Genomic DNA, 71,757 nt, shown 5'->3' with positions numbered 1-71,757 from the left:
GGGCATTGTGCCTCCCTATCCTTCCCATCACTGTCCTCTCCTCTCCCATCATCAGCATGTGTCACACCGGTTTCTCTGTCTGCAGCTCACCAACGCCCTGCTCAATCAGCTAACCAGATCTCTGAGGCAGCAAATCTACTTTCTCTTGAGCAGAAATTAATCCATTCCTTTATAGCCTGTGAACGATGGCCTATTTTATATGAGGGCTGGAACAATGTGCTCAGTCTTCCTAGAAGGAAATGAAATCAAAGTCTAATTGGATTTTGAATGCTACATTAGAAACACTGCCTCTGCCTGACCGACACTCACCTACATTTAACAGAAGATATATGCACGTATACTAACAACACACAGGGGCTATTGTTTCCATACAACCCCCTCGCTGTGAGCTGGAGCCCTAGCTGCAAAACGAGAAAGCCATCAAATCCCACGCTTAGTCACCGTTTGATGGAATCTACCAAGACAGATACAGTGCTCCGACAAGTCGAGATTGACAGGTTGATACGGGGGGCGACGTTGAATGTGTTCATAATAGCTGGCTGGATGGAATGCAGGGCAAGAGCAGCGAAGATAAATGGCATCTTCTTTTTCTGCTGCATGGACCCTGCTGTTGAGCCTAGTTCACAGAGAGTTCACTTAAACAGCAGGTTCTGTCATGGTCCTTTTCATTGGATTCCCTCTCGACTATCTCCCTGGCAGCCCTAGGGTAATGGATGAGGTGCAAGTCTCCAACAAAGGGCTCATCTGCATCCACACGATAAAGTGTATTACAAAGGAGAGGCAGGTTGCTTTGAACAGGGACTCTCTCGGAGCTTCCCACACATGGTCCTTATAAACAGCCAGTGTCTGTGATACACACAGAGGTAACCGTTCCAAAACACGGCAAGAGACCAATCCATTTTATATTTCATCGTGAAACGTTGAGAGGACCTCCTGGATACAGGCTCATGTGACGACAGCAACAAAAAGCTCATCCTTTTTCAATGCTGCTGAATGAACTATTGACCTATGGAGGACAGAAATGTACTGCTATGTTACAAACAATATTATCATGTGTAAACCGACACATTCCCAGATTTAACGTTTCAAAATCCAATTTAATGACGGAAGACGAACAGTATGGTCCACTTGAAAGGATTGGCAACGCATGTATATTATGGAGTGCAATGCACATTTATGTGCAGTCTAAGATGATATGGTTCTTGCCTGGAGTCTGATATTGACTAGGGATTAGTATGGAGAGTGGACTGCAATGTGTAATTGACTGGATAGCCCTGAGGCCAGTGGATATGTTGGCCCTCTCAGCAGTCACACCTCAGCAACTCCCAGTTGACAAGGCTGGGCTTGTAAAAAAAAATCACACTCCAGCAACGACATGTTCTAAAGCCATCCCCTGCCTGTGGAACAACATCAACATTCAGCCCTGTGAGCAGAGGACACCACATTTAAATATTAATCAGCTCAAGCCTTTAGCCCAGCTGGCTCTGCAAATAAGGACCAACCACTCCAGATCAGGAACAGTGAACACTGTGGTATCAGTTACCTTGTCTGTAACCCTAGGAACCCGGGAGAAGCCCTCTTGCCGCTCCAGCAAATGAGAGAGTCTGGCGGTGGAGAGGTGGAGCCTTGTTGCCACACCGCTTAGGGGAGAGAACAGATGGGGACATGCACTGGTTGTTGGGCCAACAGGACACTAGGACTGGCAGATTGCACATTTACATTTGCGCTTCAGAGCAGGAAACACACCAGCCAATCACATGGACACAGACCACATGTTTCACTGCGTCCAACATATTCAGCATCCATAGCAGCCTGGTCAATTGCTGCAGGAATCTAAAATGGGGTCACTTATTCACTGAAGTGGGAGTTTAAGTTAGATGTTTATGTGATGGCTGTTCTATTCGACTACGCATGAAATATTAGTGCAATGGATGTAGTTTCAGCCGTTACCACAGACAAAATACATGGACTGAAAATGTGTACTATTCATCCTTTCAAAAAAGTAAATGCATTTCTGGATAAAATACCATGATACATAGTATGTCTGATCTGGTGCGGTAAAAAATTGCAGGTCAGACACTTTAAAAACAATCGGCAGCAGTGTTTCAGGGTAGAACAAATGTATTTAGATTATGTCTGGTGGGCAGGACGCATCCCAAAATCCTCCGGTTTGATTTAGCCCCATCTATCACTATTCTCTTTGGCAAACAGAATGTCATTGGTTCCCAGAAGAATTATAGGATTGCACTGCAGAAGACAAACAATTTACTGACACTTTGCCTCACTGAACAACACTGTCAGGCTGCCAGGAGCCATCCATTCTCAACAATACGTCTTACTCCCTCCAGCCCACAGCAACATATTGGTGGAGGCACCAACCCATGATATTCTGTAAAGACTGTCCATGATATGTCTAATTTTAAAGGGCTAGCATCTCCTCAAACACTGAACTCTCCCAAAAAGCCATTTTTCTGTACATTTTAATTTAGGATCCAACCGTATAGTATAAGATGAACATCATAATTACAGACATAAATGTACCAACAGGAGAATGGCTGAAGTTTGCTTCTACATCAAAAGAATCAAGAATGTTTGAAGGGAATCTATCTCAAAATCTTCAACCTGTCTAATCAATATACTCCAGACTACTTTGTCCTAAAAGAGAAAACAGATAAGATCCTTTTTGGCAGCAGGCTTTTCTGCATTAAGACCCTCTCCAACAGTGTAAATTAAGTGAGGAGCCGGTGGAGTGTGGTGGAGGGAGCTCGTGGAAGGAGGAATGTGGGCCTGAGGCAGAGCTGAGTAGCAGAGCTGAGCAGCAGAGCAGCGAGATGCTCTAGGGGAGACATTGGAGCCCACGTTATACTGCACCAGGGCCAGAGAGCTTCGCTGCCTGACAGCCAGGACACACCAGGACCACTGCCACCATATTCTCAGGACATTCACATTATTCAAAGATAAATGCATTGTCAATTTTATGTCTCCAATTACTAGATATGTGTGCTGCTTCACTCTTCCCGTAGCCAAAGGTGGGCTCACCTCCACCCTCCACCCGCCGCCAGACACAGACACACTACAAATGAAATCAAATGTATATGAATTATTTAACCCTGCTTCTCCCGTGCTTTTGGATTGGAGCACAGCATAGGTTGGGGGGGGGGGGGGCTTGAGCATTGTACCATTGTTTGTCAAGCCTACCATAAGAATACAGTAACATTGTATTATGATTTACCAAAAAATGCCTTCAAATTGACTTAGATCCCATTCATGCTTCTGTGATACATTACTCCAATGTTTGACAAACATACTACTCAGGCATGTGGACAGATGGGAGTCTACCTGTGCCTAGCACATGCCCCTTTGCCCTCACACTCACCAAATGCCCTTTTGGTTGATAGTAGATATGTTTTTTTGTTTTTTTTACCATTGTTGTTCTGAATCCACTGCCTGCAAGTCGTCGTGACGTCGTCAAGTTCGCCAACGCCCCCCCCCTGTCCGTTGGTTGTACCTATTGTTCTGTCCTGTATGGAGATTGCACATACCCGGTATCCAAACAGGCATGGTTTGAGATGCGGTCACCAGATGACAGTTTCGAGTGTGTGTCGTTAGCTACCGATACTGAACAAAAATATAAATGCAACATGCAACAATTTGACTGATTTGCAGTTCATAAGGAAATCAGTGAATTTAAATGAATTCAGTAGGCCCTAATCTACGGATTTCACATGACTGGGAATATTGATATACATATAGAACGTTTTTTACCCCTTTTTCGTGGTAGTTAGTCTTGTCCCATCGCTGCAACTACCGTATGGACTTGGGAGAGGCGAAGGTCGAGAGCCATGCGTCCTCGAAACATGACCCCGCCAGGCCACATTGCTTCTTGACACACTGCTCCCTTAACCCGGGAGCCAGCCGCACCAATGTGTTGGAGGAAAGTTGTCGACCGTAGTCAGCGTGCATACACCCAGCCCACCACAAGGAGTCGCTAGAGCGCAATGGGACAAGGACATCCTGACCGGCCAAACCCTCCCCTAACCCGGACGACGCTGGGCTAATTATACGCCGCCTCATGGGACTCCCGTTCGCGGCCGGCTGTGACACAGCCTGGGATTGAACCCGTTTCTGTAGTGATGCCCTTAGATCACTGCGCCACTCGGGAGTCCCTTGGCCTTGGTATGTACTGCCAAATTCTCTAAAATGACATTGGAGGCGACTTATGGTGGAGAAATTAACATTCAATTCTCTGGCAACAGCTCTGGTGGACATTGAGTTTCGCGCTCCCTCAAAACTTGAGACATCTGTGGCATTGTGTTGTGTGACAAAACTGCACATTTTAGAGTGGCCTCTTATTGTCCCCAGCACATGGTGCACCTGTGTAATGATCATGCTATTTAATCAGCTTCTTGATATACTACACCTGTCAGCTGGATCGATTAACTTGGCAAAGGAGAAATACTCACAAATCACAAATTTGTGCACAACATTTGAGAGAAATAAACTTTTTGTGCGTATAGAACATTTCTGGGATCTATTATTTCAGCTCATGTAGCATGGGACCAACACTTTACATGTTGCGTTTCTACTTTTGTTCAGTGTAGTTTAAATATCAACAGTACTGCCACAGCAGCATAACATTTGACTAACACTTGATAACACTTGATTCACATCATCATCAATATGTGCAGCAGAGAGCGGCAGAAAGACATAGAGAGGATCTGCTGCATCAACGACCCTCTGACTCAACTCCAGCCCTTCTTCAATGTGTCAGGGCAGAACCAACACGGGTAGTTTAGACTCTAGCTAACCACCATATGCTAAAATATCCAAACAAGCCACTAGCCAGCTAGCCATATATCATGAGCTAGGAGACTGTGAATATTATGTTAAGTTATTATTTAAGAATTTATGAGCATTGATAAATCACAATCAGTAAAAAATGTAATCAAGCTAGCTAACTAGCAGATTTACATCAATCATCAACATCAATGATCAGCTGACAGCCCACCCTCTTTTCTCTATGTCAATCATAGTCCCTCACAGAGTGATGTTAACTGCAGTCACATGGGTCATACTGGGGTACGGAAGTAAAAATCCCTGAAAATGTTCTGTTGGTGCCCATTAAAATTAGCCCCAAGTTTGCCTTGTTAAATCTTGTTCATTTTCTTCAATTAAATACCATGACTGTGTTCTCATTAGCTAGGAATGTTGTTTGAAATGTCTGATACAACATACTTCGTTGATATCATCATAAACCTACTGCATACACCTTAAAAATATATGTTTATGTGTGCATGGTGTGCTATTAGCCTGCAAACACTCATTGAGACAGACTGGTAGATTAGCTAACATCAATATAGCTATCGCTAGCATTCACTGGTTGAAGTAACTTTTGAGTGTAACGGCATTGACCGGTATCTTTGACATGAATATATGTATCATTCACAACATTGGTACGGGAGCTATAACCCATTTATAATAGTTTTAAAAAAAGCTGTACCCCGCTCGTCTTCGCTTGCGTGAATTTTGTTGAAAACATGACTTAGCCGTGTGGGGCTATGTATTTATGAGGCACTGTAACTAGCTTTCTTTATTTTGAGCACCTGCCCCCTGAAAGGTCTGTGTACTGCCCTGATACTACTACACTTTAAACCGAACCATTATCACACATTCCAAATCCCCTGTCCTTGAGGGGGCTGAGTACATGCACTTAGGTACATGTTCTTACTGAAGGCAATCAGATCCACTCTTGGGATCTCTTCCGACGGATGGGGGTTTATCACAACCGTTTTCAGTGTTTTGGACTTTGATGATAATGGCTGCAGCCTTCACACCACCACACATTAGAAACCTCCGACTTAGAGGATTACAGGCTCCCGCCACATCCGTAACCACACCAACAAGAGACAGGGCGAAAACAATTGTGAATTCATCCATGGTCTTCAGTAGCATCTCAAACCATTACCTCAAAGTTCACGAGCCACTGAAAGTAGCATCATGTTTGCGAAACCTCTCAAATTTAGAAAAGCATCTTCACTCTAACTATAATTCTGCTGATACTGTTTCGCTTTGGCACTGGATTGTTGAAATGACTCATCAAACAGATGAAATGCAGCCTTAAGCCTTTTAAAATGCTGGTAGGCTAATTATTTCTGAGGAAGAGGTTTGACCAGCATGACCACCTAGATACATAAATCAGGACGGTAGAGATCTACTGGCCTGGCCAGAACAGGTAGGCTCTCTAACCAGAAGGCTCAGCTAATACGGATACTTAAAGTGTCACCAGCCAGTGTATGATAAGTTATTTGATTACCCATTATTTAACTTGCTTTCGTGGATGGACTGCTAACTTAAAAATAAATAAAAAAGCCAACTCTTGAATAAAGCTGTCCGTACACTAATCAATTTCTCATATCTAATGGTCACAGACTATTTTACTGAAATAATGTGTCTAACATTACAAATGAAAAGCACACAGGGTCATTCTTTATCCCGCAGACAGATTAAATTCCAGACCCTGTTACTGTAATAGGCACACTTGTAGCTCTCCATGAATTACAACACTAATTACATTAGGGACTATTTTAAACAAAATAACACATTTCTCAGAATCCATAGGTGTAATTTATAGCAAAGCCAGGTTCATTTTCCAGAGTAATCCATTTCTTGGTGTGGTAGAGGACTAATATAATTATGAGAAGAAGAGCTGAGAGCCAGGTATCGCAGTCAGCACAGAAGGTTTGGAAGATAAATGAAGATGCAATTTATTCAGTCATAATTTCATACCGAAAACGCCATCAAGGAGATCCATATTGGCATCAGCAAAGGGAAAGGCACTTGTAATAGGAAGCATTATAGACAAGGCAAGCGTTATATATTAAGGCTTATACAGTACATGACCCCCATTTCTGCATTATCACTAAGTTATTCTCCAGGTAACTGTGTAATGGAAGCGCCTTTTTGGTTATGCGCTTTAGATTTGCCCTGGTTGGGTTACATATAGCAATAGTTTATCATATCAGAACTATCAAATAAGAGATTCATATATTAGAAATCTCATGAATACCTTTTTTATTAACAGTAAAAGATCAGTGGAAATGCATAGATTGACAACTCTATTATTTGACAGGGATGTGTATAAATGCAAATAAGTGCTCATTGCAAACCTTGTCCAAAGCTGACATAATAGAGGAGGATGTTTGCAGTATAGTTAAAAGATCGAACTATAGGCTAGGCTTTGGCCTGTAACTATTGGTCTTCATTATTTGCATTTCTGACAACTACATCATGCTACAGAGTGAAACTGGTGGCTATGTGATCTTAAGATAACTGAATATGCACCCCAACTCAAATCACACCTGTCATTTTGACATTACATGCTGTGTTTCTTTTACCACAAAAGGAAAATGCAATCAGTGCATCCTCACAAAAAGTTTGATCATGCTACAGCCCATTGTTGAGTAGCCTACAATCTTTTACCTCACCTAGGCCGTTGTGTCTCAGCATCCCAACTCTAGAAGAGTGAATATAACTCCTATTAAATCAAATTCTCGAATGGTTGCATTACATGTCCATCCCTTGGTAGGCCTATGGTACAGATTCATTAATAATTTGTGAACATGAACAAGGCCATTCATAGACTTGGCTTGCACGACGGGAAATGGGCTAGCTAGAGCTTCGTTGGTCAGATTTCAACTTGATGAATTTACCAGAGTAAGGCAGACCTTTGACACACTGTTACCTTCTTTTTATGTTTTATTTGTTTTCGTGTATGTTTTCTTTCTCAATTTGGTCAGTTTGCAGAAGAAATAAATACTTATCTGACGTCATATCCATAGTCACTTGCTCCTCGATGAGCCGGGAAGAACTTATTCAACTCTCACATAACGCACACGTGCTTGCGTGTGTTTTCATTGGGTTGGGTTGAACTTGTGGTGACCCGGTACCCCTAGCGAGTTCCCCACTGTTCGATCTACACAAGCTTCCTCCTGGAGGGCCACGGTCCTTCCGTTCCTCAAATGTGAGTACTGGATATCAAAGAGGCTATGAAGAAAACCCAGGGTTGCCGACCACTTTTCGCTTAGTGTTTGCATGTTAATTCTAGGTAGCTTAATCCTTACCACAACTCTAGTAATCAAAGACTTTAAAAGACTTTATGTTGTTCTGACAAGGGTCAGAAGCTTTCATTGTAAAATAAAAGATGGGTAGGGGGTGTAGTCCTAACATTAGCCTTTAGTTGTAATGCGTTTGCCACACAAACTCTGCGTGAGCAACACAGTACAGGTTTGTAAACACATTTTGACACACACGGAACTTTGTTTGTAGTTGAAAATGGACAAACCATTTGCAAAATTGACATTCATGAAAGGTGCGTTTTCAATCTGAGACTAAATAAAACGTGAATGTCGACATGAGTTATGTGTATTTTATTAATTGCTGTCACTTCAAATGGTATAACTGCAGTGACTCTTCAATGATGCTATTATTATACTCAACAATCGTATATTTAAACCTGAGCGTTAGTGCATTCTTCAGCAGACTGAAGAAATATCCTGAGCATACACCATGGCTTTTAAATAAAACATATTTGGTTAATTCAGGGTGACATAGACATACAGTACATGGGTAGTTAAATAGACTGCATAGCTCATGATAGAAGTCGGAGAGTAGTTTGAGAATGATGTAAACTTAATTGACATTTTATTAACAATTGCATTGCATCACTTCTAACACTTCGGGGCTTGCCCCTGCAAATGTCTGATTCACACTTGATTTTATAAACCTAATCTTTACATAATAAGGCATTTGGTTTAATATTTGGTTAATTCAGTGTAACGCTTCGATCAGTCATCAATAAGTAAGGCAATTATAGTTCAAGACACAACAGTGGCCCTTGATTGAAACTTCACAAACAATTTCATTCACAACATGTTGGAACTTTCCCTCAGTCAGATAACTTAACAAAAGGCACCGTGTTAATTCTTAATATCATAAAAGACATTAGTGCAATTAGTGGGTGTATCTTATTTACAACAGATAAGAAAAGCCTAAGGTGACAACAGAAATCTGAGTAAACCACAATGATGTGCTCAACCCCTCCAGTTATCCGCTGTGGGAGAGCGTGATGGGGGAGCAGGGAGGGGATGAAACTGGAGAGTTGAGTTCTGATGATGGGGACGAGTCCGAGTTCTTCGATATGGGAGGCACGCACATCCCAGTAAGGCCTTCTTTCTCTCTCTTCTTTTGTTTCATTCTTCTGTTTTGAAACCATATTTTCACCTGGGTTTCATTCAGGTGCAAACTATGGGCTATCTCAACCCTTCTTGACCTGGTGAGATACTTGTTGAAATGAAATTCTTTTTCTAATTCTGTTAACTGCTTGGTTGTGAAATTTGTTCTTGGAATTGATCCGGCGTTCGATAATCCATATTCAATAGCTTTACCTGTAAAATAGTCAAATAACAATGTCAGGTTGAGTCTTTATAGTCAGTTAAAGTTAATCAATTATATGTTTTGTTTTTCAATTATAGAGTAGCATTTACTTACTGATTTTGGGGTTGCTTCTTTTGATTTTCATCCAGTCAAATGTATTTGCCAAAACTTGCGGCTCCTCTTGCCTAGGACCAGTTCTTGGATAATTATCATGGGATGGTGATGCATTCTGATGACTGGCATTGACGAATCCTCGCGATATCTTTATGCTCTGCCACTGCTGGTTTGTTTCTCTAATATCGTGGTAGTACGTCTCTGTGGGATGGCTGGGGAAAGGACCGTTTCCTGAATATGCCGAGTTCACGCACTGGGTATGCACCCTGTTCTGTTCCACGTCGTTGTAGCATCCATATGCCAAATTATAAGCAAGTCCCTGATCCACGTAATTGCCATCAGATACAGATGCGTCGCTATCGCGTGGCACCTTAAACACACCTTGATGATGCACTCCTCCTGATATCGACCGACTGCTGCTCTGGTGGTCCAGCATACCTGACGAAAGTCTCCCAACTATCTCCCCGTGGTACTGAAGTGTCCCTGGTTTGTGTTCGTCGTGACAGAATTTCACAGGCAATGGCATCATGTCGCCTTCCGAGTAGAAGTCTAAATACGAGCTCATGTTGGCCCTTGTAAATCGGCGTTGTAAATCCACCAGAGGTTAATGATTTCCAGCGCCCCTTGTCCTCATTAGTTAGCCTACTGTACTTCCTGGCCCAACATGTAAATATGACCCACTACTGAGCAGGCGTGGTCTGGGCCCCTTTTATCCAATCAGGGCCACAAAGTGGAGCACCCAAGTGAGCTGCACTTAACTTCGTTCCCTACGGACCGGCAAGGATGTGCATGGACTAACTCCCAAGTACTTTTCATATAAATGACGCATATACAGTCATGTACGTCATAACAATAATCATTGTTTGTGTTATAATGTGTATATAAGCTCATGTTTAAAGTTATTGTGAAGTAAACAGGATGTAATTGTAATTGTAATCATTATTAGCCGTTTTATGTGTGAAAATGTAAAAGACGCGCTGGCATGCCTCTACCACCACTACTACGATTAGGCCTACTACCATAACAATAACAAAAAACTACTCCTACTAGGGCCTGTACTACTAGTAACGATAATCAATAATGACAAAATCATATTTATTTATAGGCCCATATGATACTTTAACAGGGAAGCAGTAAAATGTATATATTTTATTATTATTTTTTACTCGTAAAAGTTATACTAAACAAGTTAACGTTGGCAGTGTTTCTGTCAAAACAAACTGTTTGACACATTATCATGTTCACAATACATTTTTTATTGTTTAAATACATGCCAAATTCCACACACAGTTTTTCTGAAGTAGGCCTAGCGAACACAAAGCATGCACAGGCCTGCACCGCAAATGCCGACAAAGTGACTGAAATGATGGGGGTCCACGGATACATGACTAGCCATGCACACAAAAAAAAACATTTTGATAGAAGGACACTTAGCTATGTATGTTCAAGTGATAATGTGCTGCCCAGATACACACTATGCTGACAGCCAAGTACTCTAAATGCCTCCTGAATAGTACAGTTTCTGTCACCAATATCAGATAGGCCTACCAAATACAATTTCGAGATATATGAGAATAGTCTAAAATAACATTGTGGGACTTCTGTACAATAACTAATTGGAACTTATTTGAACCATATGGAGACAGACCTTAGTTTACAACCATGTGAGAGGGGGACTGGCGGGAACAACAGAGAAAGTTGCTCTTGGTTGATGCTGTAGCCTGACCAATGATAGGCTCCACCTGCACACTCTACTGCACACGTCACTGTAAACAAGAAATGTATTTCCCTCTTAATTTCCTTTGTAGTAGCTATAAGCTTCATAATAATATTGCAATAATTAACTGAAGAGTATGCTTGAATGTCAAGCATATTGTTGACTAAATAAAATATATGGGCAAACCATCCCAGGGCCATTACCCATCATAAACCTATTAACGTTATGGCGCACGTGGGCAATCTGTTTCACCTTTATGGTGTGTCCATGTCATATATAAAATGAAAATATCACTGAAGGAATCATAGGTGCCACGTACCCTTTATGGAAGGATCAAACGTACATTTAATCTTAATTCACTCTTTGAATCCTTATTTGAATTGGCTTCCTTCTTTGGAGAGAGATTTATTTTTGGCTTTACCCCCATTATAATAGCTCCAGCGTTGGTTGGGTGCTGTGCGCAAAGTCCATTATATCAAGGTATCAACGTCATCGTTATCTGGATGGAGAAAATGTATGAGGAAAGATGAAAGGACAAGCTCACCGAGGGTTAAAATGGCCGCCATCTACTGTGTCGAACAAGATGGTACTTCAGTGCCTCTGATGTAGGGCATACAATCAAAGTAATTAAAAGGCTGAGATTCTATTTTAACATATTAGAAAAATGCAAATTATTAATCATGTGCTATAAACAGCTTTCGCGAATTACTTTGGTTTAATTTCATTCAGACGTTGAATCAGTCTATAATGCTTTTCTTATCTGAGGAATTGAATGCATTGAACACATTTCCAGACCCACTTACTTTCTCTCGACGCCTCTAATGATACCTTCCGTGGCTCATTCCGTGATATTTATTAAGCCAGGGCTATGTGCTCTTTGTACATCTACCAAAGTTTGGCCTCTCAGTTTGAAATGTGTTTCTAGAATTTGGAATGCAAATGCTTTGTTCACAAGGAGGTGGAATCAGTGTGGAGTCTGAAAGCGACGAGTTTTTGATTAATGAGCTTTGAAATGTTCTCTCCAGTAGGAAGAAAGGATGCGGGGCACTCTGCTATAGATGCCTAGCTCAACATAGCCTACCGCTGCAGCATCCATCCTTTGTCACTCACTAACGACTATTGTAGAATATTAGGCCTATACTGTGGCCTATGTATTTTTCCGATTTACGAATATTTTGTTACGCAAATATATTCTTTGTGCTTCTCAAACGTTAAAGAACACTCCAAGTGTTTTCTGTTGTTATACGCCTACACAGTATGTGGACTTGTTTAGCCTACAGTTTCAAATAATGACATTGATAAAGGAAAATCCTCATAAAAAATGTGGAACGTGTGGTCTGCTTCACGATAGACTGTGGTAATAAATCAGCAACTTTGAGATGAAATATACGTTTTGGAAACAAAAAATAATTGGAAAAAGCAAATTAATTAGCCTTCCCTGTCAAAAATGGAGCTTACATTGTGAAGAATATAGTCTTCCTGCGCAATTTGACTTCAGGCCTAATAGGAGTGAGTGTCTGTGTCTTGGAAAATGTGCATTTCTTCAGCATCAAGCAGACATACACGGTATCTGGTTACTCTTTCGATTCAATTTCACTCTCCCCTCATATGTGAAAAACGGATAGTCTTCCGTGTGTGTCTGATTTGAGCGACGAGACATGCCATTTCTTTGTTAAGGCTATAAGCCTTCTATTTACTATGTCATTATACTTCAAAATGGTGGCAATTTCACGTTTCTACGTCTGTTATGTGTATCAATAACGGTGCTTTTCATCCATTGTGTAAATTTAAGCACTTTATTTACAAAATGTTAAACACAATAAAATATAACATTTTCATATCATTAGCGTTTCATAAATGTATGCATGGACAGTCCAACTGATGAAATAACAATGACGTGATATGAAAATTGGCAATGACGACAAATGACATGCTGGTGTGTTACATTTTTATAATATTCGGTATTTCAAAAGGCTACATATAACTTTGTTTTTCATAGAGGCATTGACACAAGATAAATCATGAAAAATGCCCCAATACTCCAAGATTTACACTTAGGGGGTTTCTACTACAACAACATAAAACCACCAGCCATTGAAACCATGTCTTAAAACTAGCATTCACCAAAAACCTGTGTACCTATTGAAGGGCTATGATGTCAAAGTCTGTCGAACTATGTTGCATAAATTCTAGATGTCCATATAAATAGGCATATATGTAAATGATAAATAATGTGTGATACAAAAAATCGTTAAATAATACATATAGGAAAGGAGATAAATGCAATACAATCTTGGAAAAATAAATAAGACGCTTCAAATTTAGAAAATTTGAAATTAACAAACAGACACCTTAGAGTTTTTTTTCTATAAAATCCATCCCTATAAAGATGGGTGACTACTGTCAGATCTACAGGACTTACCTTCAAGTAATGTTATGACATTTTCAGTCCCCATACTGCGCATTGCACTTCAGAAAACGAACAACTGACAAACAAACGGTCTTCCTCTACGCATCCTCAACAGTCAAGAAAAATGTACCACAGCTATTCTTAGAAAATAATTACACAATAGCATTAATAGTAATATCAATAATAATACTGGGTAATACACATGACTCACTTGTAGTGTAATCATATAAATTACTTTAGACTAGTGAGGTAATAAAAGAGCGTAACATAATTTGGGCACACAGATGGATTCCTCACAAATTACAAATGCGTTAGTTTAGGCGCTTCCTGAATCCTTCCCTGAGACGCATGGTGAGAGGTGAGGTCTGTGTATGTGGGATGGGGGTCACAGGGTCCATGGTGGTGGTTGCCTGGAATCTGAGCGGCACAGCTGTAGTCCACGCTGGCAGATGAGGGATGAGGGAGATGGCCGAGGTTGAACATGGGGCCCGAGGCTGGCATGGAATCAACGAAATTTCCCCCAACGTACACCGGACTGCCTTGCAAATTAGCGTTGGCAAAGCCACCATTGCCTTGCATGCTGTGGTGTTCGTATTCGGACCCCGGATACCTTTTTTGTTGCGGTATGCAACCACCTAATGGTGCCGTGTACGCAGCCAAGCCGTACATGTTTTGCTGGGGTTTGGCGAATGACGGGGGCGAGGGCGCATCATAGCTGAGGCTGTTTACATTTACAGAATATCCAATGTGATTTGGGCCACTTAATGGTGGGCTTCTGTCCGGGGAGTGTCCGATGGGAGAGTGCATTATCCCCTTAGCCTTCTGATCCTTTTTGTATTTCATCCTTCTGTTTTGAAACCAGATCTTTATTTGGCGCTCAGTGAGATTCAATAAATTAGCCATCTCCACTCTTCGGGGACGACACAGGTACCGGTTGAAATGGAACTCCTTCTCAAGTTCTACAAGTTGTGCACTGGTGTAGGCAGTTCGGACCCGTTTGGAGGCTGGACCAGGTGGACTTTTTTCATCGCAGGACTCACCTGCAAATACATAGTAAACACCATAAGTCTCTATGTATTATGAATGATTTCACATAGGCCTACGCAGTTGCCTAAAATGACCCATGCGCACAGTAGAATAATCGCCCTTTTACGCACGCATTACGCACCACCATGTCCAGACGAATCATGCTGAAACACACACACGCACGCGCACACACGCACATACACACACACACACACACACACACACACACACACACTGTACCTTCTGCAGTTGTACAATTGTTGCTGCTGTTGCTTTTCTGTTTGGCGTTCGATCGCGTCTCCTTCATCCATGGGAAAATTTGCTTGTTAATGACTGGGGTGGCAGTATTTGAAGCATTGTTTGGGGGAGATTTCTTCTTCTGAGATGAAGTGTTGCTGGAGTTAGGGGAAGATGCCGACAATGGAGGTGCCTGCGGCTGTTCACCAATACTCGACTGTTGGGTGTTTCCTTGGCTGCTACTTGGTCGCATGCAGCCATTCATGTCATTGTCTTTATGAGTTGGTGGCCGTACAGTTGTGGTTTGTATTGGACAAACTGGACCCTGATAATCACTCTCAAGGTTAGAAGTGGGGTAGGGCTGGTGAGATGGGCCATACATATATGAGTCGGATTTGGGGTAAGAGTAGCTTCCAAAAAGTCCAGAATTATCGTAGTATGTAGCTTTCTGCATTGTGAAGATTCAAACCAAGGCCCTATCCAATGGCATGGGTGTTCTTGTATCACGTGATTGGAGTTTCCCACCGCCTCTGTATTCCTTGACCTACGAAGAGAAGAGTTGTTAGGCTCATAATGTAGGCAATATGAATTGAACGTGTACTAAACTATGATTGAGCATACACTGTACTATGGATTGAAAAATAACCTTCCATCAATAAACCGAACATTTAGTCATTTTCTTAAGATTCCTGAAGTCTGGTGTTGGTTTCAGTATAAGTCCAGGCCATATTATAAACAAATACAATCATATTTGATCACGTGATCTATTATGAAAATAAAAACAAAAAAATGCTGTTTTGTAATAGTTATAACTTCACTTTCCAAACTATGCTTTCTTTAACTATCAAATCATCAATAGGCCTTCTTAACCTCTCCTTTGAACCATTTGGCATGTTTGGCACAAAAGAGTTAACGTTTAACTTTTGCCAAAAGATCAAAAGATCTTCTTGAATTACTTAAGAAAATAAGCTGAATCAGCATTTGGTTACCCACACAATATTCCTTTCAGTAGCCTAACTAATCACAAACCACCATCAGCTCTCACTTTCCTATTTAACACGTCAACATGTAATACGACTTCTCACGTTTGATTTGGAAATCTGATTTATAAACGAAATGTCGTTCATATATTTTGTTTATTTGTTGTTAACTTATTAAGTCCATCTCGCGCTCCTGTAAGTTTTATTTTTTAAATATTTTGAATGCTACTTCCATAACCTTATTCAAAAAGCAATTATTAAACCATGAAATTATTTTAGAAAATATTATCACAATGCACGTGTGCTAAGGGGGGTTATGATGCTAAAATAAGTGCCATCCCCTCTCCCTGTTTCTCACCAAAAATATTGGGGTGGTCGGAATGGGTGGGATCCATATATGCTAATTATGTGCATATAAAACAAATGCATCGGTGTCAAAACTTTGCTCTTGAATTCTGGCACCCTCATGTAGCCTGTAATCAGTAAGCCTATATTTAGACTGTAGCTACCAATCTACCAGAGCCTAGACTACATATAAAAACGATATTTTTTTCACCCAACATATCTCACTGCTTTTGGAAACGATTTCACATTCAATTCTTGACATAAGTAACACACTGAATGACCAAGGCATGCATGGAGACAAACTAATAGCCTACAGTAGTTGAATCAGTCTTCCCTGAATGTCCGCGCGTGCATATCAATGCACCTGTCATTGTGGACCGCAGCAAAATTTATGACTGCAAATGTTATGGTCGTAAACGCCTTAGAGAGGAATGAAAAGAAAATCACTCCTCAAGACTTGCTACCCTCAGAAGTGTAAAACTAAGCGTAGGAGGAAGGCAAGCTAAAAAATGCCATACTCTGCAAGTTCTGCAGCAATAATAGAGAGGCCGTTAATATAAATCGAGCCTCAACAATCATTCTGCATTGCCGCTACTACGCTCTCGCAAACGCACGTTTGAAACCGCAGAAAATGGAATCGTTTTGTTTATAAAGAGGACCATCGTCACTGACGCAAAAGTGGACATATTCCTGTTTGAAATTCGTATTGAGGTGATGGGATGACTGGTGAATTATGTTTTGATTTGAAATGTTACTTCTGAATGTCCCACTGGGCAAAAACTGGTTCAATCAGCGTTGTTTCCACGCCATTTCAACAGCAAAATGATATGTGATGACGTTGACTCAACTTGGAAAACTTATTTGAATTGCAAAAAGTACAAAGGAATTTCGTATTTTTCCAAAAACCCTACTTTTAACCTAAATCCTATGATATTGAGACTTTTTTTGTTGTTGATTTCACATTGAATTTACGTTAGTTGACAACTCAACCAAATGTAAATCCAAACTAAACGTTGAAATGACATCTGTGCCCAGTGGGGTATGTATATTTCATAACCAACTAGTGTATGGATATGTTCCCTATGCTCTGTTTAAACAAAGAAATGCATGTTCTGTTGCAACTTGCATCTGGCCTTACTCTGCATTCTTGCATGTCAAGATGATGAACATTCTTCAATGTTTAAAGGATAAAGTGCATGTTTTAAACGAGCCTCTGGTAGACTTGGTTATATTGGCCTACAAGGGAAACTGAACATGCTAATCCGGAGAATTGAATTAAACAGTGGAATTTATAATCTAGATCATCTGTTTATCTTTACATTTTACTTAACTTTACCTTTTGAACACTGTTTTTTGAGAGTAAAAAAATGCATGCATAGGCCTATATAGGCCTATGCATGACACATACAGGCTTGTTTTCTATATGTGATGTGAATATGTAACGGAAGTTCATTAAATAAATGCTGCTCACCGTATTTTATGCAGATATGTGTCGTATTTTTCTTCACGTGCTCATCGTTACATCCACCTCGACCTGAAAGCGAAAACAATACATGGAGTTTCACAAAACTGTTTGAGCACCACCATTTCCTCATTTTATTGGAAGGACATTGGATTACTGTAGGGTAATCATTTCATATAACAAACTGCACCATTTCTATTGCTTAGATGTTCTGTTGAAATGCCATCGTAGGCCTACTGGTTTTATTTTTTTACAGTGAGAATTTGATATAGCACCATAATGAACTTCTATGAAGTATATTTTCTAATCATCATAAGAGCATACACGAGAAGAAATGGGACAATTCAGCAACCACAAATTCCAACACAATATTATTTATTTTAAGGCATTTTAAAACCGAAAATGTAGTTCAGTGATGGAGAAGAAAATCTTACACTGAAGATTCTACACAAAGAAAGAGCTGGCCAAAATATTTAGCAGTCATAAGCCTTTTGGCTGACCTTTGGCTTGTTCAGCAATAACTCATAGATTAATGAACAACGAGCGGAAGGCGTTCAAGAAAGTCACAATGAAATCCTAACCACAGTACTTTTCACCCGTTTTTTAAAAGCTGAAACATTGCCTGATGATGGGACACATGGCCACATTTGAGGAGATAATCATCAGAAATAAGAAACTAGTCTGTAGGCTACTTGATGTAAGTTTTAACTATGCTTTACTTAGCTATCTGTAAGCTAATAGAACATGATTGAGAATAGTGTCTCTCGGCAAATAGCAAATGTTATCATTGACATATAGCCTAGCGTGTTTTAGAAATGTGCAGAACTCCGAAATGATGTTGAAGTCGAAGTCGATATGTTTTGAGTGGATTTGAAAGTGTATTGTTACCACATGTTGTTACTACTCTGGCCAGACATGACTTGTCTTTTCAGACAACAATGTTTCTCGCCTACGCATTGCTACGGTAAGTTTGGTATATACAATGTCTGCTTGTATTTCATCGTTTTCTTTGTGTCCATTGTGCGCTTTGGATATAAAGTTGACTTTAAAGATGGTTTATTTTGAACGTTTACTTTAGTAGTCAAAAATAACCAATAATATCCCTTTTGTGCATCCCTGGGCTGGGAAGCAAGATATGATATAATTAACTAATTGTTCATACTTAAACATGTGTATAAAGCTAAGGCCTATAGCTTTTATAAGCTTGTTAATTTGGCTACATTTAAGACGAATTTGAGTGTAAATCCTCCGAATTATTGGATGTGTTGTTTTTGTTATTGTCATTTGATTCTTATCGCTAGTTTGGCAGCTCTTTATAGCTTCCAGGCATATTTCCATTAAAATGTGTTGCCACTAAACGCACATTCTAAACTAAAAATACTTTGCAAATATTTACTTGGAATACAATTTGTTTAAATTCAGTATTTGTCAGTCAGTCATATTTCGTTATCAAAGCGCAGTATAGTCAGACAATAGTGAATTAAAAATCATTAATAATGACTTGAACATATATTACAGTCAATAACATAAAAGGACAAGTCAACCTGAGCAGTATTCGAACAATAGCCTATTGTTTAGACCTGTTCTTAATTCATATTTGATTCTCAAAGGCCTATAAAGAAAACATTTGCGATTCAGAATTATCCAATAACTTCACGAAGGAATCATGTAAGCCTAAGTAGAAATGAGTGCAGAACGTCAACTGAAAGTGTTTCATATAGCCTATGTCCTTTAAATAAAAAATACGTCTATGTCTATTTATATATTTCTTATTTACAAATGGAGAAATCCTGAAAGTAGTTCTCTAACACAAATTAAAACAATTGAATCCATTCCAAATATTATAACATTTGCAGGTTAACAAAGCCATATAGTTGAAACCACATAAATCATGTCTAACATCACTGTGACGATAAGACAACAAATTAATGTGATTTACGATCTAACAACCTAGGAGTCCGAATGAAAAGTTCCTCTGCTTCTTTTTCCTTTTCTTTTGGTCAGTTTTCATCAAACTGCAAAATCAGCTGAAAACCAATTGTCAAAATACGTCTGTCCAAACTAACCTTTCAAAGTGGTTGCTCAAAATTGTGAACCTGTCTTAAAATCGTATCTAAGGTCCATAAGACTTAAGCTATAAGCGTAGTTACCGACAAGAGCGACATTAATAAAGATCAACTCCTTTGAATGGAATAAATCATATTTATTCTCTAGCATTGTGTAAAGCTATGGTTAAAGGTTGTATTTTGCCATACAATTGCTTACCTGTAAATCAATTTATCATATACTTGTGTTTCTTAGTCTCAATTCCTTTCCTTGCAGTCTCTAGAATATATCCTTCACCCTTTGTCTGTAGACAATACTGTCCTAAACCTGATCTTGCGGTTTTTCAGACATTTCCATATACCAATGCAGACAGTATTCCCGATAGAATGGAAAGACTCACGCTCAACTACCAATAAAAAACCAAGGCATCCTTATTCCACCCCAAAAAAATCTGGCAATCATCTCCCATTGAAAAATACAGGTTTTCAGACACAGTCACCGAAATGAAGCTATCATTAAGATTTTTGGTGTTTCAGGAAACCTTTATGATGACAAATAAAGGCACGACCTTAAAATACAAGCATATTTGTTCACGTGATCGGGATGTTCTGATTGAGGCTGCTTCTGCAAGCAAGCCTTGACTCCCAAATCCTTTCTTTAAATGATGGCGTTTACATTTCTTTATCTGACCTGTGTCCATAGTGAAAATGCTCAACTTGCGATCAACTTGGATTTCATTCTGGTGATGATCTTCTTTCCATTGTAGAAATATAATTAGATGTATTATTCGGTCAGGTTACTGGGCATACTATGCCAATTTAATGACACGGGTGGCTATTTAGTCGTCTTTAAGAGATAATACATACATACAAAGTGCATTTCATGTTTACCTGATTATATAGCCCTTATACGGTATTTTGGTAATATTTGATTTCTCATAAAACTGCTGTTGAAAGAGAAATTAATTAATAAAAAATACAACCTTGATTAGAATGTAGTTTTGAGAATTCTGTACAAATGTAGGGTTCTGAACATAATTTCTGATACAGGATTGTACATTTGGACGTGTATTTAGATGCATTATTGGTACTTGAAACTGCTATCATATTGTTATCACAATTGTTTAAAAAATAAAACGTTTTTTTACCTCTACAATATAAGATGTGAGATGTGCATTTTAGAATGTTATGAAATCTATTGACCAATATTATTAATACATGAGAAAAGGCCGGTGGAATTGTATACAAATAAACCAATTTGGAAACCCTCGTCTCTTCTGTGCTATTTCTCATGGTGTTCGGCCGTACGATAGCCGGCTTTTGAGCCTGAACACATTCAAGGAAAGTCACATTTTCTGTTTCAGTCACTGTTTTCGATGTAAATTACAAAACGCCTTCAAATGACAATTCGTGAGGTTAAAAATCCACTGGAAGATGGAGATTTAAAGCCATAAAAGACAGCGGGGAAGCTGGCCGAGAGGTAGGCCTATCTTGTACTGAGGAAAGGACGCAGGACTACTAGCGTCGCAGCATATGTTCATGGGGTAATAAAAGTGAAAGATTTACAGTGTTCGCCCGGCCCCCCAACAGCCTCGCACCCTTTCAGGAATTACTGAGAATGATTTACAACGAGGCAGATAACTGTCAACCTGCTCAAACACTACTTTTACTACTCTCAGAAATACATTTCAAATTATGCCCCATCAACAATATAAACAATGTTAGCAAAGGGGAGTCATCCGAGTTCATTCCTAAGAGATATATTCTTACAACGTTTCCGATTTTTTGTTTTTTACCATTATGCAGGTAGCTGGCGTGTTATCCAAATAATAGTCTAATATAAGCTTTTGTATTATGACATATTGCACTTGTACCACTTTGAAAATGTTTTCATCTTAACACACTGTTTACATTTTGTAACAGGCAATTTGGTGTAAACCAATAACTGAGTTGCTCTCTTTGGTGATATTATAAATCACAGAGGCCCGAGCATACAGCCCTCAAGAACGAACTAGAACTGCCCAACAGTGCTGCATTCATTCTGCCCACACATTCATAATCACAACCATTTCACACAGTAAAGGTGGCTGAAAATATTTACTCACTCACTTGCTAAGAAACATAACACGGATCTTAGTTGTAAAATATTACCACTTTATAATATCGACATTGTCCTCTTGGTCTATTTTTTTCCATAAAAACCACAGCACTGAAGAACCCATAACAAGTTCAGCCTGTCCAGGGCGCACTCATCAAAGGGCGCTATTTATCAAATATCTGACAGATATGGTCATTTACCATCTTACTCAAAAAAATAATTTAAAATATTTACCTACCAAGCTTCCATTGGTTGAGATGCTGTGCTAAAGTGCTGGCTACAGTTGCGTTGGGTATCGGAGCGTTTGGATATTATTTTCTTGGGATCTCTTCAGTTTTCAAGTCTGATAGAGTCCTCGCGATTAATGACGACGCCGTGTTTCTAGGGGACGTGCTGCATTAATTATTTAGACAATCACGTGGTCAGAAAAGGAGAGAGGAGCGGTATAGACTCCGAATTATATCTTTGAATGCAGACAGCACAGTTTAATATATCTTAAAGGGCTGTCTCGCTTGGCGAAGACAGTTTCTGCGAACAGCAGGAAATCAAATATGGCCGATTGAAAGCCATTGTGAGCGCGGCAATGGTGTATACCATATTCGGTGCAGTGTCATTGAAAATGGCACTGCTTATGGCTCTCATTTATTGTGTTCAGACATGTAGGTCAATGCACACTGCACATTGTCGGGCAAGTACTGAAATATGATTGCTTTTCTCAAACTCTGTGTTACATAAAAGGCATTTTATGATTATTCATCATGGTCATTTCAGTGAACAAGAGAGACAATTTACATGTTTACATGCCTCATAGGTCCACTGTGGAAAAGAAACATGAAAATATAATATTCAGCAATCCATTGGGATAGTCTTGAAAACACACGTACAACAACATGGGTTGCATGTAGAACTGTTGTTTAGCCTATGTTTAGGCTACATAAGGATTTTCTTGGTCCGAGTGAAGTTGGTGCAGTTTTCTTTCTTTTGCAATGACATCATCATGCTTGCACACTGAAATACATGTAGTGGCAAACTAAAGATGAATAAGTGTAAGTGACACAAGGCTTCCCCAGCTAAACTTATAAAGGAGTGCGCGCAAATGTGAGGACACATGCACACCCGTGCACGCACGCACGCGCGCGCGCGCGCACACACACACACACAAAGAGAAACAGATAAGCACTCAAATGAAACAAGTTTTAATCCAAGCATGAACATTTTATTTGATCACAAATATAATCCCACTGATCCTGCATTCATAAAACCTATGGCACTGAATCTAACATTGATGTGGGTTAGGGGACATTCATGATTCTTGCTATAAAATGTAACTTACCGGCCAATGAAACACGTTATGTTAGTCAACTATGCCATCATTTTTTCAAACAAGCACAATTAAGTAAAACGTTGTCTGCGAGATGTGTGGTCGAACCCAACCCATAGGCTAAATCCTAATTTGAGGTATCGACTCGTAACCTTTGACTAAATCATGGGTTGATGTCAATGAGAGAGAGACATGCATAAAGTTCGAGTTATGTGGGTGTATCGCAAGTAAGGCCCTATTCCATGTTCTTGTATGCTTTGCTATGGAACCCAAATGTTACAGAATGCCTCATTTGCATTATGGAAATATTTTGGGGGTATCTGATATTTCACGATCACGAAAGCCACCAAGATCGTGTGTTTGTGTGTGTGTGTGTGTGCGTGCGTGCGTGCTCGCGCGCGCACATTGATTAACTATTTTATCTGCTCAATGGCCCAGCATGAACCTCTGAATACTTGATAAAGAAATCTATTGACAAATGTGAGTGCTCTGTGCCACCATAATGCATCAAGTAACAATCTTTATTTTTCCATTAAAGTTGTGCATGACACCTGTGAATGTACAGAATAAAAAGCAGGTACAAAAATAAAGTCAGACAGGATTGCATATTAACATGGTGAGACATGAATACACAATCAGTACCGTTTGAGGTGCATCTGGCAGAATACATATAGGCTTTAAAAAGTTAGCCTACATGTTTAACCGAGTTACATAAGCGTCCAATATTCTAGAGCAAACCAATACTAAGGTAGAATAGAAAAAGTATCTAAATGAAACTCAATGTGAATAGCGCCTGTAAGAGAAACAAGGCTGTATTGGTCGGACGGGTCAAGGGTTTAGAGGTCACTCCTCGCGGCTGAAATGTGTCTAAGGCGATAGAAACAGTGTCCTCTGGATGAACCTGCCTCTGGAGCTTTTTGTCGAACTTCAGTTGAAATAGCTTTTCAACTTCTCATCATGAAGACTCTTCAGAGGGAAGACATCTTCGCAACACAAGAGGTTATGATTATTTTTGTCACGAGGACGATGATTGGAGTAATACAGGAATATCTGTCTTGAAACATGACATGAATGCCTGTGTGGCTTGGTTTGGTATAAATTAATGTCATAGTTAGATTTTAACGCCAGCTAAGCGCATGAATTAAACGATTTTACAATGCATAACAAAAGAGACAATTCTAATAATCCACAACAGTTTTGAACATATCTCATTAAATAAACGTTTGTTTCTCAAACATGTTCAGAACAGTTGTGGGTTTTAGGAAATGTACAGATATTTAATTAAATAAATAATCATAATGAAATTTAAACACTATATTACAAAATTAGTATAATAAAAATGGGGGAAACATATGACACCTTTTGTTAGTCCTCAACGTCCTTCACATTTAATATAGAGTTTTAATAGTGTTCTGTTTGATATGGATCAAAATAAAAATAGCGAAGTATCTTAAAAAATATAAATTCGATGCAAAGAACAAGGGAACTCATGAAAGAGTTTCAGATGCCATTTGTGAGACCCTCTTTAAATGTACACTGTTTACAAAGATGTCAAGAGAGATTTATAACCGAATAAGGGCACTGGGAAAGGTCTGCACACAGGAATGTCTTGTTTCTCGATAGAATTTAACGCCATTTTAAAAACTTTATTGTATAAAAGATCAGAAAACGTAAACAGAAAAATTCAACCAGTTAGCACCCATAAATACGAGTTCACTACTTTAAAAAAGACTAGGCTATATAAAAGTAACAAATATTGTCACAAATGTATGGATCAACTGATGCTTTGTGTGCAATGGCCATTTTATTTTTTGCAATATATGAATCAAATATGGTTCTTTTTAGAAGCTTGATTTCATCACAAGACAATTTCCTATTAACGTGTACAAAAGTTTCACATAATTGTAAGTTTTTTCCCCCTTTTAAATAAAGATATAAATGTTCAGGCAGTACTCTGACTTGTGTGGTGGAAAGAGAACCATAGCAAGCAAGAAGAGTAGGCCTACCATATGAAAACCTCTTTAACAGGCTTTCGTCCGAAAGCGAAAGTTCTCGTTCGATCTACTGCAACCTCTTTGAAGCATGTGAAGCATGTAGTGACGCACTCGTATCTTCTGAGCACCTATCAGTTACAATGTTGGAAGTTGACTCAATTCAGCGAGCCAACACACATCGAGGGTCCTTCTGAATGTAACTGCCTATGACGAAAATGCCATGTTTGAGATCATGCAAAGTCAAATGGGAAATAGTTTTTATAGGCCTACAGTTCATGTAAGATTCAAAATTTCCCACAATATTCATAAAGTTGTGATATCAGTCTGGTTATCCTTCTGAATACTTTGTAAATGTTGGCTGGAAGCCGATGCAGATCTTCCCTTTGTGTTCGGTAGTTTGTGGTCTTTTTTCCATTTCATTCTTCTGTTTTGAAACCAGATTTTGATCTGACGCTCGGAGAGAACGAGTGTATGGGCAATCTCTATGCGACGCCGCCTGGTCAGATACCTGTTAAAATGAAACTCCTTTTCCAGTTCCAAAACCTGCTGTCTTGTATAAGCTGTCCGAGACCGTTTCGGTTCAGGTCCTGTGTAGTCCGGGTTTACTGTGAGAAACAAAACACCAATGTGAGCCAATTAGGTCCCAGTTAACAAAAATAACAGCCCTTCACGGGACGCTCCAAACTTCTAGCTAAAAACAAAACAATGAAAAACTTGATCCAGAAATGAAATTGGACGAAACTATGACAAAACTTTCATTCAATTTGTTCTATTTTCACCCTCTTCATCTGAAATATTGTCGACACACAATAAAATAAAACATAGTCATAAGGCAAGTGGACATTTCAAGAGCTCTGAGACGGCCACATAGACAGCGGCCTATTTCCTTAGCAATAAACATTTATGACTGGAGTAATTGACTGCCCCTTCAAAGAAACTCATAAATATTTCACGCAATAATTTTCATGTGGCTAAATTCCTGGACCTCAGCTTGTCCCAACGAGACGTGGGGAGGAGAGAGTCATTCTTACCCGTAGTAACGTGGTGTTTCTTCATCCAGGGGTAAACTACTGTAGGCTGCTTGGCTTGTATCCCATGTTGGTTCTTTGTGTTTTGTTGCTGTCCACAAGTCCGGGGGCCAGTCACTTGGACCGGGGGACACGGCTCGGTCTGTGCAGTGAAAGGGCTAGGGTGGCTGGCTCGCTCATGCACATGACCCCGCGGCTGCACTGTAGAACCCTGCACAGTGGTACAACTGAAGGGTTGCTCAGTGTAGTTTGACCGTGGATAGATTCCTGGATGCTGGAAACCTGGGTCCTGCGCTGGACCGTAGTAGTCTGTCCCCTGGTCAGGTATATAGCTATTTTGCGAATATTCCTCACAAGGAGGAAATTTTGGGTCCACATACTTAGAGTCCACCATAAACGAACTCATGGTCATTAATTTCTGAAGGTAGAAAATACAAATTTTTCTCGAGTTGTCTTTTTTTCCACCCTCCATAAAGCCCTCCTACTTGCTGTCAACTGAATAAAGTTAGGGAACCATGTGACCAGATTGGCCAATGGAGGTAAAGCTAGTTCATTAACGGGTATACACTGCACACCTACAGCAGCAATTTCCACTGACTTAAAAAAAAAAAACACCGAAATTATTTTGAATGAAAACAAATATTTAACCAGTTCCAATGCAGGATTGGCAATGTACTCGCTATACTGAAAAATAAAATGTAAAATTGTATGTACCTAATGTCAACAGTTTAATATCAATTGTGGTCATCCCTAACAGTCAATGGAAATAATCTGAATGGATTAAATACAAAGTTTGGGTATAGATGGACATTTAGATGGTTTTGTGTAATAATATGGTTAATATGCTTATTGTTCTACAATACTAAATCAAACTAAGGCCAGTGAGTCTGACAGATAAACAAACAAAAGATACAAAACGTCCCCCTGGCACAAAAAAAGGGGAATAAAGCCTGGGGACAATTGATGGGGACTGTCTTTGTCAAGAAGGGGTCATCCAAAAGTTACAAGAATCTCATCATTTCATCTACCCTATCCCTTTCAAAACTATTGAAAGAGCCTCGTGGCAACCAACCAATGCCAAACAGTCAATAATTCAATGATTGAAATGTTAAAACGTATGAAACCGTAAGAAAAAAATGCATTACTTTGATGCCATGTTAAAATCTGTTTAGATTTCAGTCTCCTATAACTTTTGTTATGGCAAGTTACTTTTTGTTCACTATCAAAACGAAAAGGACTGTTTGGCTGTAATGATACGTGAACAGGCCAAAAAGTGACTCGTGTAAAAAGGCTTCTCCTGAGCATGACTGGGACGATGTCTTTATAACAACGTAAATCAACAAATGAAATGACAAGTGACACTGAAAGAGCATATAACTCGAACATTTACTTTCACTATTAGAACAGATTCTACTCAATAGAATATATATAAATATCATTTTAAACAACCATTAGACACAATAGCTGGAACAACCCAGCAATCAAACGATGTGCACTCCATCATACAATGTTATAAATAGTTATGATTAGAAATGATATAAAAGCAGTAAAGTAAATCGAAGTTTTTGCATCGACCATATACTCCCCTAGAATCGAATCTGTGACTGTTGTTTTATCACACAAATTCGGTTCTACAGGGTATATATAGACGACGGAATACAGGGGTCCCATCATTTCTCTCAATTCAAGAGTCCAGCCTTTAGATTCCGTTCTCAAAAAGACAAATAAAAAACATATTCATACTCAATACACTCTTATACCGTCGACAATTGTAAACAATGGATGTGTATCAAAATATGTTTCGATAACTTGCATCAAATCATAGCCCCTGATTAATCAGATCCTAAGTAGTTCATCAGTAAAATTAGCAATTCTGTTCCAGCTTCGAAATGCATTTAAAAAAACATGTCAACAGGTTAGGCCTATTGGTTAGAGGTTATAGGCAAACAACATAGGTCATTCACTATTAATTGGTATAGACTACCGGTACTCACTTTGGAATGATTCCATTTTTTAAAAAGAAGTTAACCAGCCTACGCTCTACCCACAATCCGAGGCTTGAATATCGAGTGGACCCATAAGAAAAAAGGCTAAAGGCCACGAGGTCAAACTAAATGATTTGCAAACGTATCAAAAAGTTCAATTATTTTTACTTTAGCGACAGCTCAAAAAGTACAAAAGTTCACGATTCCCAAACGACCCTTCAGTTGACTACCTCCGTTGGTCTAAAGTCTAGGGAATATGCCACTGTGCTATTGTCCTATAATAACATACATTTTTGTATTACATTTATATTTAAATTAAATTAAATTGTTCGTTTTAAAACACTTGATTGGCCAAGTGCTTTCTAAATTTGACTGAGTATTCACACAGGCCTTATGGTAAGATGCCCGAAGATGTGTCCTTAAATTATTTTCTCAAAATTATAGGCCAGGCCGACTTCATGTTTTGTTACTGGACAGTTTCAGTAGTCTAATTTCGGTAGTCTAATTCTAGTAGTTTAAGAACGAAGGTTATAGGCCGAACGTTTCACAACACTTCTACAACGTTTTCAAAAACTAAAATTGACCACATTAGAAGCCTTTATTTAACCTTGAGATAGTCGAAAGGTTTTCGTCCCATTTTCAAATGATCTTATTGGAAAATATTAATCACACTCTTTACACCTTTGTAATTACACGTCACAACATTTTAATATGTGTTGGACAGCTTGACCTAGGTTTCACCTTGCCCTGAGACTTGATCAGACAACTGCTCGGTCAAAGCCGAGATAGGATACCGAGGAACAAAAGAACGATGAAGTCAGCACTTGTCTTTATCCTTCGTTTGAACCAAGAATGAACCAACTTGCTATGTTTTGTGATCTATTTAGAGTTATGTTACTATACAACTGTTAATAGGTAATTGTTCCGATTTCAAGTAGCTATGTCACTAAAGCCAGATTCTATGCCAAAACACCATCGACAACATGTATAATTTAGCCTATGGATTTAAGTTGCAAAAAACATTTGTATTTCTCCTGAAATCTTATTTGTGGGCTATTTATTATAAATAAAGAGACAATAAAGCTACTCTTTTAAACATGCCATCTTAGACTACTGAAATTCTTTTAGAAATGCAATTCTCATTTCAATAAAAATACCATCTCAATATAATATAGCCTGTCAATTGTAGGCCTATTAAAGCGGTTGTCAGTGCATTGAACTTCGAAATACACTAATTGTCAAAGTGGCAGACAGGCTGCAGAAAAACAATTTAAAAAATACTCCTTTACATTGCTAAAAGAGAAGAAAAAAAGAAAAACCTAGGCCTATGCCTACTGTAGTGTAGTCCTTTATAACACAATTCTGATTCGTGCATGTTGTCCTTGCCTCATGCTGCCTCATGTAAAAGTGTTTGTATTGGATAACAAACTAAATCATCACTTCCAATGTCATCACTTCACTTCCTACATAACGTCACAATGTAGGCATATAGAAACACCCTGATATGGGTCAATTGACGATAGTACAAGGAATTATGATTCGATAATATTCTGTACACTACTAGGGGGCGCGATAGAGCATTTAAGATTTTGTTGGGGTATTAAGATTCAGAAGGACTGATGTGTATTTAACTTAATTAATACCGTGTTGTAACAAGGCCTATGTCACCAAAACGTCATTTAAGGAAACGCTAATAACTGTAAACGCCATTAAGTCTGTGACAACAGGTTGATATTTTTCCCTCCGAATTCAAACACTTCAGATCCCCACAAGCCTATTGGCCATTGTCATTAAAACATGTGCGTATTGCAGACAAATTCAAATGTTACAGGTTTTAATAAACCATCACGCAATTTAGTCTATTTGAAGCAAAAAAGAATATGCTTATAGGCTACAATATTAGCCATTGTCCAAAATGCATTGTTTATCTAACGACTGATTTGAACGATTATTGGTTATAACAGCCGTAAACAGCCAAGTATTGACATATTCAAACACTTCCTAATTGTTTCCCGTACATCCTGGCCAATGCAAAATACACATCCTACTGTGGTTGAAGTCCTGGATTTCGAAGCAGGCAAACAAAACTGCAGGAGACAGACATGTATACCTGATGACATCAGCATGCGCACGCAGTAGTTTTAGTAGCCTATCAAATGATAAAACAGAGCTCACCGCAAAGACCAACGCATTGCATCGAATAGGCAAACATATCCATGTTCAGACAAAACCAGAGGTTTATACTTGCTTCCACCAATTCCAAGGTCTATTCCAAGCCATCTGCACGGCCTTACTAATACACAATGAGGATTATATTTTGGCTTGTCAACTCCCAGGCCATAAAACAAAGTTTAATGGCATCACGTGCTCCCCCCACAGCCATTCATGACACCGCACTGGTGCCATAAATAACCCTCAAAGTTGCACTTATTCAATAACGCCGATTAGCTTGATGGTATATAAAATAAAAGGGATGTATAATTATAATACATGTTATGCAATAATAAAAAAAATAAGAATATATATATTTTTTTGTTTCACACTTGCTATTTCAAGTTCACCTTGTTGTGGAATTTAATGTGCGTCGTTAATATGAATATGTGTTTTTAGGTCAATAGAAGACATGTCAAAAGTCTAATAAAGTAATCTGTTCTATAGTTAGGTTCAAAATTATTGGCACCCTTGATAAAGATGAGCAAAAATGACTGTATAAAATAAATAATACAAATACTGAGCTATATTGTATGCTCAAAAAGATGGAAAAATTAAATTATTTTATACTAATACAATTATTTGGACAGCAAGTAATAATATATATTTATTTTAAAGATAGGGGTCAAAGATGTTGGCACCCCTGTTTTTAATAACTTTCAATAGCCTACCTCACTTACTTTGCAAGGATAATGAACTGAGCCTTTTATTAAAATATTTGAGGAGTTAGAGAACACATCAGGGATCTTAGACCATTCCTCCATCCAGAATCTTTCCAGATCCTTGATAACCTTCACTTCTTCAATTCAAATCACAGGTTTTCAATGGGGTTCAAGTCCGGAGACTGAGGCGGCCATTGCAAAATGTTGGTTTTGGGATCAATTAACCATTTCTTTGTAGATATTGATCTGTGCTTGGGGTTATTGTCTTGCTGGAAGATACACTTCTGGCCACGTTTCAGCCTCCTGGCAGAGGCAACCAGGTTTTTGGCTAAAATGTCCTGGTACTGGGGTAAAGTTCATGATGCATTTGATCTTAACAAGGGCCCCAGGACCAGTGGAAGCAAAATAGCCCCATACCGTCAAAGATCCACCAACATATTTTACAGTAGGTATGGGGTTCATTTCTGCAAATGCCTCCTAATTTTGACGCCAAACCCACCACTGGCGTGGGTGTGGCCAAAGAGCTACATATTCATGTCATCTGACCATAGCACCGGTTCCAATCCAAGTTCCAATGCCGTTTAGCAAACTCCAGCCATTTACATTTGTTGGATGACATGAAAATAGAACTCTCTGGCCACTCACACCAATGATGGGTTTGGTGTTGAAATGAGAATGCACATGTAAAAAAGTACCCCATATACCTACTGTAAAATATGGTGGTGTACCTTTGATATTATGGGGCTATTTTGCTTCCACTGGTCCTGGGGCCCTTGTTAAGGTCAACCGCATCATCAACTTTACTCCAGTACCAGGACATTTTAGCCAAAACACCTGGTTGCCTCTGCCAGGAGGCTGAAACGCGGCTGCAAGTGTATCTTCCAGCAAGACAATAAGCCCAAGCCCAAGCACACATCAAAATCCATAGACACATTGTTAATTGACACAAAATCAACATTTTGCTATGGCTGTCTCAGTCTCCGGACTTGAACCCCATTGAAAACCTGTGGTTTGAATTGAAGAGGGCAGTTCAAAAACGCAGATGAAGGTTATCAAGGATCTGGAAAGATTCTGGATGGAGGAATGGTCTAAGATCCCTCCTAATGTGTTCTCCAATATCACAAACATTTTAGAAAAAAGGCTCAGTGCCATTATCCTGGCAAGGTGAGGTATTGAAAGGTATTGAAAAAAGTAATTGCCAATAATTTTGACCCATATCTTTTTGATAACATTAAGTGTAACCACAAAATCTCTTTCTGTGGGCAGTTGTATTAGTATAAAATAATATCATTTCCCAATTGTTTTGAACAAACAATATAGGTTCATATTTGTATAATTTATTTTATACAGTCTTTTTTGCTCATCTTAGTCAAGGGTGCCAATCATTTTGGACCTGACTGTATAGGTCAACTACCTATATATTTTTTTTCTCTGCTTGACTGCTTGCTCATAAAGGCCTAACTTTAAAAAAACGGATGATGACTCTGTGATCTGACGTAGTCTACACACATCTGTGGGTGTTTCGCTCACCGTTTCCTTTCAGTAAAGTTTCATAAAAGATGCCCTGCTGGCTTGAGGTGATTCAGAAGCACACACGAATATTAGAACGTTCTAACCATCAAATGCATCACACGCATTGGTGTAGGCCAGTCTCACATGACTCCACCACTCTCCTTATTAACTATACCCTCTTAAAAAAAGAGTTTGGTTATACGAAAACGTCACCTACATACAGACTGATATTTCAATTCAGAAACCACTTCCTTTCAATTTCTTAGGCATACTACGCATAGTTCGGTCATATTGTGTAAGGACCAATCATATTCCAGTTCGGTGACCTATAAGGTAAACTATGCGGAAAAAGAACCAAGGGATAACTGAATGTTGGACAACAGCGCCTCTTGCTGGAACATGATAATAATTTCCCTTTTTCAGCGTGAAATCCAGTTTTTCTCCCAATCAATATGGCACATAACCAATTTGTTGCATTTTAGCATAAACTGGATTTTAGCATAAACTTGTATGCCATTATATTTTGCTATATGTTTAAATGGTAGGCTTTGTATGCAGTTCAATCCGAGAAAAATCCATAGATGATCTAGGTTTATTATTCGTTCATCCCTTATACCGCAGATTATTGGATTAATCTGCTCCCACGATGTTCATTAATTGCATAATTTATAGGCTAAACTAGACTGGCAATCAAAAAAAAATAATTCGTATGGCTAACCACTGCAACCGCAACATGTTTAACACTGCAACACAAAACACACACCAAACATAATAATCAAGGGAACTGTTCTCTCGCTCTGTTTATTTTTTAGATAAATGATATATCTCTCTCTATACGTTGATATACAGTGTAATATTGTATTTAATTTATGGGCGATATGATATAAGAACGAACGAAGAACGAAATGACAACGCTATATCCATATATATATTGGGACGTGATGTGATTTCCGATCCAGAGTTAAGACTAGAAGCTAATCGAGTAATTTAAATGCTCCGCGTTTTGTCATTCGCAGGCCCCACTTTTATAGGCTGCCCTCGTTCCAGGCTTTCTCTCGTTTGCCGCATTGCAGTAAGGCTGTAAATACTTTCGCAGCTGCCTGTCAGGCAACAGTGAAATACTGTCTTTGTTCCGTTGCCCCCCATCTCAGGCAGCTGAAAACATCTATGAAAACTGCTTCTCTGGTGGGAAAGCTCAACAACTGCATTTCTGAAAGGTTAACATTATATGTTGCATTTTTTTCCACACGTGTGTGTGTTACAACATGACAAATTCAAATGTTCTAAACATCCATATCTGAAAATACAATGCAAATGGTTACCTTGTTTAGTTCAACTATATAACAATGTGTAGTAGGTCTATTGTTGTTATTATATGGCCTATGGAGCAATAGCTTGAGTGTAACGATATATTCACAAGTAGGCCTACACAACGTCCCTGACAGAACGTGGAACTAATATTAAGACCATATCAGGTGACTTCATACAAATTCCATCATGCAGATATCCATTACCTCGCACAACAGTAATTGACATCGACTTCATGCACCAAAAGAGGACTAATGAATAGAATTCACTTAGAAAATCGAACTGTCTAAAATCATCTGGCAGCCAGCTCCTCAAAACTCAATTAGGCTGCGTGTCACTTCAGAGACATTATACAATCAATTATATATATATATATATATATATATATATATATCAAACATACACAAAGATACACATATATAACGAAAACATATAGACGGACAGACATACAGACAGACCGACAGATACTGTTCATACGCACAAACATCGAAAGAACTCATCCCTGCAAGCACTTCAAAGTTAGTAAACATTCGTTTTAGGCTACTGAAGCTAAATATGCGTCCTTATACATTAATCAGTTTGGCTAAACTAACATGAACACGTCAACCCATTGTCACAGCAAATTACAATTAAATCATACGTAGCCTATTGGTAAAATACCGATCACAGTTTTATGCGTTCAGATTCACATGCAATGTTAAATGTAAACGTTCATTGGTGTTGACTCATAATACATGCATAACAGCAGTTTTAGTTATCTTAAACATGTGTCTTTTGGCTTTAGTCTATACATATCATCTCGACTGAGGTTCTGATTAGCCTATACTGCCAATATACCCTGGTGCAACGAGACAGGAAGTAGCATAGAGAAATTCAATAAACAACCATTCTAACATGATGTTTGTAACATTAAATGCTTACCTAATGCAGTTGGGTAATCCATGTGTTTTCTTGTGGTGACTCTGTATAAATAATACATGATGTTACAGTGAAACTATACGGATGATGAACAGCAGAGGCTCTCCTTTCGATGTTCGGTATGCACACAGGAAGAAACGCTAGCCCTGACAAGTCAAGTAAATAACTATATAGTTATCGAGGATCTGGTAGGTTCACACTTTAATTCAGGCAATAATAAGGCAAATTTTGAGCGAGTGTAGGCTGAGCGTTTTGGTTGGGGACGGTATAGCAGCAGAATGCAGAGAAAAAACCGCTTGGGAAATCAGGAAAAGGGCCATGAAGACGTTTGCCTCTTGCACATGACCAGTGGCATCCAATGACAGGCGATAGAGGCACATAAAAAGGTCTATTACCAAGTTGTAAATTCTCCTCTCACAAAAAGAAATTTCGACTGCAGCAATTCACCCTGTTTTGCGCATAATGGCGGGGGCCATTCCCCATTTTTTCTCAGAAAGCTTTGCTTGAAAATCTCATTTGGAAAGTTAACGAACAATGCCCCTGCTTCTTGAATTGAAATTTTACATGTTAGATTTTAACCGCAGAATAACCAAATGTGCTAGTTTTGAGTCAGAAGATTCGTGCATACGGAATATATTATTTTTTTCTAACATTATAATAACATAGATATTACCATGTTGACGAGCATAAACATCAGTTATACTAAACATGTTGAGTAAATGTCGAGCCTAAACATTTCATACAGCTACTAAACTATATTCTAGAATAGGTCAATGGTTGTAATAAAGTACATTTGGTCTTATATAACAGGAAACATGAGGCCAACATAGTATTTTTTAGTTCATGAGGCCAACATAGTATTTTTTTTTGTAAAAACAAGATACAAAATAATAATGAAAACCTTCATTGGCACTGGCACTATGCAATATTTTGACCACTAATCAAAGATAATCTTTTCATTAGCAACATTTCCGTTGTGGCTAAATGTATGTCTTGCGTTGGTTACAATGTCGCATAACGCATAACACATGTATTAACTAAGATTTTTGAAACAAAATAAATCTTCCCACCGAAACAAATTCGACCAGGCTCAATGTGGTGTTGAAAATAGGGTATAACAAATAACTACACGAAATCAGCCCCAAAATAGAAATGTGGTATTTATTGAGAAGAAAAAAACTCTTTAGACCTACTAAGCTATGCATGCGGTTCGGTTGTAGTCCTCACACACCTTTTTGGCCAGACTATCATCCTTTACTCCTAGGATATTCAAATCATAAAATTAGGTGCTGTTCTAACTAACAAGTTATACTTGTGGGCCTATTTTTCATATATTGAATTCATAAAGGTGAAATAAAGGACCATGATTGAATATAAACGCAAATATAGGCTACCTAAACACATTAATACAGCACACATGCACGTATTATTAAGGCAAACCAAATGTATCCCTATTAGTCCAGGGAATCCAGGACTATGATTTTTTAAAGACTATTACGCATTATGTCATAAGATGTAAAAACAAAAAAAATAATACTATAATGTATTGTGGTGTATTAATCAATGCTCAGTATTTTCTTGGGGAAACTAAGCAACAAAGAAATATAAACGTACATTACATGTGTATGTTACTATTATTATTAGTAGTACAATTCGTTGTAGCTGTCTTTTGTTCATGATAGTACCAATGTGCTTCGGGTCTGTAAAGACAGCCAGAAGGCAGTGTACACAAATGGCCTTTAGGATGTTTTCGTGTGTGTATTTCAGCGTGATTCGGCTGGGCATGGGTATGCGTAATGCGTGCGTAAAATGGGGATTGTATTCTGTTCCATTCTATTGTTGTGTTTCAGTGGGATTGGTACCATTGGAGACAGCATTTTTTAAATGGTAAACTCATTTTCTTATTGTGGGGTCAACACATCGAACCTTATCTCCCTGGTCACATGGGGTTGGAGGCAAAATTCTTTCTTCTGCTTCAGTTTTATGGTCTACTGACTGTCTGTTTCTTCTCCTCACTAGGGGTTAGAAGACTGCATTATGCAATGTTCCATTCCAGCATATTATCATTATTTTCAAAGAATTGTGCAATTTTACGGCAAGAGAAGGATATTTTTGAAAATAGTAAGCCTAGGAATTGGGCCTGTACGTGATTTGAAAGGACATTTTACGAGAATCAACCAACCTTGAGGTCTCATCCAGAGGAGCGTCTGTGGAAAAGACGGGCTTTCATTTAGGCGCTCTGGTAGTTCGCCAGTATTACCACCGGACGATTTATAGTCAAGGTATTGTAGCAGCTCGGTCTCTTGTGGTGTCGTAAAGGCCTGCTGTCTCTGTAAATTATCGTATTTGTGAAATTTAGAGCAGTCGCTATGACACGTAATTCCACAAGGATTCGGTTGATAACTTGCGCGCTGCTTTGCATGATTATAAAATTATTGAACTTGATGCAGAGCCTGCTACAGACCCAACAGACAAGCTTGTGGAAAGGCTGAATTGTAAGCTGCAAGAAATATAATTTTCTGTTTGTAGGCCCAACTGCAATAAAAAGGCTCGAAATAACAACAAATTTATGCCTAAATTTAAGGACAATTCCAACGATTCAATCAATGGTGACTGGAGTAGGCTAGTTTTGTTGTCCAACAGTCTTATGGTTGGCTTAGTTTTTTAAATTCCAGAAGTCAGTAACTGTCGACTGCTGAACATTGATCAAGCACACCTAAAGACACATTTGCCATTTCTTCTGATCCCAACGCATGAAAGGAACCAGGGACGGGAGAATGTTTTGCTATAGGTCGACTTGTCCTGCGGTATATATTATGTATATGTTTGTTTTTAATGAGACTCATAGATAACTTTGTCCCCAAAATAGCGCAGAAAAGAAACCTAGAAAGAGGCAAGGTCAACAGATATGTTAAGATACATCCACATACCGTAGGAGCAAAAACATCCTAGAATTATATGTACAGTAGTTAACGTCACTGGATGAGGCTGAAAAAAAATACAAGTGGAGTGAATTCAGAGTTCAGTGTTTGTCCCATGAAAGAAAACAGTTCTAATATTTTCGTATATGTAGGCCTATCCTTTCCTTTTCATTGGTCTTCGCTAACATTTCAAGGACATTTCTGATAGGCCTAGGTGAACCAATAAATCAACTAATACAAATAAACAAATAAATAATCGTAATTAATAATAATCCTATTAATTATCATAGTAACTTAAATCATTAATTACAAACTATTATACCGATTGCTCTAATGTAAAATCATATTTTCACTGTTTTCTGTTATTAATGTAGGTATGGTTATAGGCTAATTACGTTCATTATATTTAAGGGTTAAAATACAAATCTAGTCAGCGACACAATACTAAATGAGAATTTTCGCCAAATCTATAATTGCACTATAACACTCAATATGTTATTTGATGTAGGCCTATAGGCCTATATTCTATCTACCGATAAAAGCGATCTAACAAAGCCTCCAATCTTTAGAAAATATATATTTTTAATTAATTAATTGAATATTATATTTGAAACAAACATTTAGGGCCTATACCTCGATCAACCCATCGACCGCCATTGAGATGTAGTCTTGTGTAGAACAACGTCGCCCTCTAGCGCTAATGATTACCAACAAAATGCACCCCAGTATAGAATAAGTTGTCTCTCTTCATTAACCAATAATACTATCTAGTAGACCACTTTAGCAATACTTGGAGAATAGGGGGAATTAATGTGTCAATCATCATCATTTATTTTCATCAAAGTAACCAGAGCGATTACAAATTATGCATCAAAATCCAACTGTATTCTCAGATGTTTCAACACCCCCTGATAAACAATGTACGTTTTTTTCACATAAAACGCAGGGCTTTTTTTTTTTTACACACAGAACAGTAATTACATGTGACATTTCATGGAATTTCAGAAACAGGGTCTAAATCCACCCTTGCAGTGCCAATAGATCCACCGCTGTAAACGGCCTTCTATGCAGCAGTCAAAGTGAAGTTTTGCCCTCTCAATAGGAAATGCAGTTGATGAATAAACGTGACTTTCTATCCATTAGGGGGTCTGATTTCCTCTCAGTCACGAAGACAGACAATTTATCGACCAGACACCCTGTAGAAAAAAAAATGCCTGCATTTCTGTTAGTCAGCAACAGACTCAAACACCCCAAGTAAGAGTGTTTCAAAGGAGAGTGCAATTATTGCCCTGGCTCATAAACTCATTTAGACCAGACGTCTAGCCATCTATATGGGTTTATTGGACCACGTTTCTTCCTGCTTTAAAGCAATTATACGTACAGGTTGGACAATAAATTGGAAATCCGTGCAACACCTCTCCCAATCATAAATTCTTTATTACTAGTATTTTTAAACCATGTTCATTCTCCTACTTTTCAAGTGAAGTCCAACCACCTTGTAAGCCAAATTCATACTAGGAAAACAATCCTGAAATGGTAGTTCACTACACCAAGTGGCACCTTTTAGATGTTTCATTCTGCTGACCTTAAACATTGTTTTTTAAAGACAACGAAATGTCCAATCATTGAATCTCCAGGCTCATACAGATTAACCAAAATGAATGTATTTAAGTGAAAGAAACGTTATCATTAACCCTACGTTGCCCCTCATCAACCCATCTAATTATGTTTGCAATAAGGCGTTATTAGTCCTCCCTCTCAATTCTTACGAAGTACTGCATTGATGCGATGGGGCCTACACTAGCCCATAGCTTTATATTAAGAGTCGGCTAATACACGTTGTTGAATTGGTGTTCAGAGCGTCATGAATAACTATATACAGCAATGCATCTCAAATTGAAATATATACATATATATTATATATATATATTCAAATACAATGTAGCTAGGCTAATAACAAGCATGTCTATATAGGGACAACCACTGCAAAACCACTGAGCAGAAAAGGTGATTTAAGAACAACTTAACGGTTAAATACAGCCGGAATTGGATTGTAAAAATGCAGGAATATTAGCCTATGTATGATTAAGGCTACGCCCAATAGCTTTCTTGTCTTTTTTCAAAACTAGCAACCTCAGAAAAAACACGATGACAATATCATAAATACTCAAAAACATGACCCTTTCGTTTTAAATTCTTGCCCTAGAGTAGGACAAACATACTCAGTTGGCCTCTACTTTGTTAAATCATTTCCAATTTGCGTGAGGATTCTTTCGCCGAAATATAAGCATAAATGCATCTTCTTAAAACATTCGATTTTTTTTCTAAAAGGCTACACGACTAAGAAAACTATATACGCAAGCATATTATTCCCTGGTCTCATTTTGGGCATAAATACTCGAGCTCGGGTTAATCAATAGAGTAATTCGTTTAAGACTCAACATTTACTTTGATTAAAACAAAAAAGAAAGAGCGTATTTCCGGGCATGTTGAGTCAACCTTTCCATTTGATACATCAACACAAAAATGCATAGCTTAAGCTCCAACCAACCTTTTATTCTAAGTAATCACAACAATATGATACATCAAAAGGCGAGGGACTACACCCAGTCTAGTTATAAGTGATCCTTACTGCCTCTCTCTCTGTTCATCTTTTTCATTTTCATTCTTCTGTTCTGGAACCAGATTTTGACCTGCCTTTCAGTTAAATTGAGAATTCGAGCAACTTCGTATCGTCGATCTCGTGTCAAATACATGTTGAAGAGGAATTCTTTTTCCAGTTCTAGTGTCTGATATTTCGTGTATGGACATCGCTTCTTCCTTGTTGAACGTGCATGAATCCAGTTTGCTGCAGGGTTGTCTGGAGAAGAGAGGGGACAAAGTTGAAACTCACATGAGAATAAGCAGGAAAACGAAATAAAATAGCAAATACAAGCATCTGAATGTAATTAAATACTGTATATTTGTACAAAAGACTGAATTTGTGGATATAATTATTATCACACTTTTGTGTTAAATACCCACTTTACAGCAGTGGGTCGTTTTTTTTCGGCCCGTGGTTATGAGCTAGACACTTTTATAGGTTAGTAAAACCTCCAGTTTTACACACCCAGCTCCTACAGTTCTTACGGTTGTAAATCAGGGGGCAATTCCGTTTACTTACTTGGGTCAAGTTGTTGTTGTTGTTTCTCTTCTTTAGGCTCGCTGTGACTCGACATATCACTGCCAACGCTCTCTTTTTCTGGGCATTCGGATACTCCACATGCGTAATCAGGGCCAGGGTCGACCACCGGAGTCTCTGTCTCAAAAGTGGCACTCTCAGTCCTTTTCGGTGGTAAACTTTCGGGCTTGGTTCCATAATGCCGACTGTTAGAGTGAAAGCCGGAGAAAGAAACGTTAGAAATTGGGTCTATCCAGGACCGAACATATCTGCTGTCTGCTGCGGAGAGATGGGACTGGTGGACGTAAGGATGGTAAATCCCTGACACTGCGGCAGTGGACTGCGTGTGAACAGAGGACCAAGACGCTGGGAAAACGGCTGACTTGGGTGCAAAACTGCAGGAGGAAAAATCTGCATTGTCCCCAACACCTGATGGCCTTGAGGTCGTAGTGTGCGGACCCTGGATAAAACGCGCCCCGTACACATCCTCCACTTCATGCCCCATTATAGAGTCCACATAATAGTTACTTAGAGTGCTACTGGTCGACATTTTTGGATCCCTTCGTAGTCATATAAAAGGTTACACTGTTACGGAAACCTTCCCTCTGAACAATCATAGTATTTTTGCTGGCTTAATCTTCAGGGATTGGTTACATGAATCACGTGATCATATTTACCAATACAGTGAGTAAATCAGTCCGCTGGTAACGGTAGGCCTATCTTTAATTTGCCTATTTATTCAAGAGTGCCAATAAAACCAAATGTTTGAAGAGAAAAATGTAAAACCTTAAGAAATTCTGTGTTTCTGGGCCTTTTGAATGTGCATACTTACGGTTGAGGGCGGTGCCGGACTATTTTTTTTTTTACGTCAACAGATTAATACACACATTTATTTCACAACCACCACTCAACATTGATGCCATTGCATATTATGCATGTAAACTCTTACAAGATATCGTCATAAGGTATGTCATACACTCAATGCTTGTAAAACATTTTATAGACTTCTGAGTTGTAAGTCCTCGTAAAATAAATGTAATAACATGCTGTAAAATAACGAGACACCATTTCCGCACAGACTCTGTTTTGGAATTGTTAGTTTTTATTAAACGAGGAGTCACTTTCACTAGTTTGGTTGGTCTTGTAAGTTTGAATCAGGAAGTATTATTTGTATACAAATTGTATGTATCTAAAGGAGAGCCATAGGCCTAATGTTTTTATGATCAATAAAATCTTTATGAGGTGCGTTTGATTATACATTAATGTGCCCTTAATAAAACGGACTCTTGGCGCAACAAAGTGGATCTGTGCAGAGTAATGTCTAAAAATCTAGATTTAAGAGGGCCTTTTAGGTTTTCTTACTTTTGAGAACACATAACTTCTTGATTAGGCTATTAGTCGACTCACCCCAATAGCATTGGAACTAGCCTACTTTTGCAAACTCTCATCAAGACACATATACAATGAATAGGCCTAGAAACGTAAATGACATCCATAAACCGATTTATTTAAAATCCATGGTCAGGATGGAGCAAAAACAACGAGAAAGAAGGAACAGAACCACACCGCGGTGAGCTGCCAATGAATTTGTGCTTGAACGTCATTAGGTCCATGCACGCTATAGGGACCCGCTTCGTCAGCGTTTACTCGAGAGAGCATATTATAGGTATTGTTATAAGACCGTATAAGGGCTCACATATGCTTATAACACGTTATAGAGCATTAGCCTATACCTGGATGCTTTAAGTAAAGTGTTACCAAACGAATGATGCGGCCAAGGGGGCCAATGTTAAATAAAACCATACAATCGTTGTTGTTGTTGGTGGTGGTGGTGTGTGCGTGTGTGTGTGCGTTTCAGCATTCATTCATCTGGACATGAGGGGGTGATGTGTGAGTAAAAGTGAGGCAAAGGAAAGCGGAAAATAGGAGTACCGAGTTCAAATAGTCTGCACAGATAAAGAGCTATAAACTTGGGTTGGACTGTACACAGTGGCTGAAGACAAGTCTACTAGTGGGCAAACTATATGCTATTATAAGCCTACAAAACAAAACAAACCATCTCATGACGTTTAACTGCATCAACATAAGCAACATTTTGAATCATGACAGAATGTTGCGCCAATATTTTATTTCAATTATTATTGTTTTTAATCAGAAGTAAACATTATTGTACACTATATATATATATATATATATATATATATATATATATATATATATATATATATATATAGATAGATAGATACATATATATATATATGTATATATATATATATATATATAGATAGATAGATACATATATATATATATGTATATATATATATATATATATATATGTACATATATATATATATATACACACACACACATATATATATAATCAGAGCCTTATATTTAGGTGGTATGGAAACAACCGTTTTGATCAATAAAGCAATTTAAATAGGCTATTGTTATAGGCCTATCCCTCTACACACTTAGAATAAATTGTTCTATATGGAAACCCTAATGAACCGTTTTTCTAAGAGTGTAGCGCATTTATAGTAGCACATATCCAGACGCCAATGGCTGTTTTGTAGGTTGATTAGGAACCTTCCCAGATCCGTGTAAATATCGTAACATGTTAGCTACATAGTTATATAGGGCATTATTGGATATTAGTCTTATTTTTGTGTATTTGAATAGAAGTAAGTATAAATGTGTATTTTGTGTATTTGAATAGGTTTTGCAGTCCACGAACGCCAGCCAATTAGAGACCTTATTCACAATCAACAGCTAAAATTACTTAACTTTACAGGCTAACTTTCTTTTTCATTACAGTCAAGTTGCTGAAAGCTAATTGAAAATAGTCCTAATAACTAATTAATGATATATATAATAATGAAAAAATAATTCAATAGATAATAACTTAAGGCCTATAAGATCATTTGAAAATAGCCGGGCCGAAATTATGTTGAGTGTAGCTTAACGCTAAAATTGAGATGCTTCATATTGGGACCCTGCACACAGGCCTAAAGATAAAATACTTATATCGTTATTAGACTTGTTTTTCTCTTACTTTTCATTTACTTTGATTCTAGCACGATAACAATTTGAAGCTACGGACCAGTCCCTATGAATTTTAACGGAACTGAAAGAACGTTAGGGCCTATAGTGTACCAATTCCAGAAATAGTGCTCTACTTTACTTTAATGTATTTCTTACACACCTGCCAGATGAAAAATCCTTGGCTTACTGCAAAACAAAACACTGAAATAAGAAATTACATTTGACAATCAATTTATTGCAGGATACATGCCACAAACATGCATAAGATGTACACTCATTTACATTGCTCACCACATTTATAATACAGAAACGTTTATAAGATTACTTACGATTCAGCTGACGGTTTGCGCTTAACTCTTAAACGAATGTTTAACTATTCAACCACTATTAATGTGCTTTCATGTCCGAAAAAAAATATCTTACAAACAAGTCACTGTGACTTCCTTAGACTCAACCAAACCAAACAGTCCAATAATGAATACCTACTATATTTTAATAATTTAAGACCTAGCCTCCTGTATGTACCCTGTGATGAAACATTCAAAATACACAATGCGTCACAATGTAAATGAGACAAAAATAGCAAATACAGTCACAGTTTCAGTGAAAAAAAACACACAAAAAAACAAGTCCAATGCTGCCACAGCACTACTTTGAAGAGAGAGGAAAGGGACAATTAAACAGGCATTTGTAAGCATGCTCACGAAAAGGTGAGATTTGAGGTAAGTTCCCGAATTCGGTTTTCCCTGCTCATTTTCTTGAGCTTCATCCTGCGGTTTTGAAACCAGATCTTGACTTGCCTGTCGGTGAGGTTGACGCCTTTACTGATCTCTAGACGGCGCTCTCGAGTCAGGTACATGTTGAATAAAAACTCCTTTTCCAATTCCAGCGTCTGGTGCTTTGTGTAGGGGCATCTTTTCTTCCTGCCGCTTTTTGCAGTCAACCAATTGCTCGTTGGAGGGTCAGTTTTGTTATCTGAAATGAAATCAAACCAACACATGTTTGAACATGGCAAAATAGGGAACTATCACAAATATGTTTTCACTAGTCACACAGCTCTGATCAGAATGATAGAACGCTTCAATTATATTGATTTGGTTTTAGCTTGTATGGGTATTATTGGTTAGTAGTCGTAACCTGCTACTACCATGTTGAAATATTACAGGCTGTAAACTCTAACTAACAACACCTGCTCTAAATTACACGAGTTTTTAGACCAAAGTAATATTTGACATGCATATTAGGCATACTGATGAAATCCACTACAATACACGTTTGTTAGAGCCTGCTGGAGTATTTCTGTATTATAATTTCGGAGGAAATTGATAATCACAACACTGAGGATGAAGATACAAAACAGACTACAAGCCTTATGTCTACTAGATGTTAATAATATGGATTACACTTCAATAAATAAATCACATTTTCCCAAATAATATTTACCCAAATATAAAATGGAATATTCTGTTTTTCTACAATCAACAAAGTAACACATACATTATAAATCTAGAAAAATATAGAAGAGAATAGACCCCAATGTAAATATGTGCGGGTCGAACAGTTTCCGGTAGCATTTTACTGCAACCTGAGTAAGGCTCTCATTAAACATTACGACTTTAGGGCTGTTTGTGTTTTATATTGGGTTTTATGATGCTGGAGCGTTCATATTACACCATGACACGATTCATCCTTGTATTGTACCTACCTTTCGCTTCCTTCTTTGGCAACTCTGGGCTGGAGACTGAAGCTTCAGTGGAGCAATTCTTCTCCTCCTGCGCGCTCGACTTTGGGTCCGGGCTTTCCGCGGGGATGGGTGTCCTGCTGATCTCCCGGTTATGCGGTATATCATCTGTTTTCTTTTCCACTTCGACAAAGGATGACAACTGCGGTTTGGGAGTAATTCTGTTGAGCTGCATCAATGTGGTGTTTGGACTCGTCATCTCGTGGCCATAGTCTTGGTGTTTCCCACTCGCGTAAGTTTGGCTCAGTCTGAAATAGCCCGGAACAGGGATCTCGGGGCCATCAACTGAACACGATTCGGGGATTATATTAGAATATACAGGGACATCGGACGAGTTGACCTTTGCTATCTTGTCTGAATACATGCAGTAATTACTCTCCTCCTTAATGTTTTGTGAAAATGTGCAATTGGGCATCTGGTTGGATGGTTGCTCTATTCTGCAAGATCTATTCGGATCTGTCCAGTTATCAATTTGAGGTATGTAAGAGTGGACATTCATGCCCATATTTTGGTGGTTGACGTCCCCTCGTTTACCGAGAGACGGCAGGAGTCCACAGGTTTGCATTCCATAAGTTCCCATTTCTGCACCGGACGGCATGTACATGTTGCTGCTGGAGTAAAAGCTGTCTGTTCTGCAAGCGCCAATCAACGAATCAACTAAAAACGTATTTGCAGCAGGAGAGCTGTTGGGAAAGGACATTTTTGGAGAAGGTTTAAAAAGGAGAGAGATGTCCTTTGTAGGCTGACATATCTAGCACAACAATCTCCGTGTTGCTCAGGATGCCTCTCTACCACATGACAAGCTCACCAATGAAATTTGAAAATGGCCTTGAGACGCAGCCTCTTTTCCCATCACATGGACGAATTGACTCATGGCTGGGAGGCAGACGTGGTCAACAGCGACACCTAGAACACGGACTTGAAATTGATTCCAAGACTGACAAAGGACATCTTGAACATTTAGCCTGTTCTCTTTGCTTGGCATGAAACAAAATCAAAGCTGATGTGCATGGTCTTAACCTGAAAATAATGTACAGTTGCATCAAGCTCCAATGGCCATACCTTGACAACTTTGAACACCTTTAACACCATTTAAGTTCACGACTAATAGGTACTCTACTCACTTTTATCGGCTGTAGAACTACTAAAGCCAATCCTTTGACATTAACTAAAAATAATGACGGTGTAGTGATCGAAATCTAATCCTAACTGGATAGAAAAATCCATTTACAGGAGGTAATTAAACAATTACAACCAAAATTAAAAACAAATATGACTATAATAGGCCTATATTTTTTTGTTGTCGTTGAATTCTTAATTAAACAGCGTCTGGTTTAAGTAGGATGTTATTCTCTCAAAGTGAAAATGCAAGGAAAGCCTACACAAAGGTGATATCGATTACCCGGTTCTAATTTTTTCAGAACAATTGTAATAGCCTTTGAATGCCTGCTCTGGGTATGGCGCACTTAGTTTCTTTGTGACCTATATGACGGAATAGGAAAGTAATGCATTTTAATAACAATCCACGACAGCGCTAAACACACACCTTTTCTCAATTCAGCATCTCACATCGGTTTAGCAGGTCCACGTTTTCAAATAGGTAGACGATGTGGATTTTTTTTACCCAGAGAAATAGCAATACATTCACCAATCAACAAGTATACAGAAACAGATTATTTGCAGAATACGAATACTAATTGTATTTAGAGGACGCCATTAATGACACTCTGAATAGGCCTACCTCAATGAGCCAAGTTTGTGCACGTAGATTACTAAACAAAATAAATATGCGAGGAAAATATCAGCATATAGATTATATCTAATAGGCTATATATTTATTTGTGGCCTATGTACATTTGTTTCTTGATGTTTCCTGAAATTTAAGCATCGATTTTTGTAAATGAACCTATGATAGCCTCCATACCTGTAAATTAACCCAAATACATGCATGCACGCGTAAGGGGAGCATTGTTTTTTAAACATGATTTCAACAATGAGAGCGCACATCCAAGGACGTCCAACAACAGCCTAGCCCTACGTCTGAAGCTTAACCTTCAAGGTTGTAGGCCAAAAACAATGCTTCAGGTCAACCCTAATATGAAGATGCTTCAAATGCCCTTTTGAGAAATCTAACATATAAGCTCGATCGAAAGAAGAGTGCGAAAGATGACAATATAAGGAATTAATTACAAGTGCGATATATAGGTGTAGGCTGCTCCAATATATGTCTAAATGAACAATAGCCTCAAATAGAATTTGCTCTCCAAAATATGTTTTAAGTTATACATGTCCTATACGGATATACATGCCAAATGGTAAATTACGCAAAAAAAAATGCAGACATACAATATGCTTCTATTAAACATAGAAAATGAACAACTCACGTTTTAGGATACGTTACGAATTCACCAGTGTGCCATGTGTGGTTTTTAACTTCAGGAATACAACATCAAAACCATCCAGGTGTTCTGACCGTGATTACAGGGCATTTAATAATTAAGCAAATAATTCCGTAAAATACAAACCCATTGGTCTATTCAACATTTTAGGTTTACACATCCCATTTTAAATCATCCTTTTGCCCTATCAGGTAACATCGGTTGAAATGATTAGACATCATATTTACTAGATAAGGCTTAGCGGCCGTCCAAATCAAAATACCTAGTTTAATGCATCGATAATGCACACGACAATTTCAGTCTAACCAGGGTTGATTGAGGAATCCAGAGAGGTCATGTGCCTTATTCCATCATGTAACAAGTATTTAAGTACTTTAGGGTTTCCTTGGAATGGAAACTAAGTTTAACCCAGCATTATTTCAAGTCATGTCCAATATATGCCAGGGTCAAGTTGGACTTGGTGTCTCCTATAGGCCTATGATATACAAATCCACATAGTTAAGGCTACTGTTTAATCCACTTTAAAATGGTGGCGTTAGGAACAGTGATGGTGCCCCTTTGATTGCAATGCATGGAATGCATGAACGAAACACAGTCTGCTTGTGTTTTAATTTTAATTTGAATTAAGCTACGTTTACCAGAAGGAAGTCAAGTCAAAAAAGACAGCCAGATCACTGAACGTATGCTACATTATATCACCAAACCACAAACAAGAACATTTACAAGCCTTTCAATAATATTCCAGACCACAGCTGTAATTCAACCTATGTGTGTTTTCATGAACAAACTCAGACCGAAACTTGCAACACGTCTGCCCTCGTGTGGTTAGAATAGGAACGAGCAGTCTGCACATTTGTCTGCACAAATGTTTCTTCCCCAACTAGGCTTTCTTGAACCAAAAACCCAATAAAAATGTTAAATCAAAAGACTGACTGATATGTGTGTGTTTGCGACTTATTTCCTACAGCTAGGAGCACAATTCGAATGATCAGATACACTAACATGTCCAACATGCCTATTAGACCACCTGGGCCTACATTTTTCAGCGGAAAGAAAATCATTGCGCGATGCTAAAAGTGAAAAAAATCACTGGTCACAGAAATATTTAGGCTTATTTAGGATGACACACTGGTCGACCGGTTCACTTTTAGTACACTACAGTGCACTGCCTTACTTTGTTAAATTCTAACACACGAGGGACCTATCCGTGGATTCGAATTAAACCCTTGATTATGACACATATTTTTGGTTTCAGTGTTGTTACTTAAGCTAAACTATATTATACTCTTGTAAGAATGTAGAAGTCGTGTGTAATGCTACCACATCAGAAGATTGCGGATGATTTCATGAATATTGCATTAGGCTAAATGTAATGCAACATCTTAATTGGTTAGTATGTAGAAGATAGTTGTCAACTTCAAACCAGAAACTGTATCGCTGTATCTGCTTACTTTTCATACAGGAAAACTCACTGCTTCGCAGCCATATTGGAATCCTACTGCAATGCAGATATCATTCAGGAGGCGTCGTTTTTCAAGACATCAGCCAAAAGGCGCCAATAGCCTAATTATTAATAAATAAGTGATAGGTGACGACATTGAAGTTATACGGGAAATTCAAAGGCAGGGAAGAACATTTATTAATTCAATTAACAATAGGCTATTTGATACAAATAATTAAAACAATTATAATAAATACACCACTTTTTTAAAGCTGCCAAATCAAATCATAGGCCTTGTACGTATGGGTTTTCTTCGCTTTTATGGTCTTGCCAATTGAAGTTAAATATGAAAAATATATACTATAAATGCTTATATAAAGTAATAGATCGTTTTGATCGTGAACATTTTGCGTTCCTTTAAATGCAATAGCCTGACAAGTAAACAGTAGCCTACTGCATTCTTCTAGACTATTTTGTGGTAGGGCCGCATTTGGAGTGGCCAGAGGGTCCAATAGCCCCCAATTTAGACATTTACAGCTAGTTTTTAGTATACTGTCTAGACGGTTCAAGGTTTAGAAAACCGCCTAAGTGTAAGGACAAAATAAAGGGAATAAAAGGTATAGTCTAAACTTTGAAGTTGAAGCAAGTAAGAGGCGCTACTGCTTGGCTATAATAACAGGAAATTCACTGTATAGTCCTGTGGCCTACTGATATAACTACTAGTGCCAGTGCAATTGGTAATTTACAAATTTATCAGATTGCTTTGACAAGAGCATCCCTATAGTAGAGTATGAAAAACCTTGTTGAATTGTATGAAATTATGCATAACTTTTTTTCTATGCCAAATGTGGATCCTGACCAAAGTTATACGAAATTAGTTCGTTGTGATTGCAATTACATGAGGTAACGCATAACTACATTTGCCATGTGTACTTTATTTTGATATCACATAACCACAATATACATCACATGCTTCTACTAAATGCATACATAATTCTACTATTATAAATTACTGTTTGTAGTCTACTTGACTGATTAATCTACTCAAAGTACGCGTTGCTTACTGCAATATTTTAGAATCCACCAAACGCTACCATGTAAACTTAAATAAATAAAAAAGATATGCATAGCCTAGAGATTATAATTAATTAGTATAATGATATACAAATGGACATTATGACGAGGTCTCCTGGAGGATTTCTTCACTAGATTGAATCTTATTTTAAATAACAGGATTCATGTGTTCATTGAGGTAAGTATTTATGTGACAAATGCCAAGAGCCTTGCATAGATAGATCCAGCCTGTTTGCAATGTTCATTATGCTGTGAGGTGTTTCACCTTCTGTTGTTTAGATAGATTATGAGATGTCCCCCAAAAAACTCTTTATTCAATCTGTTGTGAAGCATTTAGCAACTATTGACTCCAAATGCGTAGGGTTCAGAATAAGGGATTCCCAGTGAAATACTGAAGCCGGTCCCGGTTGAGCTTTTTCTCTTTCATTCTTCTGTTCTGGAACCAAATCTTCACCTGTCGATCTGTCAGGTTTAACATCCTTGACAACTGGAGCCGCTTCTCCTTGTTTATGTACACATTGAAAAAGAATTCTCGTTCAAGTTCTCGGATCTGGTATTTGGAGTAGGGGCATCTCTTTTTTCTGGACTTTGAAGAACCTAAACAAAGACCAAACACTTTATTTACTACAAACATGTAGTACAATGTAGTTCAGATCAAAGTTGGCTCAATGATAGTCAATAAAGAACATAATTAACAAGTTAGCCGAGTAAAAAGATCATCGTCCCGCATGCATCCACACATGCATGCATCCACACACAGATATGCTCGTGCACGCGCGAGTGAGCGCGCGCGCATACACACACACACACACACACACACGCACACACGTTGAGTCCATGTCTGTCCTACACGGTTATTCTCGAAGTTATAGGTAAACCATTATAATGCAGCCAAAGAAAACCTATTCACATAGCCTAGGCCTGTAGCCTACGTAGGCTATCCTCTATCTCGAATATTGCAGCATTGCCTACCTCTCTGTTTATATCATTATTTTATTACTTTGTAAATGCATTGTCATAAACAAATAGGCCTAATAAACATGCTTGCATTGTAATTTACACCATGCAAGCGAATCAGAGAACTTTAATTAAATCAGAAAACACAACACATCCGAAATATTGCAGTACAGCTCACCTAAACTGCTTTCCCATCGTAAATATTTTAACAACAGAAAAGTAAATCCTATTGGGGTATATAAAACCTTTGCATGCTTATAAAGGGGCACATAAAATCGGACCGACAAAAGTAGTGGACTTACTATAACCCCATTTAATGCTTGTACCTACTTGGGCCGTTGTTCTTGTCCCCAGCGCAGTTTGATATCGAATAATCATCTTCGTCTATGTCCTCAGTTGGGTCTCGTATAGACTCCTCAGATGTAGGCCTATCTGAAGTCTGTTTATTACACGCAGCATCTCCGGGGAGACTGGAGTGTGTCTTTTGTTTTGAGTCGTCAGGGTTGGGCTTCTCAGAGTTAACAGTCTCTAAGAACTGATCGAACCCTTGTGGAAGAACCCCATTTCGGCCGACATTTGTGAAGAAATTGCATGGCGAGCTCGTACCGCCGTGATGGCCGTACAAGGAATCATTTTTGAATATCATTTCCGCCCTGTTCGACGACTGGATTAAGTCTCGGTGCATTATCTCGTCCGTTGAGTAGTAAGAAGCGTAATTGCCCCTGTAATGCCATTTGTTTGAGTGATCCAGTCCATAGTCTCTGAAAGACACTTCCCGAACAGGTTGGACTTGAGCTATGTTGGAAGAATAAGGAAAATTTATTTGACACGAAGTAGTCTGGGGTAAAAACGAGGAGACTGAAGAAAAATCAGGCGCCGAAACGTAATATGTACAACTCGGTAAATACATATTTGACGCACAGTTGCCACGCTCATCGTACTCCGCCATCTCTCCCCTTCACCCTTTTGCTATAGCGAAATAGAATTGGCAGCTTGAGTGTGTTAAACTTTGTCTATCTATTGCACCATAGGCGCGTGGAAAGGACCCGCGAGGGAGAAAAAATCGGAAACGTAGGCTGACGTGCAATTCATCTTTATCGATTCTCGAGGTAATTGTGTCATGTGATCCGGTTAAGGAATTACCATATATCAATATCAGTCATTAAGAACTGTCTAGAGCAACTCATGTGAGCGCACACGAGAGTTCATTGGTTGCCTGGATTCAGAAGCAACTCCTATGTAGATCTGCGCTCGCCCTCCAAAATAGACATTACTAAACAATCCCTGAGATATTTCATCAATGGGTTATTGCAATAGAATTCGAGTTATAGAATGGCAAACCCACAACTTTGTATGTATTCCATGCAAGCCCGATATGTGCGCACTATTATGAAAGTATGACATTTATGCATCATGGTAGTTGAATACATATTAAGAAATACTTGTAGTTGACCTCCCATTGGAGTCCAAGTTAAAGGGCACAGAATGTTCCCTCGAGCACAGTCTACTTTGCATCCAATACTATACTCACAATCTTAACATTAGCCTACAATTACGCACAAGTTACGCGCGTAATAACTTGGACGGATAGATAAAACAAAAGTACATTTTTAACGCTCGTGCCTCAACAATACAAACAAATACACAAAATGCACCAAAACAAACTTCACAAACCTAATCTCAAATTATATTTCATAATCCACATAGGATACCAAACACACAGAAAAGGTGAAAGGTAGAAAATAAAAACATGAAGAGAACGAAAACAAGAAAGAGAGACATATAAAGACAACTTAATTATTGAGAAAGATTAGGACTAAGAGGGGGAAATATACTTTTCTGATTTCAATATCAACTATATTTTGACTCGCTTCCATTATATTTCCAGGCCCTATATTGTCTCCGAGCATTCATATTTTTTGTATTTTCCGATTTCAGAAACATATCCAGGCCTGAAAAAGGGATACATGGATTTTTTTTACCTGGTTGTTCGCCCCAAATCCAGAATCGTTCATTTTCCTCGTACATATGTAATTAGTGGTTGTCCGGATAAGATCTTCCAAAACGTAAATTAAAAATAGAAGCGTCATCAGCATGATTGGCTGCAGGAAGGCTTTGCACTGCCAAGTACAAAACATCTCTGCTGGCTTTGACCGTCTGCGGTCTGAGACGATGTGCACCAAGCAATCACCAATAACGTCGGCACTCAAATCATTTTATTGCACAGACAAAAGGAAGTGTTCTAGTTTAAGTGTATCTTGTAGCTGTTGGAGGAAAAACACTATGGTGGGTGGCGATTACTTTGTGCTTTAGACATTTTGAAACCGTAGCCTGAGAAATGTCTAGCCTACTTTCAACAGTATTTTAGAAGATAGTCTACAGGAGTTTCATTTTCAAGTTGCGCAATTTTTCACTTTACGCATAGAAATACATATGCCTATTAAATAATATAAATAACGTGAAAGGGAAGTAAACAGTATAGCATTCAAATCCCTAACTAATTAGATCTCTAATTATTTGCACGGATAAAAATCTACACAAAAAAAATCTACGTTTCTTTCGACAGGCCCAGGTTTATTTTGTAGTTGAACAGGAACACAATACTGAATTATTTTTTTGGGGCGCTAAAAGTAACAAGTTATATATTTAGATCCTCAAACACACACGAAAATCATAGTAGGCTATAGCATATATAAATAACCCCGAGAACAATAATAACACATGATGTTTGAGCGTTGCTGTTTGGACTGAAAAATTTGGCCCAAATGCAAATGTTTTTGCAATGACACGTTTTCCATTCAGTCTCCCCGAAATGCGTTTAGCTCGTGTTATTTTTCTAGATATTGTACTACAGTAAATTATCATTATTTCTATTAATCTTCCAGTGAAAAATAAACCGTGAAACACACGAGTTAATACAATGTTAAAAAGTAATTACGCACAAATGACCCAGAAAGAATTTCCAAAAACTGGGAGCTACACAAAGAGCAGAGAGTACTGTACATGCTACCCATGTACTAACTATATCAAAACAACATGATCTAGTCCTATACTACCAACAGTAGCATAATGCAAAAGAGATTGCATTGGCAATGAATACAGGTTGGTTGACAACGCAACAATGAGTAACCTGCAAAACGGTCCTTGTAGACAAAATGGGCGATTTGGGCCTTGTTTTCACGCCCGTCTCATGCGGATGTGTCATCAAATAGATGGATTCCTTCTTGCAAATACCACGTCTTTAAAGCACACAAAAACAAAAATCATTTGATTGTTGTTGTTTTCATGCCAAAATGAGTTTGTGTGCGTATTTTGCAACGCAAGATTACACACTAACTTGACCTTAACTTTGTTTTGGCGCCCTCCTATCTTGAGAGCATGAGCAGACGTCATCTGGCATAAAAATACCTTGCTGGACCAAAAAGCCACCCCATTCCCCTTTGATCGCATTAAAACAATGGGATTGTAAACTAGCAAATATGATTTCAGAGTCATAAGGTAAATAACGGAACATTAACAACAAATGTTTAGCTGTAGGCCATTCTGAAGCATTTCAAGAGCTTGTGTGCTTTGGGAATAATGCTAGATTGTTTATAACAGTTAGGCCTATAGCCTCCTGCGTCCCTGAATATATCCAGTGATGTAAAGCACTCAAGTAAAACTACTTAAGTAGTTTTGGGAGGTATCTTTACTTTACTATTTATATTTGTAACAACTTTTACTCCGCTACATTCGTAAAAAACTGATGTAGGTTTTACTCCATACATTTTCCCCGACACTCAAAAGCAGTCCTTACATTTCGAATGCTTTGAAGGATCTGATATGGCAGACTCTTTAAAAACAAATGCTTAATTTGTAGATGATGTCTGAGTTTTGAAGTGTGCCCCTGGCTACAAGTAAACTAGAAAAAAAAGAAAATCGTCCCATCTGGTTTCCTTAATATAAGGAATTTTAAATTATTTATACTTTTACTTTTGATAGTTAAGTATATTTGAGCAATTTCATTTACTTTTTATACTTAAGTAGGCTATATTTAAAACCAAATAGTCTACTTTTAGAATTTTACTCAAGTAGTATTTTACTGGGGGACTTTCACTTGGGTCATTTTCTATTGAGGTATCTTTACTTTTACTCAAGTGGTATTTTTTCCACCACTGAATATATCCTACAAGTTACTCCCTCGAAAACCCCAAAACCATTTATACATTTAACAATCAATGAATTCGTGTAAGGTAGGCTATTAAATTGAATATTTACAAGCAAACAAAGCGGCAAAGGTCATAGGCTAAGGAGTGAGAGCGATCATATTCAGTAAGTAGTCAATTCCTGTAGGTCTGTTTCGGGAATAGCCTAGCCTATATGTGTCGATGTGCCGCTTGAATAAATAGATAATACAAACATGTAATCGTAGCAGTAGGTACTGCGGTATACTAAGTGGAATCCACATAGGCCTAACTATGCAGTAAATGCTACCCTACGTGGACGTGCTGGACAGATATGATGAAATTGCACCACAAGTGTTATAGTGGCATTTTGAGCAATGTATGTAGCCTCAAATGTCAACACAAATGTGCACATGTACCTGCATATACATGTACACCAAGTCGTCATGGAATTGTATGCATTGATGTAAAATATGTAGCTTTTCGATATAACGTCGATACCAATATCACACGTGATATGTGCCAGTAAACTGTTCTAATTATTCATAAACTGGACCCCCAATGCAGTTATAGGCCTACAGAGCCACCCAAGCGCCTTGAATGCAGCAGAAAAATGGAGGCTGCGTTATGCACCATTATGCAAACTCGAACACACCAAAAAATAAGACAAAAACACATTTATTGTGTTGAATTAGATAGACATGCAAACACATTTAAAAAATAATAATAATCCAAAACACATTTCACGGTTCATTTTTCCACCGACAAAAAACACGAACTTGAGCTTGGACGAGCAATTGTGAAGGCCTCGTAGAAGGACTGATCACAGATATGAGCAATATACATTTCTAACCGTATAATCATGGTGTATTTCGTCAATACAATAAGCCTACATAACTTATACATGTATTAAGATTCAATTATAAATAACATTCATAGCCCAGAAACAAATTTAAAAAATGAACGCTTGCATAGCCTGCCTATATTAAAAACAATCATCCATTGACATTGCCATACCTTATTATACGCTCAGATATAGTGTGTGAGTCGTTGAATAAAATCATTAGGCCAAGAAGTATCCTATTGACCTAAATCGCATGCTTTACAAACACTCAAACACAAGTTCAATACGTGACTTTCAGAAAATAAATAATGCTTTCTTCATCACCAACTACCTAATAATACAAGGCCAATAGTAACAACAATTCACAAGCTCAGTTGTTTGTATAACCATCCAAAATATACAATAAATCGTTCTTAAAATAAAAATAAATGATAGGCCTATAACTATATTGCCAAGATCAGTGGCTCAGGACAGAGGATTGAAGTGGCTGCGCTTGTCTGAACCGAAGCCACACGAGGTCATTATCAAGACCCAAGGCTCTCAGTACATGGAAAATGCATGGTCACGCATCATCAGCCTCTTCTTTTTCATTCTGCGGTTCTGAAACCATATTTTGACTTGTTGATCACTCAAGTCCAGTCTTTCAGAGAGTTCCTTCCTTTTTTGCCTGTTTATGAACTCGTTCATCATATATTCGTTCTCAAGTTCAGCAAGCTGTGGCTTTGTGTATGGTTTTCTCTTCTTTCTGGGTTTCACTTGTGAAGAGCACCAGGGTGCATCTGGAGAAAGAAAAGAAACAGTCCTTAGCAACTTGTGGATACACTTGTGGATCTCCCACACTTGGTAAAAAAAAACTAAATTCTATTTTCGAGAATCCAGAAGCATGCAGGCATGGTCTGCAATTATCATTGTGTAAACATCAAATATAACAAAACAATAACTATGATTTGGAGGTGAAATAAATAGTCTCGACATACAGTTTAGAAACCGTTAGAAGTATCTTACCATGAGAAAATGACGCCCTGGCACCTGCATTACTTGAAGATGGTTGAATTGTGGGAATTGAATGGGCCGACTGCTTGAAGCCGGCGGCACTTGCCTGGTTGGTGGGATTCAGTTCGTGTTGTGCCCCGGAATTATGTGACCGTCTATCCAAGTTCGAAAATTCATATTTTGAGCTACCGAAATTGATAACTCCATGTTCACCAGAAAAGGCCTGCGCATGTCTAGCAGGTTCTTCTGGCTTGTGGTTTACATCCTGAAAGTAGTATTTATTGGACTCGTCAAGTGGTCCCTTGTTGTGGTTGTTGGGATTAGTATTTACAGGGACTGAATTTGATAGAAACGGCGGAGAGTAGCCACTGAAGGCGCGGCTCTGAGGCGGAGATGTGCACGAACTTGGGGAAGTCCACGGGAGCGAGCACACCTCTCGCCTGTTGTAGGAAATCTGATGCAGCCCAGAGAGATGAGCTCCATTGCCCCGCAGGTTGGAAAAATATAACGACTCCGGGGTAGGAAAATTCAACAAAGAACCAACATAGCCAGAATTCAGAAGATTGCGCTCACACATTTCCATGGAGCTCTCTCAAACGCTTCTTACAACCCTTTTTAGAGACTCCTAATGAATAAAGGGAAGGTAATTGTTGATTTGCTCATACAGTGTCACGTGATATGCAAAACATGTTGTTCAGTCCCACCCTTGGCCTTAATACTGCAAGGCAAGATATTCCATAAGGTAATGTTATGCAAGAGTAAAATAAAAAATACATAGCCTATATGAGAAATACAAATGGGAGTGTTATTCTCGTAGAGAAATGATATACAGTATCGTCAAATGGAAAGGTGTTGGTTAGATGGCTCTATCAAAATCAAAGAGATCGTTTTCAATGCCAATATATTATTAGAAGGTACTGTTGCTAGGTTGCTGAACTATGATGATACTGATTATTGTTATAATTGAAAAACAATTGACTATATGTTCAATGCAAGACAATGTAATTTACGCAAAACATGCTCAAGTTGAGAGATGATATAGCTAGCTAGGCTGGTCTATGTGAAGTGACTAAGATTTAGCTACAATTATAAGGCAGCAGTGTAAACAAAAACTTTCGATAAAATAACCAAGATTAACATAGACATATGGATAGTTTTCTGTGAAGGCTATTCCTAAAACGATCTATAGGGCTCACAAGTCATTGACCACCACTATATTATAGGCTATGCGGTATTGTTTTTTTCATACAATCTCAAAGCCATAATACTAATTCTACTAACGAACGATTCTTCCCCTGTTCACAACTCATTGATATAGGTCTATATACCCCTCTACAGTTTAGTAACAGTTTAGTGTATTGAAAAGTAACACACAAAAAATAGGCCTGCAATGGTTCAAACAAAACGGTAGCCTCGCATAGGCCTACCTTTAAATGAATTGCTTCTGAGAAGACCATAGTATAATAAGGAACGAATAACTAACTATATTGGAAATAATAATAGATAGCCTACTATAGTCTTATTTAGCCTACCCTTTGTGCCATCTAAAAAATACAAATTATTTTGGGGCCTATACGCTATGATTAATTTTTTAGAAATGAAAAATTATATGAACGGATTTTTTGTTCACACTTTCAGGCTATTATCTCTTGACATATAGGCTACAGTAAAGACATTTCCCTTTTTATACTTTTAATTTACAACCCTGGTTATAAATATGTAAGCAACTGGATTAGACTAGACTGCATAAATATATATTGTTATCAATTTCACAAGATAAATTACTAGCTTCCCGATTCCTATAATATCGATATTAGCATAGCATACTCTAAACTGTTGTTTTCATACTGGCCCTTGACACATATCTAGATCAGTCATCTTACCTAGCTAGGCTAACTAATACTTATCCTTTAGTTTTCCCAGCAAAGCTAGACAGTCAGGATCTTCGGACTCGAGAAATGACATTTGTAAACGCTCCGTCTCCGGAAAGAAAGGCGACAGCGTGGCCTCCCATCTTTTACGAGTCTAGTAAATTTAAGAATACCCTAAAACGACATTCTTTTTAGCCACTCATAGAAACTAAGGACCAAAATATATTGTACGCATATTGCAAAAACCAACGTTTTACTGAAACCGTTTAATATTGGTATAGTTCAAGGTCAATGTCCAGAGAGCTCAGATTAAGCAAAAACAAGTCCAAGTGCATGTTTGGTGTAGTTTCTTGGCAGAGGCGATTGTTCGCGGATTACAACAAAGAATCGCCTCTGATGTCCTTTCTTGAAAGATAATGCATGCAACTTTTGATGTGGGTGGATCACTCCGTAAGATAATAGCCAACAGCACTAAAAACTTAAGTTCAGACGTATGTTTTATATGAACTCTAGTCGTTTTCTGTGCCTCGGTGGGTGGGTGAATGTTACGCTCACACCAAATGGTAGGTTGTTATATTTTCATTAAAAATGTCCCCAAACCGACTATGATTTTTCAGCATATAGAATATAACGATTTTCAATCAACTTGTTAATTTTATTCGCAATAAAATTGTTTTTCAATTCAGTTATTTGTTTTAAAGAAAATCCCTCTTGTGGAGAAATTGCGTGCTGAAACCAGTAGATGGCGAAACAAGTCCATGAATAGTTGCAATTGTATCATTCATTCCTTTGAGTGAGAGCATAGTATTTACAATAGGTCAGAATGAAAATGTATATAAAATTGTCATAAACAATGATCATGAAAATGTTTTGATTGATTGATAAATTAGATTGATATAGACCTTAAGCCTACCTATTGATAAACAACCGCAGTTTTAGTGGAATTATGAAATTGGTTCCCTCGCGATGGCCTACATGCCGATATGACTTTCTCTTAGACCCTATATAGTAGCATATGTGTAATTAGTAAGACCTGATTGTAAACATTCAGCTAATTCTGCGTGGTGGAAATGTCTCTTTTGAGTTGAATGTTTGCTTTATATCCGTTACACAACATTCTCGTCGACAAATAAAATATTACTATATATTTGAAATTATATGATCAAATAGGGGCCTAATCGCACAACTTTAAGTAGGCTTACGTGCAAGTATATGGGCCTATAGGACTGCATACCCTCACAGCCACATTGCTAAAATTGGAATGTTGTTAGACCATATACATGACAAGCACACTTAGTGTTTAAGAACGGACTTGATACGTCTTAGAAATATGAGGGGAAAAAATATGATTGTCGGGAAATTATTCTATTTTATTGACCCAATCATACCTAATTCACCATTTGCTTTGGCAAACATATTTTACCTTATCAACACAAAACACGTAACTTTTTCGAATAAGCTTTGACCTTGAAACAAATGTTTCCATAACGGAGATTCTCCATTGAGACTGCTTATTAGTCCAGGACTAGCACTGTCAATGGAGAATCTACATTGAGAATCACTGTCAATAGAGATTCTACATTAAGAATGTTTTTTTGTTGTCCAGGACTAGGCTTAACCTTTGTCTGGGGAAACGGACCCCAAATGTAGACCAATCTTTAAAATACATCTAGGAGATTTTATATTCTTACAATATACTTGGAATTTGACCTACATAACCCAACCCTATAATTTCAACAACAAAAGTTTAAGTAAAGAGCAGGAGAAATCTTTTTTCAGAATTGTAGAAAAACAATTTCAACATCATATGATTTAATATTGCTCTAAACAATTGACAACAGCTTAGTCTATCAGTCAGCACACATTATAACACATGAATATAAATATGTACCTAAATATTGTGAGACTAATACCTGAGACAATTCAGCATTTCATAAATGGTGAAATTTAAAAATCAAGAGAAAGTTTCAAGGTCTCTATCTTTTGACATAAGCTTCTTGTTTTTGACACGACGATTTTGAAACCATATTGTTACTTGTCTCTCAGACAAGTTGGTGGAAGAAGCTATCCGTTGTCTTTTCTCCTTGGTAATAAACTTGCAAATGGTGTACTCTCGTTCAAGTTCCTTGAGCTGTAGTTTCGTGTAGGGCACCCGTTTCTTCCTCCCACGTCGGTATGAAGTGCAGACATCTGGCTGGTTCATTACTGCTTCCTCTACAAGTATGGAACAAGAAGACAGTTCATGTTTCGAGAAGAGGAAAACAAATTACCACTAAACGTAATTTACAGTTAATAGTGTGGTCTTTATGTGTAGGACGTTTACTGACTAAAAAAAACATAGGCTACGTGAAGTTACATCGAAAGTCATAATATTTGATTCGCAGTTTTGTTTTCCTCAGGCTAATGCATAGACTTTGTTTATTATTCTTTTGGATTCCTCGGTTGGGCTAAACTGAACAAGTCAATTAAAAACAGACTAAAATGCAAGTGGGTGAAATAATAGTTCAAAAAAGAGGTTAGAGAAGATATAACCTACCTGTGAGGAATGACTTCCAGAATTGCGAGCCCTGCTTCTGTTCTCTGGCATAATACAGTGGATTGCTCCAACTATTAGCCCAGTTCAATTGCTGATAGGCCTCATGCCTCGGATCTCCAGGACCAGCCCTTGTTACAACAGGTACATCAATGTATCCAGTGATTCTTGGGTAAAGACCTTGGTAAACATTTCCAAAGTCTTTCAGTCTGGACTGCATTTCACTGCAGTGTATGTTGGAACTTGAAACCCCTGAGAAATGCATTGGTTTATCTGATGAGTGTCCAGATAGAGACGCCTGAGAAGTAGGTTTCATCACACCCTGTTGGAATAGATTGCTGTCAGGAATTGTGCCACCATAACAACTGCTCCCCAAATGACTGCCAAATGTGAGTGACGCATTTGTGGCTACTGTAGAAAGAGGTGAATATGGTTTAAGAGATTCTAAGCCAAAAGAGTTTGGTTTGTCCGAAATTGTGTATACCGTTACTCCTGGTACAGACCGGCTTGGGTTAGTCCTGGGAGCAGTGGAATAAAAACTTCTGCGATGGACAGAAGTGATATTATCTCCCAAGCCCTCCATTTCAGTTTGACGAACTGCCAATGCAACTTTTCTCGGTGAAAACCTCACATAGTCCCCTCAGATCCAGAACGTATTGCTTTGCAGTGCATGAATGCAAAGCAAGGATGAAAACAAATAACCCTTTCGGTTTTTTTTTTGTTGCCTGACTGATTACAGAACTGTGACAACTAAATGTGGTTGGTCGGTTGCTTTCACGTGACATGCAAATATATATGGCTAATGGATCTTCTGAGTACTAGGCTATTGTGGTTTTGTTTTGGGCAAGAATATTTGTAAAATATTGGAGAATGTTAAACATATAACAGCATACGCAGGATTCCAAAATGATCAATGAAAGAAAAAAACGTCAATACATTTGAATATCAAATAGGCAATGCTTATAGCGTCAAAAAAAAAATCTTCTTAACAACGGTTTTGTTAACAAATATAACAATAGCCAATGTTTTTGTATCAATGTCAGCTTTTATTTCACTGAAAATATAGGCCTACAATTCCATTTATAATGTTATCGTTGCCAACTCCTGATATTTTCCCACGGGTGAACCAATCCAATCATTTTCACGGGAAAATAAATCCTAATTGAACAAAAGAACAAAACCAGAACAGAAAAAATATACATTATTATCTGACAACGTATATCTGTATACATATGCCCACTTGTTAAACATGCAGGGAGGAGTCTACATTTGAAAACTGTTGCAGGCTTTGTATCGACTTCCTTAGTTATTCTTGAAATGTTTATATCAACATATTTGCATGTAATTATAATGAGAAACGTCACTATGGTATATTCAAAATAATTCCATAATTTAGCATTTAACACCTTTTTAACTTCGTGTTAAATACAATTAATGATTGTTATAGGCTACAATGATCACATATAGGCCTTCACATTTTTACGACTAATTATATATGTTTAACTTAAAGTGGCTATTGGATATAGTTTTCTTTCGTTGGGGGTAGTTTTGTCCTACTCCACAAACCATGGTGCCAACATTTGATTGAAATAGGAGTCTAACAAGAATATAAGTCTACCACTCCTCTATAAATAGGCCCATATTCTAAAATTGTAGTAATATAATCATGCCCTTTAAACAATTATTGGATCCTTATACAAACCTTGACATCCATGTCACTATATAATGAATAATCAGCAAATAATTTAAATTAAGTCTTAGAAATGAATTTAGGCAATATACAATTTCAGTAGAAACCAGTACCCTAGGCCTAAGTCTGCTCAAGTTTACACCAAATAGTAAATAGTCAGTAAAGACACTCAACTGATTCAAAAGCCTATTGACAAATTAGCACAAAATGGAAACGCTATTGCACTTGAACATCACTCTTGAACTTGCTGTCTGGACGTAACAATGTAGGCCTGATGGTAGACATTTCCCCCATCTAAAAAGCCTGTGGACACACAAAGTTGCATTTTTCAAATAAAGTACATTCTTAGAAAAAAAGGTTATTTGGGGTTATATATAGATTAGCCATTAGCCTACATTACTTTTAAAATAGTATCTATGTTTTGCTGTCTGACAGTAACCCACCTATCAGAGACAGAGGATCTCTCTTTCTGCGGCTGCTGACAACAACTGCATGTAAATTGTTCTTCTACATCCTAATAATTATACTGTATCTGCGTAGCATTTTGTCTTCATTTTAGCAGATGAACTCGTGATTTTCTTCATTTTTTCTTCTTCTTAGGAACCAGCCAGGCAACAACTCATAAGCTACTGTAGGCCTACTGTTCTGTAAAGAAGTCTGCCAGAGTTGGTACCAAGATTGACATAGGTTATCGTTCAAACAAAGATCCCTCCCTGGCCATCAGTGAATATTTCCAAACTACAGTATGTTTGTATAGATGAGGTAAAGATGTCAATGGAACTCGACCAAAACAATGGAAATGCCATTTAAACGCGTTTGGGAAAGATGCTGTGGGGGAAAGATCCCAAATCTCCTCATTTTCCCCCAGGGGCATCATGCATCCCAAAAATCTGAGTGGGCACAAAGTACTTGAAGATGACTGGGGGTGGTTAGTAGGGGGGCTACGCCCCCGGTACGTACATTTGAGAATTTAGAATTTTTCAAAAACCAGAAACAGCTTCTTCCTGCAATCTAGAGTCATACTCATTCGATTTAATTCTATGTAAAACATTTTTTTTCTGCATATCTCTGCATACCTCTTGAGCTGTCTGTATCCTCCTGACTGGTGTTTTTTTTTAAAAAATAAACTAAATATGCTTCGCTGCATCTCTGCTGAAATCTGGGTAAAAGATTGAAAGGAATGTGAGTCTTATTCAGTACATTTAATTTTCTAAAGTCTACCAACCTTGCCAGCAGGCATGCCAGCTAAGATAGAGTAGCTAGCTTGTCTAACTAACTTGATTGATAGCCTGAAATGGCTTTTTGGTAACTAATTATAGGGTTTGGAGATTGGGAACCTATCTTGACTAGCTAAAGCCAACTTCATAAAATTGCTAAGTGGTTAGTAGTATTACAAAAAGATATTGGTTATTATTATTATTTTAACAGGACAAATCTGAGGGGACAAGTGCCCCTGTGCCCCTTATGGGCATGACACCTCTGTTGTCCCCCATCAAATTTTGTCTACTATTATTTATATGTGTATTCAACACTATGTTGAGGTAAAATATCTGAGTATAATGCTTGAGTGGATGTCAGTCCCAATACACATTAATGTATTTTACAAAGGGAAACCCAGCCTCTAGCTGCCCAGTGACGCAAGCTAAATGCCTTCTATGCTCTCTGCGAGGCAAGCAACACTGAACTATGCATGAGAGCACCAGCTGTTCCAGACGACTGTGATCACACTCTCCATAGCCGATGTGAGTAAGATTTTTAAACAGGTTAACATTCACAAGGTCACAAGGCCATACGGATTACCAGGACACATACTCAGACTATGCGCTGACCAGCTGGCAAGTGTCTTCATTGACATTTTCAACCTCTTCCTGACCCAGTCTGTGATACCTACACCATAGTCCCTGTGCCCAAGAAAGCCAAGGTAACCTGTCTAAATGACTATTGCCCCATAGCACTCACATCTGTAGCCATACAATTATTTGAAAGGCTGGTCATGGCTCACATCAACACCATCAGCAATTCATATACCACCTCAACAGTTCCACAGATGATGCAATCTCTATTGAACTCAGCATTCAACACCATAGTGCCTTCCAAGCTCATCACCAAGCTAAGGACCCTGGGATTAAACAGCTCCCTCTGCAACTGGATCATGAACTTCCTGACCGGCCACCCCCAGGTGGTGAGTGCAGGCAATAACACATCTGCACGCTGTCTTATCACAGGCAACAATTAGACAGCCTACAGGGAGGAGGTCAGAGACCTGGCAGTGTGATGCCAGGACAACAACCTCTCCCTCAATGTTAGCAAGACAAAGGAGCTGATACTGGATTACAGGAAATGGAGGGCCAAGCACGCCTCCATTCACATTGATTGGGCTGTAGTGGAGCGGGTTGAGAGCTCCTTGTGTCCACATCACATGGTCCAAACACAACAACACAGTCATGAAAAGGGCACGACAACACCTCTTCCCCCTCAGGAGGCTGAAAAGATTTGGCATGGGCCCTCAGATCCTCAAAAAGTTCTACAGCTGCACCATGCACTTGACTGGCTGCATCACCACTTGATATGGCAACTGCTTGGTATCCAACCACAAGGCGCTACAGAGGGTAGTGTGTACGGCCCAGTACATCATTGAGGCCAAGCTCCCTGCCAACCACAACCTCGATACCAGATGGTGTCAGAGGAAGGCACTAAAAATTGTCAATGTCTCCAGCCACCCAAGTCATAGAGTGTTCTCTCTGCTACCACACAGTAAGCGGTACTGGAGCACCAAGTCTCGGACCAAAATGCTCCTGAACAGCTTCTAACCCGAAGCCATAAGACTGCTGAACAGTTAATCAAATGACTACCCGGACTATTTGCATTGACCCCCTTATTTATTTTGAGCAGACTCTCTTGCACTGGCTCTATGCAGACTCACTCTACCCACACACTCACACATACTACACTGACACTCTAACACATAAACACACAAACACACTCACTCACTCACTCACTCACACACACACACACACACACACACACACACACACACACACACACACACACGCACGCACACACACAAACACACACACTTTCTCTCTCTTCAAACACCCTGCTGCTACTCTGTTTATTATCTATCTTGATTGCCTAGTGACTTGTACCCCTACCTACATGTACATATTACCTCAATCACTTTAACAACTCATACCCCAGCACATTGACTCGGTACACGTGCTTCTTGTATATAGCTTCGTTAATTGTTTTTTTTTGTGTGTTTCTATCTTGTTGTTGTTTTTTTGTGCTCATGCTCTTAGTTTTTAACTCTGCATTGTTGGGAAAGGGCTCGTAGGTAAGTGTTTCACAATAAAGTCTACACCTATTGTATTCGGTGCATGTGGCAAATTAAAATATATTCGATTTGATGTCATCATCGCCAATTAACTGCATTACAGTTAAAAACGACTGACTACCACCACCGATTTCTGTAAGTGTGTATTCATGGAAGCCGAGGGAAGTCAGGCTTCCCCAAAACATGGACCAATACAAACATACAAAAATAATGTTTTGTCTCTCTGTGTTTCATAGTTTTCCTTCAATTTGCTAGAGGCTGAATGTATCTCACAGGAGAAAGCATCTGAGCCAGTGAAACAGTGCCCCTCTGTCTCTCTATGTGTAGGCCATCTATCTATTCTGTCTGGTCCTAACGAGTATGACATTCTTGCCGTCCGCAGCATTGAAGGCAAGGGAAGCAAGTGAGCATCTGGTCTCCCTTAACAAAAAAAATATAAAAAATTTGACAATCAGCGTTGAGCTAAACTTAGCGAGCTCAGCTGTGAATGGTCCTGGCGCACCAAAAAAAAAAAGTGTCAAGGGAAGCAAACTTGGATTTGGCGTCACTCCTATCAACTCCTGTTGCATCTCATGGTGTTGTTCTCCTCCGTTGGCTAGCTAGCCAGCTAGCTAAAAGGAGCCATTTCCTAAATTAGCCATGGATGGGGATAGTGATTTGGATAGTGGTTTTACTTAATTGTCCATACTGGTCAATGATTATAATGTTGATTCTGATCCAACCATTAAGAGGTTAATTCATACATTGTTGTACCCCTGGCCTGAGAGGATGGAAGTTCAATATGTAGCTAGATGTAGAAGGCTAATGCTAACTATTAATGTTGCCCATGAATGGAAGTTAGGCTAGCGAGTAAGAATTTTAACTAGGTAGCCTAGGACAACAAAAAATAAAAGCATGTACTGTATGACAGAGTGATAAACAGTTTCATAAACATGAAAGAGAGGAGGATGACATTGGCGTTTCTCTGCATGTAGGGTTAGACAACATGTTGTTCTACTTGCACGAACACGGACGCACACACACACATGCACACAGAAATCAGAACCATGGACAACCACATCATATTTAGCTTCGCTTACGTTGATTGGACTAAATTGTATTGGGTATTTTTTAGATGTCACTTTATTCGACTAAGCATGATTTTGAAATGTTGAAGTTGAAATGGTGCTGGAATAGTGGAGGCAGCTTCTGTTTTCTTTGCGACTTGCGGTAACTCTCTGTGGTTCTAAATCAATAGTCGTTTAGTGGTCCAAAAACGTCTGAAAAATGTACTTGCTTGACCATGCTGTAGGTCATGTACAGTCTGTTACTGTACATGCAATATGCTTTGTGGACTTCACTGGACAAAGGTTGCTATCGGGTTTTGTGATAAAACAAGGTTGTGGTTGAATTTATTCTGCCACTGTGTCTTCTTATTGTCTCGGTCTTTAGGCCTATAAATCACAATCGCAAGGCATATGAATAAACAGGTTATAGAGCAAACAACGCAATTATCACAACACAGAGGTTGTAATATGTTTTTGGGTGGGGACTTGGCTTCTCAAGTGATTTTACCCACGCACCTCTATGGTTAAAACACTTCTACGCCTATATTCCGTCACTAAAAGAAAACTGGGCCCAGCCTTCTCCACTCATATCTTACCTTAACATTATAATTATTTCACAACACTGAAAACGGATCAGCTCCTAGCGAGATATTACAACCTGTAGCTGCAAATATGGAGGCGGCTTATTATGTTAACCCAATAATAATACACTAGGCTAAATCACAGATTGCGCACGTCATTGCCAAAATCTTGTCACACATCATTAAACCTATTACAGACAGTACCCTCGAAAAATACAACGCAATATGATTTCAATATTATTTAAATATAGGCCTATAGGGCCATGTACTTATATTTTAAAGGAGTCATCTAATTTTTCATTTGAAACATATTTTTATCTTTCACTTGTTTGTAACAGTTGCAAATACTGTGGCAACTTTGTATTTGTAGTCAACTTCGTTCTGAAGTTATCCGCGGTCACAGTTAGACAGATTGCCTACCTAGCTTAAACATCTTGATTCTATGTTTAGCGTTGTTCATGTATGAATAAAGTGACGCAGAAAGGCAAAAAAAGCATAAAACGATGCATTTTGGCTGCTCTTACAAGCAGTCTGGTTCACTCGTAGATGTGCGAAGGTTTTTAAGAGCAACGTTACTGACGAAGGCTCTGAGAAACAGCGACTACTAAAGATACACCGTAATATGGTTCTAACGATGATCTTAACGCTACAAAGGCTCTGTGAAACGAGGCCCAGATTTGTTGAATGTGCGTTATCCCGCCTTCCCTTTTCATTTCCACGGGTCTGCATTCCATTGATCTCTTTACCGCATCTATATAATTATCTCTAAACTATTATCTCTAAACTATGCTGGTATTATTTTGTCCATAATTTAATTGTTGAATATATTGTAGGCTATTCCTAGCTAGAAATATTACTCTTCATTAGAAGCCACAATTCATGAATGGCACCATACATGGTTCTATCTGGAACCAATGTTGGTTCAGTGAAGAAGGATCCCTAGGGTTCTGATCAAAGAACGATATACAAGAGTCCTATATATAACTTTTAAGGGTTGCATATCTAAAACAAGTGATATAACCCTTTTTGGTTCAATATGGAAGCGTTTTTTCTAAGAGTGTAAGGAAAGGTCTGAAACAGGAATCATGCAACACACATCGTAGCTATACTTCAAAAGTGAAGACGGTTATAGTTCCTTCTTATATCCCGTGGTTCTGAAGGCAGCAACAGTGTCACAAACATAATATACGTGTCTATGAATATTTAAAACTAGTTGAATTCCTAACCGGTCAACTCAGTCAATGTCGAATTTGAGCGTTTGGCTGTGAGTCTCCCGTTTTGGGCACAGTGTTTGCGTTCTGTTAAGCTAATGAATAGGAGACGACTAAACCTTCAACCACACAGATCCCACTCTAAAGGGTGGTAGCCTGCAATGGTATAAAGTCATCACTAGATGGCTCTATCCGTTTGCATGTAAAAGGAATTACTAAATTGTGGAGACCAGACTGAATATCCACCCAAGTCAAAAGCCAGTTCTAGCGTGTTAGCCACACCTGGCCATAAACGACTTCCTTCCCTTGTTAAATAAAGGTAATAATAATAATAATAATAATAAAAAGTATAACTGTTATGATGTCCTTGAAGTTAGGTGGACAAAATCTGCTGTCTCACTTCTCTCAAGTTTTACAGTGACACCCGTTTGAGCACAACTCGAAGTCGTTAATAATGGTTATTGTCAATGAAGTTCGGGGGTTTGAACTTGCAACCTCCCGGTCACTAATCCAACGCTCTAACCACTAGGCTACCCTGACGCCCCAGCTTTGGGAATAGAGGTCCTTAATTTAAGTTAATTAAATAGGTGTAAAATAAAAAAAGATAACGCTGAATAGCACCTATTAGCAAGGCGGCTAATGCATCTAGGCCTACAATAAATCTGACAGAGTATATATTTAGATATAAATATGGCTCTGGTCTGACAAATTAAAATACTACAGATTGTATAAGCACATCATAATATGAATCAACCAATAATTATACTATTTGTTTCATTGTAGGCAATTTCATGAATAAATCATTGTTATATTTGAGTATTGTTACAATACTCTATACGGCTTTTACTAACAAATGACAGCTAGCCTATTTCAGGTGACATAATAGTCTATTCATGGTTCGTAAAGGAAAAACACGAAGGCTTACATGGCTTTTATACTGACAAAATGACAGCTATATCAGGTGATATAATAGCCTATTCATGCATCAATGAAATCGGCCATTGTTCATTGTTTAAGCCCCAAAAACGGTATCCTAATTCCAACGATTGAGCTAGTCCACTTCATTTTTCTCAAAACATCCACAATGTTTGTGTTTTTTAATGAACACCCTTATTCCCATTCCACTTCTACAAATATTTAAGAAGCCCATATGACATAGTTTTCATTATAAACTAGGTGGTTCGAGCCCTGAATGCTGATTGGCTGACAGCCGTGGTATATCAGACCGTATACCATGGTTATGACAAAACACCTATTTCTACTGATCTAATTCCGTTGGTAACCAGTTTATACTAGCAATAAAGCAGCTCGGGGGTTTGTGGTATATGGCCAACATACCACGGCTAAGGGCGGTATCCAGGCACTCCGCATTGCGTCGTATTAATGAACAGCCCAAAGCCGTGGTATATTGGCCATATACCACAAACCCTCGAGCCTTATTGCTTAAAATAATCCCAGTTCAGAGCGACTACAATTCTTTTAACCCGTCATATTGACTCCAAAATGTTAGTTCATATGATTTTAGCAATAGATGGATCACACAGTGTATAGCCTTGTACATCACGACAAGAACTTCCGCCTCAAGCGTTGTGATAATCCAGAGAAACTCTGGGGGGCGCCAAAGGACGCGTAGACGACGTTTCCAGGCCCCACTGGTACATTACCTTACCGAATACAATATCCATTCCCGATAACCTTAGCTATAAGAGCATTCTCCCTCTAAATCTGAGACTGTTCAGGAGACAGAGCATCACCTCGATGTATTCTTAACATTAAATCGAGTTTTTCAAATAATAGAGATCTACAGGCAGCACATCGGGAGACTAATCATCACGATAGTAGGCTAATACCACAATCTTTGATAACAGAAAACACAATGTAATTGCAGCCTGTCCAACATATACCTTTGACTATAGGATAATTTCTAAAATATGTACGACACCAAATA

The 71,757-nt window shown here is 38.4% G+C and overlaps 8 protein-coding genes across 12 annotated transcripts; all 8 read right to left on the bottom strand.

The window, feature by feature from the left end:
- Positions 1-8,678: 8,678 nt before the first annotated feature.
- Positions 8,679-10,208, bottom strand: LOC110505268 (homeobox protein Hox-D1-like). The gene is made up of 2 exons (XM_021584398.2): positions 9,547-10,208; positions 8,679-9,443 (listed from the first exon to the last, which is right to left on the bottom strand). Exons 1-2 carry the CDS (start codon positions 10,109-10,111, stop codon positions 9,103-9,105), a joined length of 906 nt encoding a protein of 301 aa, XP_021440073.1. The 5' UTR covers positions 10,112-10,208; the 3' UTR covers positions 8,679-9,102.
- Positions 10,209-13,045: 2,837 nt separating this feature from the next.
- hoxd3a (homeobox D3a) lies at positions 13,046-35,095 on the bottom strand. 5 transcript variants are annotated; one of them, XM_021597218.2, is made up of 4 exons: positions 34,809-35,095; positions 17,733-17,795; positions 14,940-15,480; positions 13,046-14,713 (listed from the first exon to the last, which is right to left on the bottom strand). In XM_021597218.2, the coding sequence occupies exons 3-4, from the start codon at positions 15,388-15,390 to the stop codon at positions 13,974-13,976; spliced, it is 1,191 nt and encodes a 396-aa protein (XP_021452893.1). In that variant the 5' UTR covers positions 15,391-15,480; positions 17,733-17,795; positions 34,809-35,095; the 3' UTR covers positions 13,046-13,973. The 5 variants fall into 5 exon arrangements, with proteins under 5 accessions (XP_021452893.1, XP_036830370.1, XP_021452894.1 ...); XM_036974475.1 differs by lacking the exon at positions 34,809-35,095 and adding an exon at positions 30,370-30,457; XM_021597219.2 differs by lacking the exon at positions 34,809-35,095 and adding an exon at positions 22,101-22,258.
- Positions 24,976-27,772, bottom strand: hoxd4a (homeobox D4a). The gene is made up of 2 exons (XM_021597220.2): positions 26,213-27,772; positions 24,976-25,786 (listed from the first exon to the last, which is right to left on the bottom strand). The coding sequence occupies exons 1-2, from the start codon at positions 26,679-26,681 to the stop codon at positions 25,485-25,487; spliced, it is 771 nt and encodes a 256-aa protein (XP_021452895.1). The 5' UTR covers positions 26,682-27,772; the 3' UTR covers positions 24,976-25,484.
- Positions 35,096-38,524: 3,429 nt separating the features above from the next.
- Positions 38,525-41,538, bottom strand: hoxd9a (homeobox D9a). Its single transcript, XM_021597214.2, has 2 exons — positions 40,890-41,538; positions 38,525-40,586 (listed from the first exon to the last, which is right to left on the bottom strand). The coding sequence occupies exons 1-2, from the start codon at positions 41,434-41,436 to the stop codon at positions 40,342-40,344; spliced, it is 792 nt and encodes a 263-aa protein (XP_021452889.2). The 5' UTR covers positions 41,437-41,538; the 3' UTR covers positions 38,525-40,341.
- Positions 41,539-44,145: 2,607 nt separating this feature from the next.
- hoxd10a (homeobox D10a) lies at positions 44,146-50,562 on the bottom strand. The gene is made up of 2 exons (XM_021597213.2): positions 45,637-50,562; positions 44,146-44,906 (listed from the first exon to the last, which is right to left on the bottom strand). The coding sequence occupies exons 1-2, from the start codon at positions 46,370-46,372 to the stop codon at positions 44,632-44,634; spliced, it is 1,011 nt and encodes a 336-aa protein (XP_021452888.1). The 5' UTR covers positions 46,373-50,562; the 3' UTR covers positions 44,146-44,631.
- A 318-nt stretch (positions 50,563-50,880) lies between these two features.
- Positions 50,881-52,718, bottom strand: hoxd11a (homeobox D11a). Its single transcript, XM_021597212.2, has 2 exons — positions 51,874-52,718; positions 50,881-51,183 (listed from the first exon to the last, which is right to left on the bottom strand). Exons 1-2 carry the CDS (start codon positions 52,490-52,492, stop codon positions 50,951-50,953), a joined length of 852 nt encoding a protein of 283 aa, XP_021452887.1. The 5' UTR covers positions 52,493-52,718; the 3' UTR covers positions 50,881-50,950.
- A 3,650-nt stretch (positions 52,719-56,368) lies between these two features.
- Positions 56,369-58,160, bottom strand: hoxd12a (homeobox D12a). Its single transcript, XM_021597211.2, has 2 exons — positions 57,556-58,160; positions 56,369-57,329 (listed from the first exon to the last, which is right to left on the bottom strand). Exons 1-2 carry the CDS (start codon positions 58,124-58,126, stop codon positions 57,091-57,093), a joined length of 810 nt encoding a protein of 269 aa, XP_021452886.1. The 5' UTR covers positions 58,127-58,160; the 3' UTR covers positions 56,369-57,090.
- Positions 58,161-60,775: 2,615 nt separating this feature from the next.
- hoxd13a (homeobox D13a) lies at positions 60,776-62,678 on the bottom strand. The gene is made up of 2 exons (XM_021584389.2): positions 61,951-62,678; positions 60,776-61,628 (listed from the first exon to the last, which is right to left on the bottom strand). The coding sequence occupies exons 1-2, from the start codon at positions 62,528-62,530 to the stop codon at positions 61,369-61,371; spliced, it is 840 nt and encodes a 279-aa protein (XP_021440064.1). The 5' UTR covers positions 62,531-62,678; the 3' UTR covers positions 60,776-61,368.
- Positions 62,679-71,757: the final 9,079 nt, after the last annotated feature.

This window comes from Oncorhynchus mykiss, chromosome 3 (assembly GCF_013265735.2).
Source record: "Oncorhynchus mykiss isolate Arlee chromosome 3, USDA_OmykA_1.1, whole genome shotgun sequence".
Classification (NCBI taxonomy): Eukaryota; Metazoa; Chordata; class Actinopteri; order Salmoniformes; family Salmonidae; genus Oncorhynchus; species Oncorhynchus mykiss.
The sequence above is the reverse complement of the archived record's forward strand: the minus strand, read 5'-3'. Positions and strand labels throughout refer to the sequence as shown.

Bases quoted from the DNA above. Each gene is read 5' to 3' on its own strand.
- LOC110505268 (XM_021584398.2), bottom strand. From the start codon at position 10,111: ATGAGCTCGTATTTAGACTTCTACTCGGAAGGCGACATGATGCCATTG. The intron at 9,444-9,546 runs GTAAGTAAATGC...ACTATTTTACAG, and splicing joins AAGAAGCAACCCCAAAATCA to GTAAAGCTATTGAATATGGA.
- hoxd3a (XM_021597218.2), bottom strand. From the start codon at position 15,390: ATGCAGAAAGCTACATACTACGATAATTCTGGACTTTTTGGAAGCTAC. The intron at 14,714-14,939 runs GTACAGTGTGTG...ATGTATTTGCAG, and splicing joins CAATTGTACAACTGCAGAAG to GTGAGTCCTGCGATGAAAAA.
- hoxd4a (XM_021597220.2), bottom strand. From the start codon at position 26,681: ATGGAGGGTGGAAAAAAAGACAACTCGAGAAAAATTTGTATTTTCTAC. The intron at 25,787-26,212 runs GTAAGAATGACT...TGTTTCTCACAG, and splicing joins GAAACACCACGTTACTACGG to TAAACCCGGACTACACAGGA.
- hoxd9a (XM_021597214.2), bottom strand. From the start codon at position 41,436: ATGTCGACCAGTAGCACTCTAAGTAACTATTATGTGGACTCTATAATG. The intron at 40,587-40,889 runs GTAAGTAAACGG...TCTCTTCTCCAG, and splicing joins ACAACAACAACTTGACCCAA to ACAACCCTGCAGCAAACTGG.
- hoxd10a (XM_021597213.2), bottom strand. From the start codon at position 46,372: ATGTCCTTTCCCAACAGCTCTCCTGCTGCAAATACGTTTTTAGTTGAT. The intron at 44,907-45,636 runs GTAGGTACAATA...ATTTCATTTCAG, and splicing joins GCCAAAGAAGGAAGCGAAAG to ATAACAAAACTGACCCTCCA.
- hoxd11a (XM_021597212.2), bottom strand. From the start codon at position 52,492: ATGGCGGAGTACGATGAGCGTGGCAACTGTGCGTCAAATATGTATTTA. The intron at 51,184-51,873 runs GTAGGTACAAGC...GTCTTTGTTTAG, and splicing joins GGACAAGAACAACGGCCCAA to GTTCTTCAAAGTCCAGAAAA.
- hoxd12a (XM_021597211.2), bottom strand. From the start codon at position 58,126: ATGGAAATGTGTGAGCGCAATCTTCTGAATTCTGGCTATGTTGGTTCT. The intron at 57,330-57,555 runs GTAAGATACTTC...TTCTTTCTCCAG, and splicing joins CAGGGCGTCATTTTCTCATG to ATGCACCCTGGTGCTCTTCA.
- hoxd13a (XM_021584389.2), bottom strand. From the start codon at position 62,530: ATGGAGGGCTTGGGAGATAATATCACTTCTGTCCATCGCAGAAGTTTT. The intron at 61,629-61,950 runs GTAGGTTATATC...CCATACTTGTAG, and splicing joins CTGGAAGTCATTCCTCACAG to AGGAAGCAGTAATGAACCAG.